The sequence below is a fragment of the Lycium ferocissimum genome, chromosome 9 (assembly GCF_029784015.1).
Source record: "Lycium ferocissimum isolate CSIRO_LF1 chromosome 9, AGI_CSIRO_Lferr_CH_V1, whole genome shotgun sequence".
NCBI lineage: Eukaryota > Viridiplantae > Streptophyta > Magnoliopsida > Solanales > Solanaceae > Lycium > Lycium ferocissimum.
Genome location: NC_081350.1, coordinates 22,368,875 through 22,440,963, shown reverse-complemented (window position 1 = coordinate 22,440,963; position 72,089 = coordinate 22,368,875). Strand labels below are relative to the sequence as shown.

Genomic DNA, 72,089 nt, shown 5'->3' with positions numbered 1-72,089 from the left:
TGGGATTAGGGCTGTTCACAGTTTTGGTTAAAACCAAAACCAAACCGAAAATTTAACCAAACCAAATAAAAAAACCGACATTTGGTTTGGTTTTAAATTTGAAAAACCGATAATATTTGGTTTGGTTATGGTTATAGTAAAAAATAACCGAATAAATAACTGAACCAAACCGATAATTATATACATAAAATTTATAATTATTTATATGTATAATATTAACTTTTCATAAATAATTAAAGATATTTTATACCTTTTAATTATTAATTTAATTTTGGTCTACTTATTTTTAAGGCCCATGTCTTAAAAGAATATGTCCAAGTCCAACAATCCAAGCCCAACTCTAATCATTTTTTTGCGCGGATTGCCCTTCTTTTGGGGTGGTCTTTAAATTTTGCCCCTCAAATTTGTGGTCTTTAAATTTTGCCCTTCATATTTGTGGTCTTTAAGTTGTGCCCTTCGCTTGGAAAGGTGGGCGAATACATGAAGTTCTGAGTTCGAACCCCCACTCAAGCATAAAATAAAAAAATAATTTCGCAAGGGGGATCGGGGAGTGTATGCCGGATCCGGCATACAATCTTTAAGGAAAAGCTAAAGTTATGCCGGATCTAAGCATAACTAAAAAGTCGCCCCATTGCGAAATTTTTCCTAAGACATAGTTTAGTTATGCCTTATAAGGAATTTTAGTTAAGGCATAACAAAATTATACCCTATAAGGCAAGAACTTTTCCTTAAGGCATAGACTTTGCCTTATAAGGCAAAGTTTAAGTTATGCCTTGAGGAAAAGTTCCGCCTTATGGGCATACTTTTAGTTATGTCTTTGGGGCATACTTTTTAATTAAGGCATAACTAAAAGTTTACATTGAAAATTTAAATATATATATATATATATATATATATATATATATATATATATATATATAAGCCAAAGTACTCTCGGCAGACTTTTAGTTAAACATAACTAAAAGTACGGGGCATAGCAAAATTTAAACTTTGCCTTATAAGGCAAACTTTTAGTTATGCCTTAAGGAAAACTTACGCCTTATGGGGCATACTTTTAGTTATGTTTTATGGGACACACTTTTAGCTAAGGCATTATTAAAAGTTTACCTTGAAAAGTTAAAAAAAAAAAAAATATATATATATATATATATATATATATATATATATATGCTTCAAGGGAAAGTCGCCCCCTCCGCGGACTTTTAGTTATGTTTAACTAAAAGTGCGGTTGGGGCATACTTTTAATGGGCAAACTTTTATGCGTATCCGGCATAAACTTGTGAAGGAATTATCAAAGTTATGCGGACCGGCATACTTATGCTAAGTCCGCCCATAAGGCATAAGTATGCCGGTCCGGCATAACTTTGATAATTCCTTCACAAGTGTATGCGGTGGGGCATAGCGAATTTTAAACTTCGCCTTGCGAATTTTTTTTTAAAATTTTGACCGTGCGTGGGTTCGAACTCCGGAACCTATGGGTTTTAGCCGAAGGGCAAAATTTAAAGATTTCAAATATGAGGGGCAAAATTTAAAGACCACCCCAAAAGAAGGGCAATTCTGCGAATTGCCCAACTCTAATAAGTCGTAAGCATAAGGGTAAAAAGTAAAAATCCTACTATCTCTTTTCATTTTACATTGCCATTAGTATGTCTTTCCCTCAATATGCAGCAAAGTTCGCCCTTGTGGGCCGTGAGGAAAAAAGAGCTTCATAAGAAATTTGAAGAATGTAGAGAGAGAATATTTGAATTGTCACGGCTAGTCATAAATTGAAAAACCAAACCAAACCGAACCAAACCGACAATAACCAAACCGGCGGTTATTATTTTACTTGGTTTGGTTATGGTTTTAGACATTTAAAAACCGACTAAATTGGTTTGGTTATGGTTTTAACCAATAACCGACCCAAACCGAACCATGAACACCCCTAGATGGGATGCCCACATAGGGTTAATAGGCGTTATATACGCATATATATATATATGTGTGTGTGTGTGTGTGTGTGTGTGTGTGTGTGTGTGTGTGACCTCATGCATTCATGCACAGTGTTTATGTACATCATTGGGCCACAGAGGTAGTTAGGACATGCAGGTTGCATTTATTTCATTCTATATTTTCTTATGTCTCTTTCATGTTACTTTCATGCCTTACATACTCAGTATTTTGTCCGTCCCTTTCTGGGGGCGCTGCGCTTCATGCCCGCAGGTGCAGATAGACAGCTTAGTGATCTGCCCCCGTAGGTTGCCATTCAGCTGACTTTGGAGCACTCCTCTTGTTCCGGAGTTGCCGTTGTACTTTTGGTATGTCATTATTTTATGTATATACGGGTATGTCAGGGCTCAGTTCCGACCTCTTTATGTTAGATACTCTAGTAGAGACTTGTAGATAGTCATGGTATTAGTTAGGCTTAGCATAGCCTCTTCAGTCTATATTTTGATGTATAGTTTTTCATGATGGCCTAGTTGGCTTATATAGTTTATCCAGCACAACTGTATAGTATATCTTCTTGGGTTCATTCCTTTTCAGCATATTTCCTATATGATTTAGCAGATTTACACCTAGTGACCCTCGAGGTCCATTCTTGTTTATGGTCATGGTAGGAAAGCATGTTTAGTGGTGCTCGACAGGTAGGGCTCGGGTGCCTGTCATGGCCCCTCTATTTTGGATCGTGACATAGTTGTTCTCGTATGTTCATCGGAGTACGGTCAAATGAAGAGGATGTCAAGGTAGATGATAAAGACATTGAACTGAGGAAAGGTAGTCTAGAAAATGGCAAAAATAAGCTTGCACAGAAGTAAGGAAAGAAAGCATGGATGGAAAAATATGAGCGAGGTCACTCACTCATAAATACATAGCCGGTAGGTGTGATAATTCGCCTTGGGCAATGAAGCGGCGCATAATGTTAGGGAAACGTCAATCGGCGTCTCGGGAAGAGAGCTGTTGAATAAAAAAGTGGATGCATTAAATGCCGACCTGACACAGCGGCTGGTCACAGGAAAAGAGGTGACATTTTGTCTCTCATTAGAGTTTCGGGAAAAGAACAGATCCTTCCACTCCCGGGCTCATGGAAAATGAAGGGCCCAAAAAGTGGGGGACTATCTGTATTAGGTAAATCCGTACTCAAGTTGGATTTTGTAATCGGGAGCTCGGAAAGACCGGGGGATCCCCATAGCTGGCATCCATTGCCACCTGCTCTGGTCACATCAGCACAACTCGATCAAAGCATTGCAGCAGGAGGACATGTGTGAGCACATTTACGCCCCATCAATAGAACACTAGGGTTGAAAAGTCTTATTTTTTATTTCTATATAGATAGCTTATCATGAGAGCTAAGGCATCTTCACTTACTCTCTTGTAACCTATCTTCTATTTCTCTCTAAAGGGCAATATACATCCGGACACATCATTTATCTTGGAATATCTATTTGTCTTACATTATCTTGTTATTAAGCTCGGTTCTTTCGAAATAGCTATTATAATGACAAACACTGACCCCGAAAGGAGAGTTTCCGGGATTGGATACGACCTACTTATCTTTAAACCCTTAAAATACAAATCTCTAACTGATTATCCGTTTTTACCGAAAAACATTCTCCATTTTCTTGCACAAACCCAATCGTTTCTTCAATTCAAAATAAAAAGACCTCTTGTACCCGCTAGAATTTTAAATCTCTAAATGTAATTTTTCTAGGGAAACACGATGGAGGAGGTCATGGACAGTGGAGTTGATGGAGGGAATTTTTTGCCGTAGAATAATGAAGAAGAGAAGAAGAGGGTTAGTTGCACAGAAAAAAGAAGTTAACTTCAATGAGGAAAAATAGTTAGGAAGGCAATAAGTTGGGAATTGGGTATTATTGTATCAAGTAATCGCAGACTAGCCATGTTCGTGTCATTTTCCCAACATATTACTTCTAATTACATTTTTTGGATTATAAAAAAAGATAGGCAACAAGAGAAAAATGATTGAAATTGTCAATTTCATTAAGTATAAAACAACATACAACAACATAACCAGTATAATATTACATGTGGGGTCTAGAGAGGGTAGAGTGTACGCAGACCTTACCCCTACCTTTTGACGGGTAGAGAGACTGTTTCTGATAGACCCTCGACTAATTTTATTAAGTATAAAGGACTTTAAATAACCAACTTGAAAACGGAAAATCTGCAGAATAATACACAAAAAACATAAAATATCTCATAACCTATGCTATATAAGAGAAATTTAAACATAAACAAAGTAGACTCCAAAGTAGACTCCTACATCAAAACAACTAATTATTCTAGATAATCAATAGTAACATAAGCAATATTAAGTAATCCTCCTTTCGTTCGGTTGTTGCAGCTAATCTAATTTGCTCCTCCTCCATTTTTATTTATGTTGTTTGTGCTTGAGGGTATTTTGAGCATCTTTGAACTTGGAAACTTTTGTAACATGGTGTTTTTGTTTGCAATTTTCACATATTTCATCAGGTTTCCACTAGCAAAAATTTCTAGGCGTGCTTTCCTTTTGCCGTATTTGCAAAGAGGACAATTAATCTTTCCCTTTTACGTTGTGCATAAAAGCACCCTCAATAATATTGTGTTGTGTGTGAAGGCTCTTCTTTATTCTTGTGCTTGAAGAACACTTGCTAATTTGCTCTAATTATAGAGCACTGTATCATCAACCTGTAAGCTAGACGTTCGAGTCATTTAGGGGTTGTTCGGTTGCTGGTTAGAAATAGAATTATTCGTGTATTAAAACTAGTATAGCTAATATCATATTTTGTAGCTTTTTAGTTACTTTGTATAAAATTCAGGACATATAATACGGTGTTTTATATAAAAAAATAAATAAAAAAATCTCCTTATAAAAAAAATATATAAAAATTATAAGTCAATTTATGTACTATTTTATGTAGGATCGAAAATTGAATAATCAAACCCTACACAACTAATCATTGCATTTTTAATACCTGCATAACTCTCACTAGTCATTAGCAACCAAACGACCCCTTAGGGGTTAATCGAGATTTTATTGATCCTTTTTTTTTTTGGTTTCCCACCCGGTGTTCGGTACTCGCATTGGAGACCGACTATATTAGGATTTGCGCCGCGTAGCGCCCCATTTGGGGAGAAGCGCCCCTACCAAGGATTTTCCATACCCAGGGCTCGAACCCGATACCCCTGGTTAAGGGAGGAGCAGCCCCATCCACTGCACCACATCCTTTGATGGTTCTTTATTAATCCGATGTGGAAGGCGAAATTAAAATAATTCTCCAAACGTGATAGCATACATTACTTTTTGAATATTAACACTTCATTTGACTTTCTATTTTATCTCTCAAAGAATCAAAGTCTTAGTCACGCCTTAATCGAAGATTCAATTTGGTAACGAAAAGATTGAAAAATATTGCCCAAAAGGGAACTCCTTCTCTATTTGTCAAAGTCCAAAAAGAAAAATTACTACTCCTAAGTAGAGATAAGTCTTAATCGCGCCATAATCGAAGGCTCAATTTGGTAACGAAAAGATTGAAAAATATTGCCCAAAAGGGAACTCCTTCTCTATTTGAAAAAAGTCCAAAAGAAAAATTACTACTCCTAAGTAGAGATAAAATTGAAAAATGTTCAATTTTAATAACCAATTTTTGTTTTTCTTATGCGGAAGGGGTAAAAATCATTTTAGTCCTCCAACTTTACTTTAAAAATCAAAGACCTCCCCCAACATTGAACAATCGACATTTTCATCCTCTTTATCTCAACTTCTCCGGCCATTGATCGGTAACTTTATATTATTTGACCGATCATCAAAGGGGTAAAATGGAATTTCACTTATAATTTTTTACTATTAATTAGTGAGTACCCTAATTAATAATATATAAATTTTTCACAGCTTCCTTCGTCAATTAATTCTAAAGCTTTCTGCCATTTTCAATTTTGCTCCATAGCAAGAGCAGTTCTTCATATTTCTAGAGAACCTTTCAAACCCTTGTAACCTTCATATTTCTGGAGAACAATTGTTTATCAAGGTTTGAAAGGTTCTCTGAAAAATATGAAGAACTGCTTAGGTTATGGAGAAAATTTAAGACGGCAGAAAATATTAGAATTAATTAACGGAGGAAACTATGAAAAATTTATATAATATTAATTAGGGTACTAACTAATTAATTAAAAATATAAGTGAAATTCCCTTTTACCCCTTTGATAACAATCAAATAATATAAAGTTACCGGTCAATGTACGGAAGTTGAGATAAGGGGATGAAAATGTTGATTGTTCAATGTTGGGGGAGGTCTTTGATTTTTAAAGTAAAGTTAGAGGACTAAAATGATTTTTATCCTATACGCAAGTAATAGAAATGACTATAATGGTGGAGAAGTGGAGTAGTCAACACAAAAATAGAAGGAACCAAACACCACGTGCTTTCGAATAGAAATGACTATAAGCTCAAGTGACACTAGACTTCAAGTTTTAGTTTACCTCCTTATAAATGCGTTTCTTTCGAATTCTTGTGTCTTTCATCCATTTTTGCCATCTTAGGTCTCCCGCTAGGCTTATGAACGATTATTATACCACAAAAATCAGTGTAATTGGTGGTTAATTATCAATAAAATACTAAATGTTAGGATGCTAACAACTTAAAAATCACACATATTATATCATTATCAGTAACAAATAATTTTCTTCTTCTTTACTGGTTCACAAATGCAACTCGGATGTATTATTCATAATTTTCTTCTATAATTTACTAACTACCCTCAAGCCATAAAATAATAGTAGCGACCATAGTAACAAACAAAAAGATTAGCTTAAAAGGAAATGGTTGGGGAATTAGATCAAATCTCTTGGGTAAGGAACGATTTGTCCATTAGTTGACAAGAATGAAAATTAAGCATCTAATGATTCTTGTTGACGGCAAAAACGAGAGATATACTTCTTGACAACATCCGCAAAAGATTTTTTTTTTTTTTCCAAAGTTTGAATTGAAGTGTCTAATAAAAACACTTTATCATGTGTTCAGGTATTCATTTGGAACAAACCGTAGTTCGACTGACTAAATGAAATTTATGACAAATTTAAAGGGTCGTCAATGTATTAAGCCTTATAAAATCAATGGATATCAATAGATTGTAATTATATGGCACGATAATCGTAACTAACTTGTATTTTGTTACGATATGTATTAATTAATAATAATATTGTTATCTTTTATAACCAGAAAAAAATGAAAATTGACTTGACCACTAAACCGAGTAACCCGGCATTTTCCCTGAATAGAATTATTTGTTGAGTCGTTTACATCGTTGTTTAGTTTCCACGAAGAGAGACTCCTAAGTAGTCGTTTACGACTATCCAAACGCGGATTAACTAACCAATTTTGACAAGACCTTAAACATGACTTTTCATAGCCGTCCTCCATGTGATTTCCTCAAGGCTCCACCAAGGTATAATTATTTTGTGTTAACTTATAATTTGTTACTAAAGTTATTTTAATTTTATATTTAATAATATAAAAGTATATCTTCATGACATCTTTTTTTTTTTTTCTCCCTACGGCGCTTCACCTCCCTGGCTCCCCCTCTCCCCACCAAAAAGGTTGAAGCAAAATTCATGTTATTTTCTAGATAAGCATAGTTATTTCTTGACAAAATAAAAACATGACCCGTATGAGTTCCTTAACTTATTTTCCTTTTTTCTTTGGTGTTATCATCAACGTGACTATAGATGTCAATCAGGTGAATTCCATTAGCAATAGTTGTTTGTAAAAATATATACGGATAAATGTCATTTTATTTCACAATCATAAACTATTGAGCTTATATATTAGCGAAGAAATGTGCATCAACTTTGAAAAGGGGATTATCTCGAAAAGAATCATCATAACTTAAATTTCTGTGATGACTTGTAGTATTTTTAAAATTACTGCAAAAGTCCAGAGTTTTATTTTCCCTACGTTCCTATAATTTTACTAACATTATACAAAAGTTAAAACTTTTAAATAAGAATAGACGTGTACTAAATTATTAAATACCACCTAAATTTGTAATAGGATGTATATGATCATTATATTTCTCACCCTTAATCATATATTTTGAGCTTGAGATGAAAACAAAAAGATTATGTAAGAAAGCGCTATCCTTTTTAACGAGCCTTACTTAGCTAATTGAGATGTTGGTTCAAACCTCATCCTAAGCACATTTTGACAAAAGGGGTTGATTTAGATGGTAAACACCCTCCATCTCCGATTCGAAGGTTGTGAGTTCGAGTTACTTGAACAAAAAGGGAGTGCTCCTGGAAGGGAGGGTTAAAAGATTAAAAAAGTGCCAAACCTGATAGAAACAAAAATAATTGGATAAAAATCTACCAATGAATAAGTTCCAAAATTAAAATTTTCATGTACCCTACTTTCTTTTTCTCTGTCTGGTAGCATTATATAATTCCAAGAAAATAAAAGAGATTCCATCATTTGGCATTGGTTTCTCATTTATTATATTTTGGCATTGACAAATCTGTGAAACTACCAACTAACCAGTAACAAAAATCGTTAATTTCAATATACAAGGAAAAAGAAGAGGACCCCCCCCCCCCCACGCCCGCGACCACCTCAAAATCTTCTTGGTGATGCAATAAATAAAGACAGCAGAAAACCCCGCGCTTATCCCTCAGAAGAGAATGATGAAGAATCGAAACAGAGGCAAAGTCTCACCTAAATGGATTGCTATCTTTTGCATTTTTAGCTTTGCTCTTGGCATGTTTTTCTCTAACAGGTAACTTATTTTCATTCATATTTTCAGGGTTTAATTTGTGTCATGCAAAATGAATCAATGGGATTCAAGAAATAGCTCTGTTTGATTGATTTAGTGTGCTAGTCTTGTCTTTTTTCTTCAATTCTTCTGCAAAAATTTTGGGTGATCATTTTTAATGCATAATAAACCTTATTGGATTTTCAAGAATAGTTGTTTGGTTGAGTTTCATGTTTGGTTGGTCTATTGGATTTTCAAGAATAGCTGTTTGGTTTTGGTTGAGAATATTTGCTTGTGTTTAGGTATCTCTATACATATTTCTTTTTCTTGCTTGTGACTATTTTGTTTGTGGTGATCATTGCATAATTAGAGTTTGGAGTCCTCCAGAATCAGATGGAAGGATCATGTTTGGAAGGCGCCATACTCAAGAAAGAGGCTTGCCTTCTGTTTCTGATGACTGTGAAACCAAAAATAGCCAGGTCCAACCCCACCAAACCCCCAAAGAAAGAAAGAAAAAAAAAATTGTCATTATTATACTAGCTATTATTGCAGTTTTCTAAGTCTGTGTGATGTTTTATTATCAGCAGAAGGAGGACATGATGGGAGAGTTTAACAAAGCCCAAGTAGCTATCCAGTGAGTATTACAGTTTTCGTGTGATAACCTTAAACTTTGTTTCGTTCAACTTAACATCGTACTAAATAATCCATGCGTTCACTTTTACTCGTCACATTTCGCTTCTCGAGAGTCAATTTGACTATTCTTCGATTAACTCAATATTTTAAAATTAAAATTTAGATGTTTAAAAACTATACAAAAAATACTATAAGTTGCAATTAATATGATGAAAAGATACATCTTAAAAAATTGGTCAAAGTCCACATAGTTTGACTCTCGAGAAACGAAACAAGTAAAAGTGAACGGAGGGAGTATGTTACACCACGGACTGAAGAAACATGTTTATATAAAAAAAATTGTGATCTTGACCTTGTTAAAAAGTTATGATGCCGTGAGTAGTTTTGATCTTGATGACAATTTTCTTTATTGGAGCATTGTCAGGTCGTTGGATAATTCAATTGCTAAGATTCAAAGTGAGCTGCCTTCTCCTCTAATTCCTCGGAAAACTGAAGCGGTTCCTTCCACGAGCACAGATTCTGAAACAAGTGTGACGAGAAAGAAGGCATTCATGGTTATTGGGATCAACACTGCCTTCAGTAGTAGAAAGAGGCGTGATTCTATTAGAGAGACCTGGATGCCTCAAGGTGGTTATTATAAGATTATTGATGTACTTCGAATTTCTGTTTCCATTTTCCGCCTCCTTTGACAATGTTCCGTGCGTTTGAATAGGTGAAAAGCTACTTAGATTAGAGCAAGAAAAGGGGATCGTTGTGCGCTTCATGATAGGCCATAGGTATGATCTACATTGCTTCATGTCTTCTGCATAACAACCATATAGATGTTTATTCGTCGATGAGTTTCTGGTAGAGTCTCATATTCTTTCTTGCCAAAAGAGTGATAATATGTTCCTGTTGTTTGTTTTAGATATCCCCTGTTTCACTTAAAAGTTGAATGATATGATTAGCTTTTCAAAAGCTCTACTAAGGAACTTATCATTTAGAAGCTTGTTAAGAGTTAATTCTCTACTAAAGTTGGATTGGAATGATTTAAGAGAAGGTATAGAGAACTGCAAGTGATTGAATGCTAACACATCTTTTTCATTATGAACAACCCATCGGAATCTCTATTTTCAGCAGCTCGTACAAAATCATCTATAATCTAGCATTTTGGCACCTTTTTTCTTTTCTATCTGGTAATGCGCAGCATGCAACTTTTGAACTAAGCTGTAAGAAGTTCTTTTTTCTGCTTACAGGAACTTGCGGGAACTTCTAATTTTCTATGAACATATGTACCCTCCTAGACTAATGTGTGTTGTTATCCCACTCTTTCTGGATTTCCAAGAATAAAATGCTAAAGCTATTTAGAGTTGGTATTTCTAACTAAGCCGGAAGGAGGGCTTTGGGCAGAGAGCAACTCAAAAGTACTTTACTTCGGTCCCAGTACTGAAAGACGGGGATTGGGGATGCCATTTGTGAATGATCCATGTTAATTTGCCTATTGTATCTTCAAAATATCCAAACAAATGGACATTAGCCTTTTCAGAGGTTGTAGATTTGAATTCAATTGGTCTGACATATAATGCTTCAATTTACTTCTTTCTTTATAATGCCAAGACGAGTGAATACCTTTCCATGAGCAGTGTGATTTGCCTCTCAGTTGTTTAGTTTGACTTGTGAGCACCACTCTAGCAATCAGTTTAGTTGGACATGAGTTACTCTGATTGCATTTGAGCTGATATTGGAATTGTTAAAATAAGAAAGTAATAAAATCCCTTATGAATTTCAACTTGATGGCTGCTATTACTTTTTAATATTGGGTAGATGTATCGTGGCCCAGGAGTATGGCTTTAACTTGGTGTCCAAATTGATAAAACTAGGTGCAGGACACATTAGTTGATAAATGGTTTGTTTTGTCTTCTTTTTTGTTTCTTTTAATTAAAATCTTAAATAGCAGAGTGAAGTTTACTTTGCATCAGAACAGGAAAGGCTTTTTTTTTTTTTTTGAAATAGTGCATTTGGATATTAAAATTGAGAGATTGGTTCTCTTGTGGTGGTTCTCTTGTGGAAACTGTATCTTCCACGGCACAAAGTCATAGATAAGCCATGAGTGATTCAGACACAGCGTGTTGCCCTTTTGCTCACCTGTAATAATCTGTCAAATGTTTTTGCTATCCTTCTATAGACAGTTTACACCTTTCTAATTTTCTAGGTGTCAGTAAAGTGAGTGATAATTACATTTCTCCTTGAGGGATAAGCCAATCACTTCTACCTGTGCTTTCTGCGCAGTTCCTGAAAAAGCTGGTACTAAGTTCGAAAATAAAAGTTCAAGTTATAAAACCACTTTAGGTCCAGAACAAAAAGACAAGCAGAGCCATCTAAAGTGATGGAAAGGAATTGAAATACCCAACAAGCTGGGTATTTTCTATTTACTAGTTCTCTATAAGTATGCAGCCGGGAAATTCGTAGTTTGAGGTTTACAACAGACTTAAACGAGGAAAATGTTTCCTATTCTTTTACTTTCTCACTTTACTTTTTTTTTTTTTTGTTGTGTTGAGCTTACACCAATATAATTATCTGAAATGTCATAGACTCTGGTCTAAAAGTTCTTATACTCCTGAATACAGTGCAACATCGAATAGCATTTTAGATCGAGCCATTGATAGTGAAGATGCTCAGCATAAGGACATTCTTCGACTTGTAAGTACAAATTGTGTTTTGACTTACATCCATATGATTGTTGTTTTTGCAGTTTCATCTCATAATTATATTTTACAGGATCACATAGAAGGCTATCATGAGTTATCTGCAAAGACGAAAGCTTTTTTCTCTGCTGGAGTTGCGAAATGGGATGCTGAGTTCTATGTGAAGATTGATGATGATGTTCATGTCAATTTAGGTACATCTCTCTTTTAACCTGCCATATGTACCTTCTCTCTTTATGTACCTTATAGTTCCGGACGACTAAAAGCTGATGATTTTCATTGATTTGGAAATTAATAGTTGAGCGCCATGGTATTGTAGGTACACTAGCTGCAACTCTTGCCAGGCACAGGTTAAAACCCAGGGTGTACATAGGATGCATGAAATCTGGACCAGTTCTTTATCAAAAGTAACTTCTGTGAAACTATTCTGGCCAGCTGATGTAACTAAAATTTTTGAAGATCAAAATTTCAGAATTTTTTATTTACTAGAATTACTCTTTGCATTCTTTTCCTTGATAGGAGTGTGAAGTACCATGAACCTGAGTTTTGGAAATTTGGAGAGACGGGGAATAAGTACTTCCGACATGCAAGTGGACAGATATATGCCATCTCGAAAGAATTGGCAACATACATTGCCAACAACAAGTGAGATTGTTGTTCATATATGCTTCCTTAAAGTCTGGCCTAAATGTTTTCGTCATGCTATAGCATTTCTATTTTGAACATGTAATGCTAGGATCTTGTTGAATATGCTGTATGCTGATTATAGTTTTGAGATTCTTTTGCGGTTGGTAAACTTTATGCAAATGATAGCAAGGGCACATACACTTGAAATAGGGGAAAGTGGACATTCCTTCTCACTCACTACAGCTATAGCAGATTTATCTAGATTGGGGATTGCTCCTGTTTCACACTTTCAGTTCTCTAGTCTAAGTATGATATATATGCTTGTCCATCTAATAGTGAACCGTGGTGATTTTCAGACCTATTCTGCATAAGTATGCAAATGAAGATGTGTCACTCGGGGCATGGTTGATTGGTCTAGAAGTTGAGCACATTGATGATCGTAACCTATGCTGTGGAACTCCGCCTGGTTAGCACTTTCTAAATATACCATGTCACTTATCCTACGTATCTAGGAATCAGTACCTAAGGTCTTCTAATTCCTGTGCTGTGACAGAATGCGAATGGAAAGCACAAGCAGGTAATGTTTGTGTGGCATCATTTGATTGGAGCTGCAGTGGAATTTGCAAATCAGTACAAAGAATCAAACATGTACACGCTAAATGCAGCGAAAGTCCTGCTACTCTATGGGGTGCTCTCATTTAGTCATCTTTCTCATTATCAGAAGCTACTCTTCAAACATGGTATCTATCCTGTCAAGAGGGGTAACTTGCGGATCATTTGCAAGGAGGAGACCCGATGCTACGAGAGAAAATTGCAGAGCTTGCCGGAGAACTTAGAACTGCTGTTTATACATATTGCTTGCTAGAGGCTGTGACAAAAGGAAGTATTAATAGTAGGAAGGAGTGTAGTCTTCATTAACCATAATTCTATCCAAGATTAGAGCCGACTGGATGTTAGAGCTATTAGATTTGTAATTCCACTGTATGTTGTGGTAAATCTTTTTTGTTGAGCTCTTGGTACATTTTTGTTGAGCTCTTGGTACATTCCAAAGAAAATTTTCCTCATTTCCACAAGCTTTCATATCTTATGCACATATAGAAATTTTGTCATCCAAATTTTGTTCTCTGATTTGTTTTGACACAATTTTAAAAATTTGAATCTATTTTGATATAAAAGTGGGTCTCATGTGGTACTATCTTTTTGACGATAGAATATTTGAAAAGAAAGTGTTGGATCATAAAGGGTATTCATAACATAATTTTCAGATTACTCAAAGATAACACATGATAAATTCCACAGGTTTTAGATCTAAATTCCAATGAAAACAAAATCACAAAGTGCTCTCTTTCCATCTATCCAATTGTACTGATAAACAAAATCACAAGGTGGTCTCTTTCCAATCCAATTGTACTGATGGAAGATAGCAAGTATGCTGTAAATTAATCGGAAGATAGCAAGTATGCTGTAAATTAATCGAAGTACGCAAATTACATACAATTTTGATTCAAAGTGTGTTCTTACTTCTAAATGTGTAAGGTACAACTGATACTCCCTCAGTGTCAAACTACTTGTCATGCTTTAATGGAGAGAGATTCACAAACAACCACTTTTACGCATTTAAAAATAATTTGCAATTTCAAAACAACTTGAAACTAAACCATTTTTTACGCAAAAATAATATTTGAACAAAAATATATTCAATTTTTATAAGCAGCATAGACTTCTACAAGTGAATCTCCAACATAGTGTGTTGAATTGTAGTTTCGTGAAAATCTTGAAATTCGAACAAGCCTTGCTGTAAAAAGAATTTGATCTTATAAAAGTGTACCACTTGGATTGTATCAGAGTTCAAACCTATATAGATGAAACTCCAGGCATGAATAAGTATTCCACATTTTTCGTCCATAGTAACTAATTTCACTCTTGGCATCTAACAAAATAATTTTCTAATGTTATTTCACTCATTGTACATGAAAAAAAATATTATTTCACTTGTGATACCTGACAAACACTATTTACTCTAAGATTACAAACTTAACAAATAAACACAATTATAACTTGAAACGTAATAAGATTTCTTTGTGAACATCATGACACTGTCATCAATTTTGAGTTGCAATAACTGAACTCGATGACAATATCTTAGAGTTTCGTTTGTAGAATTTGAAACTCTACGGCACGTGCAAATCATGTCCATCTTTTTTAAATAAAATTGTAAGATTCAAATTCCAATACATCCCATAACTATGTATAACACTGATAATTAAGCATCAGAGAACCTGAAGCAAGAATTCAACTACATGAAAAAGAGAGTACTCTTTCTACCATATTAAAAGAAAAATACTATTCTCATATTCCAAAAAGCACATTTTTACAATATGCAAAGAAAGTACTCTTTTTAGAATTTACAAAGAAAACACTCCATTAGGATATGTAAAGAAAGTACTTAAAAATGACTATTATTTGTATCAATAAGTACAAATTCATGGGAACAAGTTCATCTAAACTAAAGCAGTTAGAGGGTATTTCATGATGTTTGGTTCCATCAGATCTTAAATATCGTCTGGTTATTAAGTTTTAAGCCTTTTTTTAATAGAAAGCTGGAGTCTCTTCACCAGTTTACACTCACAATGCCTCTACTATCACCAGAATCATCTAATGGACTTCATCAAAATTCAGAACGAAACACTTGAACAACATGACAGTTAGTACTTGTTGTCATGGTTTCTGAAACGTCATTTAATTATAAGCGTACATTCAGTATAGATCATTAACTGCTTCTTATGGTCATTAATTATTTCATATACCCGACTGTATAACTCTTCATTTGCAGCAAAAGAGAGCTAGAACCTTAAACAAAACACTCTAATTAGTTATGAGAGCGCTATTAATCATTAGGTAGTCTTCAAACATTTCAACTTTCAAGGTAAGGCAAAGCATGGTTTGAACATATTCATGTCTCAAGTAATACATGGTGCAATTATGGTTCTCCTGACATCTCAATTTGAATTTTGAAGTCTATAGCCACGGCATTAAACATGAGAGAACAGAGAAAGCCAACTGATATTCATGTAAGCAAACGGACCATTTTTGAACCAAGTTTACTTCAGATAGTCTTAAGACTTTAGCCAGTACAAAGAATTCAACCAAAATCTTAAACTAAGCGTTGCTAAAAACGTTAAGGGCATGTATTTTGTGGTTTAGTTGCTTAAGGATGCAAGGTTGGGTAAGTTATGTTTTTGTGAGAATTCTTGGCAGTTTAAACTAATCCAGAAACAAATTCAAACCACAACTAAGATTATCACTCCAGACAGGTGTAGTACTTGACTGCTTCAAGTGTTTTCCAAAAACAATCTCAGCCAAATAGAAATGTTAACAAAAACAGTTTAGACTCAAACAACCAGTAAACAATAAAAACTGAACCAAATGAGTCAATAGAAGACACCATATTCACTGGTTTTAAAAAAGGATTTAAGTAAGAAATGCAGCTTCATGGCATATTCAACAATGACTAATCAGTCTACTTAATTAATAATACTAATACCAATACAACAAACTCTGACCAATTCCGGTGTTTTCTATGCTAAACCAAAAAAAGAAGATTTACAAACATGATTTGTTACAACTATTCTCACCAAGACTTTACCTAGCAACTAAGTAAAGACAAAGGGAATCCCCTTTTCTACTACCCCGACTTTCACAACAGTTTTAGCATATAACTGATGAGCTTAAAGAAAACCATTCATGCTGTCACTAACTGAAGGCTTCCAAATATTAATTTAGATGCTAGAAATCAATTTTTCAGAATGAACTAACAGGATACCTTCAACCAATGGCTTTCAAAGCAAGAACATGACAGGTTAACATCATTTATTTCAACATGGTTCATCTTAATGGGAAAGGAACAGCTTTCCAGTTATCAAATTTGAGCACGTAAGACAACGAAAACCAAACAACTATAGAATACATTATGTTCAAATGATCTTAGCAAACTCTATCCCTTAAGACTTGCAAATTCATATTCAAGTTAATTGCATCTTGACTCTCAATAAGATTATTAGCAAAAACAGTCCTTTAAGAAAGATAAAAAGAGCATTTAAGGCGAGCGATGCAGTCAAACTAATATCAACTAAGTCGAATCCACATTTACTCTAAATGTCCTTATTGTATTTTAACCTCTACATACTGATTTTGTCGAACAAGAATAAACACGGAATCAAATATCCCCTTTAAGGCTTTAACAGAAAACTAAACGAGGAAACAGGATTTTTAGGTTCTAATATACGCTTACACAGAAAACCAGATGAATTTTGGAGCTGACTGTGGAGTTTTAGATTGGGGAATTGACGTTTTGCTACAAGTACTACAAAGTATTGGATACCAATGCAAAATTAGATTAAAGTGATTCATCTTAATCTGAAATTGATTCATCTTAATCTGAAATTTCATTCTTTTTTCTACTAAATTAATGGAATTTTGGAAAGGCATCCAGCTATTTTGTCAACCTGATCAAATGTAAGCATAAACACTGCCGAATGTACAATTCAAAGTAACCTTAAATTACCAAAGTTCCCTTGGTCGTACCATTCAACCGGAACTCCTCATTTCTAACTACTCAGATCCTCAATAGTTATCTATCTTCGTTACTCATAGAAGATCGTCTGTCCTTCTGTATACTCTTAACTTGTCGATTTCTTGTTAAGTGTAAGAACTACTTCACATGATTCAGGTTCTATGAGAAGTAGGAACACCTTTCATATGGTTCCAGGGGTACGTGAATTTGTTTATAATGACCGAGAAATACATCGAAAGGCGACCCTTTGGCCAACCAAAGCCTTTGGAACTCGGGGTGATGGGCCCGCCCTCTACCCTTCTCCGCTTAAATACCAGAGTTCGTTTGCTTGGCGGAGGGCTCAAACCTATGACCTAAGACACAAGTCACTCAACATTTGCCAATTGAGCTAACTCTTGGGAGCAAGGGCGCCATGACGTGGCAAGAGCCTGAGAATCCAAACCAAATGGACATAGAAATTGATTCCTATACCTAGTTCAGACTTCAAAGCCCTATAAGAGTGCAAGCACTAAAAAAAGTATAGGAGTCCAAGCCTCCCTCTTTTTTACCTCAAAAGTGGAGGCAGTTAGCATTTAGCAATACAACTGAGATTATTAGAGGCAGTTACCAAAATACTTGGGTATTTAAGTTAAGAGAAAGGAGAACTTCCTTAAAGCTACACATTGGATAATTTACTCTCCTGGTTCTGATTTGGGTTAGTAGAACAATTGCTCCACACTTGTGACTTCAGCTTTTTTATTCTTTACTCTGGAAGAAACCTGAATCCAAATTAAGCAGAACATCTTCTTTGTCCCATTAACCTTTTTACTTTATTTAATTTATTACTACAACCACAAGTAAAATGTCAAATTCTACATCCAATATATTCTTAGCATGTCATTAGTTTAAGTCAATTTCTTTGGACTATAACAGGCCTTTGACTATGCTTGCCTTAATAACCTAAATTGAGTAACAGAAGAAGAAGTTGATTTCGCCTTAGGTGCTGCAAGAAACACATGCAACCCAATGAATGACATTCAGCATACTTTTGACCAGTTTACACAAAAAGATAACCAGAAATGATAGAAATCTGACGCAACAGACACAAAATCTCCCTAAACGATGCCATATTTGGAAAAGAATTTTCAAGAATCAGATGAACAAGGCCAAACACCAGACAATCCGTTTCCCCCACTTTCTGCATCCCCAGTAAATAAAGCAACAAGAAGGCCAACAGCTCACACTATCGGCTCTCCGTCACCCACTATTAGACTTTTGGAACTCAAAAATTTAGAGTCATTTTATGTATAATGTATTTCGCCTGAACTTAATGGGAAGAGGAACAAGTTCAAGGCTACAGGTCATAATTTGGCCTTTCATGCAGATATGCCAAAGCAATGATACGAAGCACATTTTCAAATCCTGATTCAATAGTATATTACCCAATTCGACTTTCAGGAACACAAATTCAACTTTAAAATCCAGAAAACAAGTTAAAACTGTCTAAATTTAAAGAAAATATCTAAAAGAAATTGAACAGAACCCCACCAAATTTTATTCTCAAGCACAGGAAGCTAATAACAGCACGCATATTGGAAGGGTGATGCAAAAGGGAAATTCACAGTCAGAGCACGTTATAAACATCAAAGTGACTTACCTGCCAGCATCTCCTTTTGGCCATGAAGTGTATCCGGAGGAACATAGCACCTTTAAAGGTGGAATGCTTCAGTCGGTTGGTTGCTCAGGCAGCATGTTTAATGCATGAAAACCTCCAAAAGAGGGAGGTCAATATCTGCAGAAGATAGCGGCGGACCCAATTTTTTTCAAATTATGGGTGCCAAACTACTTTCAATCTGGAATCGCTACTGAGATAGGGTGCTAAGACAAAATATTTGTAAGCATTACCAGTTTCTCAGTATAAATAATAGGTTTTGGCTCCAAAATGAAAGGATTGATCCCACCTTTGAAAGAGTGGCTTTGTTCTGTCAATACAGCTTATCGAGTTATGAAGCTAAACTGTCTTTTGTAAGGAGCTCGAATCGTTCGTTTACTCTAAGTCTTATTGGTGCAGTCAGCTATGATATACTCTACTTCTTCTTTAGCAGGTTTATCTACAACATCTCGTTGGTGACCTCGTGGGCATGTTTCTCTCTGGGGAGGTCTGGCCTAATCAAAGTCAATTGACTCACATGGAATACGGGTGCTTGAGCATTGAGTGCCAGCCTCGCCAGGCTATTGCAAATATATATATCTTCTACTGTTTCCTTTTTTTTTTTCTTTTTTTGTATGTGTGTAACATGGCTATTGCACATGATACAGAATCTTGGGCTCTTTACACTTGTAGCAATGATAATCTGCTCCCTATGTATATACCTTTATAGAACTTTCTTGTTGCTGGATTTTCAATGAAATACCTTTAACAATACAACAACAACATACCCAGTGAAATCCCACAATGTGGGGTCTGGGAAGGGTAAAGTATACGCAGACCTTACCCCTACCTTAGAAGGTAGAGGTTGTTTCCGAAAGACCCTCGGCTCAAGAGAAAGCAAATACCTTTAGCAATAAAAAAACAAAAGAATAGGAAGCTCATATTCATGTCTTGATTAGATAATAGATTACCCTATTAAAATTTCAAGAACCCAAATTCTCAAAAACAAAAAATTAAGAATAACTAAAGTTGACCAGCATTAATCAAAAGTGAAATTGTATTAAAAAAAAAAAAGGACCAAGGGGTTACCATCCTAGTACAAATTGAAGCACAAATATATCCAGTCTATAACAAAATATACAAACCAATTGCCCCATTCAAAGAACACTAAATGTTCCCAAACATAAAATTGAAATCCTAGTGTTTTTTAAGCCTCTGGGGTTGCTTCTGACTTGCTAGTCGATAAATCCAGTACACCTACACAAATTTCATTAAATGAATCAAATATTTTACCTTACTGTCAGTGCAATGATGTGAAAAATATATTAATTGAAAAAAGAAAAAGAAAGTACCAGAGCAAGGACATGGGCACCGATAAGTATGACCACTAGAAGAGGTACTGCTTCAAGACTACTCTGTGTTTGATGATGCTGATTTGCCATTTTGGAAGTGAAGTGAATCTGTGATTCTTGATTTTGTTTTTTTTACTAAATAGGTTTGCCTGTATTCTTGTTTCTCATGGCTCAGAGTTCCATTTCCTTCGCTTATTTTAGTACTCCTATGTCGGAAAATGCAAACTACTAAAACCCTCATTCTCTTTTATTTTATTTTTATTTTCCACCTGACGTCTGGCACCCTATTGGCACTGCCAACTCAAGGCCAAGGAGGCAGCCAAAGCAATAGTTTTAGGCCCCCCCAAATTTTAGAGGCCCCATTTTCACTAAAAAAAATTTACTCGTCTGTCTGAGGGTGTGTTCGGTATGGTGAAAAATATTTTCCTGAAAAATGTGTTCACAGAAAATAAGTAAAGTGCTACTTATTTTCTCATGTTCGGTTGAATATTTGAACAAAAGTAAATTTCGTACTTATTGTAAATTTCGTACTTATTGATTGGTAGAAAATATTTTTCGAAAAATAACACCCATGTCCCACCACCCCATACCACACCAACCCCCACAACCCACCCCCAATCAAATCCCACGCCCACCCAACCACTACCCTCCAACCACTTCATCTTCACCCACCCCTACCCCACGCTATCGCTCTATCCAACCCTCCTACTGACCCACCCCCTTCCAAATTTTCTATTTGATATATTTTATTTAACTTTTATACGAAATGGAATTTTTTTTCTTATCCACCCCACCACCACGCACCCCCACCCCCCAACTACAACCCATCCACACCAAATTTAACCAAACAAACTTTTTATTTTTATAAATTTTTTTATAAAGGTAATTTTTAAAAAGAAATTTTTTTCAAAACTTTAAAAAAAAAAAAAATTCTGTGGAAGGGGTGGTGGGGTGTTGGGGTGGATGGTGTAAAAAATCAGACGAAAAAACTTCTTTTAAGAAAAAATAATATTTTTTGGAGGGGTGGGGGGCCCATGAGATCGAGGTTGTCACGACCCGACTAGGGCCATGACGGGTACCCAGGGCTGGCCACCGAGCACCACTCATTCTATCACTCACTCTGCGTTCAATCATATTTCTTATGCTCGTAATCATAGAAGAACTATTTTCATTTAAAACATATTCACTTTATATACATAAGCCCTTCGGCTATCAAAATAATATATATATACATACAATGAAGAACTGTGAGACCATACTACCCACAACTACGCATCTACGAGCCTCTACTAGAGTACTAGACATATAGGCAGAACAGGATCCCGCCATGCCCAAAACATGAATATATGCATCAAAAGAATAATTCAATGGCACCTCCGGGACAATGGAGTGCTCTCAAATCAGCTAATAGCTCCTACGAGTCTGGATCACCTCCCTGTCTACCTGTGGGCATGAACACAGCGTCCAAAGAAAACGGACGTCAGTACGAACATTGTACTGAGTATGTAAGGCATCAACAATAATAATACACCAATGAAATAAGAAAGCATCAAATGAGGAGCAATCAGAATCGATCGTCAATTATAAAAGAATTAATGCATGCTGGCTTACTTCATAATCATCATCATATCATGTATGCATATATGTATAAGCTACCCGTCCATATAGGTACGGTGTGATAATCAATATCATTAGCCTGCGTCCAGGCCTCCCGCGTCCAGGATACCATCTCATGCCGCCCATTAGTGGTGTCTGGCCATGCCATCTAGACATAGTGTATACGCTGCCCGCCTTAGCAGTGTCTGCCCGGCCATATAGGTGCGGTGTAATGTCATCATCATATACTCGTCACAATGTACTTCATCATAATATACTCATCATAATACATGCATGGAAACTCAAGGACAACTATACTCTATCGGGGTGACATAAGGTCGTGAACCCCTGATTCCATTATGGAGCATTCATAAACAATCTGCCTCACCTTGAAGGAATTAGAATATAAGGTGAGTGTATATAATAAACAACATCAATGGATTATAGATAGCATCATTAGCTTTATAGGAACATCATATTATGGACTCTAGAATCTTTAGACTTAAGCTCAACATCATTATTATCATGCTCATAATGTATCTCTTATTTCATATGGCTATTCATGAATATAGACTCTTAGTTTTCCGGAATATAGGAAGTTCTTGAAGAAGGAGGGAAAATCATGCCATGAGATTCATGCCTTAGAAAGAAAGGACTAGCCTCACATACCTCTTTCGTTTAACTATTCTATCGCTTGCTCGTTCTCCTTCAATGCCCACGTTTCTACCTTCAAGAGAATTTGTATTAACATTAGCCAATCGATTACATAAACGTGCTTACTAATGTTAGGGAAAATTGGGCAGCATTTCCTTTGTTTATACAACTTTCCTCACATCACATATCAACTCCCAATCATCCATAACAACAATCACAATATCATAAACAACAATCACCATTCATTTATACTATCCACATTTCATAATTTCACTTTAATCCCTTTATAATCATGATCATAGTTCACTATTACGCTTTCTCATATATAACACTCATCCCATGTTCTAAATGTCATTCATAACATACTTACATTTACAACATATCCATATTCATGATTCATTCCAAGCAATGGCTCAACAATGACACTATTCCCACATTTATGACCCATTTTCTATATTCTTCTACAATCCAAGTGTTTCAACTTTTCAATACCTCAAACATCATGAAAATACCATAAAACTTACCTTAGACAATGGAGGAATAAGCCTTGAGTGGAAATACACTTCTTGCACCAAAACCCTAGTTCACTTCCCTTAAAATTTCTTGGCTTGAATAAACTTTGATGTGTTTCATACACTTGGTTCACTTGAATTCTTGATATTGATCTTTGATTTCCTTTATTTTCTTGTAGATGAAGTATGTGTAACCTTCTAGAGGTCTTGAGAGGGATGAAGAAGTGTGGGAAAATGAAATTAATGAAGTGGGAACACACTTATATAATTGAACTTACTCAGCTCGTCGGGACTTCCACGGACACTTATACGGTCCGTGGAACATTGCACGGCCCGTATAAGTGGTCGTGGTTCACCACTGGGCAAACATCATCTCTGCTGGGTGTTATACGGACCGTATAAGTCTATCGTATAACCCCTTTCCCCCTGAAATGATCTCCGTCGTTTGTTTGATCTCCAATCCTTATGGAACCTTCTTAACACTTGTTTAGCACTTCATTAACAATCTCGGGGACGTTATGACTCTTCTCCAAAACATCATTAAGTTGTTATTAATTCGATACTCGCAAATCTTGCCCGACACACAACATATACCTTACTTTCCTTAACAACTTTCGTCTCCTAATTCAAATGTCTTTGAAATCTCGATTAGGGTCATCAAATACTATTTCTTACTTATCAAAACATCGTATACGTCATGACCTTCGTTAGTCTATTCACTAAACGTTAACAGGAAATTTTTCCAAGGTGTAACAAGGGTGGGGTGGGGTGGGGGTGAGTAGGACGGATGCGTGGTAGGGGTGGGTGGTGGTGGGGTGAGGGTGGTGCGTGGGGTTGTGGGAGTTGTTGGGGGTTGGGTTGGGGTGGGTAGGGTGGTTTGTGAAATGTCAATTGTGGACTTGTTTTTCCTAATTTAATTAGGGAAGTCATTTTTCTCATTTTTAAGGAACTTGTTTCCTAAAGAAAATGTTTTCCAAATTTTTTAACCAAATGAACATGAGAAAATTGGGAAAATGTTTTCCTTCATACTAGACACACCCTTAATGTATGTGATTGAAGATTTTTAGCAAGAAGAAAGGGTTTCTTGTATTTCTGAATGAACATACAATCCATAAGAATGGGTACTTATACATGAGTTCTAAGACTAAATAAAGAAAGACAGTATTACACAATCAATTTCTAATCATTTACATCAATACAATATATTCTTAAAATTAAGCTATCAATCTTAATCACCAATATCAAATCAACATCTCAATCTTAATCATTAATACCAAATCAACACTCCCCCTCAAATTGGTGCAAAGATGTCGCACATGCCCAACTTGCAAACTTATTGTATGAAAAGTCCGTTTGTTGAGGCCTTTAGTAAACACATCGATCTAGTTGTTTTTCGATGACACGTGGAATAAACTCAAGACACCACCCGTGACTTTTTCTTTGATGAAGTGTCGATCAATTTCATCGTGCTTTGTTCGGTCATGTTGGTGGATTTCGAGCTATGCGATTGCTGCCTTGTTGTCACAATACAAGGAAAGTTTCCTTTTTTCGGACAATCTCAATTCTTCTAGTAACTTTTGTAACCACAAAAGTTCGCAAACACCCTGGGCCATAGCTCTATATTCTGCCTCTGCACTTGATCTAGCAACTACACTTTGCTTTTTGCTTCTCCGAGTGACCAAGTTTCCTCCTACGAGTGTACAGTAACCGGATGTAGACCTTCTGTTATCTAAAGATCCAGCCCAATTTGCATCGGTAAAGGCTTATATTTGGAGGTGACCATGTCTGGAGTAAAGTAGACCTTTTCCTGGAGCAGACTTCAGATACAGCAAAATGTGAAAGACAGCTTGCATATGAGGATCTCGAGGATCATGCATAAACTGACTCACTAGGCTGACTGAATAGGCTATGTCTGGTCTAGTGTGAGAGAGATAAATGAGTCTTCCAACCTCTCGATATCTCTCTTTATCAACCGACTTTCCAACTCCGCTTTGTAGTTTGTGATTGCTTTCAATGGGTGATTCCGATGGTTTGCAACCTGTCATACCTGTTTTTTTCAAGAGATCCAGAATATACTTTCTTTGAGAAATAAAGATTCCTCTTTTTGACCTAGCAACTTCAATTCCCAAGAAGTACTGCAATTTTCCTAGATCCTTGTTCTCAAATTGTGTGCCAGTGAAAGCTTCTTCAATCGGGTCATCTCCTCTTTGTCATCTCCTGTCATTACTATGTCATCAACATAACCTATGAGAAGAGTGAGTTTACCCTTTAAATGTCTTATAAAGAGGGTGTGATCCGCATTGCTTTGTTGGTAACCAAAGGAGATCATTGCTTTATAAAATCTGTCAAACCAAGCTCTAGGAGATTGCTTCAATCCGTACAAGGCTTTCTTCAGTCTGCATACCTTTTCTTGACTTTGTTCAGTACCAAAACCAGGAGGAATCTCCATGTACACCTCTTCTTCTAAGTCTCCATGAAGAAATTCATTCTTCACATCAAACTGTTGCAAGTCCCAGTCAAGATTAGCTGCACAAGATAGAAGAATTCTAATAGTATTCATTTTTGCAACAGGAGCAAATGTCTCTTAATAATCCACTCCATAAGTCTGAGTGAATCCTTTAGCCGCCAATCTTGCTTTAAACCTTTCAATGGAACCATCAGCTTTATGTTTTACAGTGAAGACCCATTTGCAACCAACCAACTTCTTGTCTGGCGGTGATGCGACAAGTTCCCAAGTCTCATTGTTTGATAAGGCCTTCATTTCTTCCATCATAGCTTGCTTCCACTTAGAATCTGCAAAAGCTTCCCTCCAATTCTGAGGAATAGACACAGAAGAAATAGACAAGGCAAAGACTCTATAGGAGGGCGATAAATAATTATAGGAAACAAAGTTAGATAAAGGGTGTTTAGTGCAAGATCTGACTCCTTAGGCAAATCTAACTCATTAGGAAGTATAGATAACTCACCAGAAGAAGAAGTTTCGGCTTCGGCAGGTTGCATGATGGCTTCTTCTGCTCTATTTCTCCTTGAGTAAGTTATCAAATCAGGCCTATCCAAACGCCCAACAGTCTCCCCCTGAATTCTTTCTCCAATTTCACTTTCTCTTATGGCAGTAGTTTCAATAGTCTCCCCCTGAATTCTTTCTCCAATTTCACTTTCCCTTGCGGCAGTAGTTTCAACAATAGAACTAGGAAAAACCATCTCTTCTTTCTTATAATTCTCCCCCTGAAGAGGTGATGGTGTAATACTGAAATAGGGCTCAGATTCCCGAAAGGTAACATCCATACTGACAAAGAATCTCCTAGAAGGAGGGTGATAACATTTGTACCCTTTCTGTGTTGGAGAATACCCAATAAAGACACATTTAAGAGCTCTAGGTTCAAGTTTCCCAGAGTTCCTAGCGTGAACAAAGCAAATACACCCAAATATCTTTGGAGGAACAAGATAGTCATTTTTACCCTTTAAAGCTTCTAAAGGACTCGGAAATTAAGAGTTTTAAGTGGCATTCTATTGATGAGGTAGGCGAGCTACTAGAATGGCATCCCCCGCAAGGCTTCGACGAGTTTCATGGTAAACAAAAGGGATCTTGCTACTTCTAACAAATGCCTATTTTTTTCTTTCAAAGAACCTATTTTGTGCACTAGTATAAGGACAACTAGTTTGATGGATTATTCCAAAAGACTCCAAGTAAGCTCCAAAAGTTTTATCCATGTATTCTGTGCCATTGTCAGTTCAAAATATCTTTATCTTAGCCTCAAACTGAGTACAAATCATCTTATGAAATGACTTAAAACAGGAGAAAACTTCACTTTTGGCTTTTAACATATATACCCATGTCATTCTAGTGCAACAATCGATAAAAGTAACAAACCATCGACTACCAGACAAAGAAAGTGTTTGAGTAGGACCCCAGACATCAGAATGAATAGTCGAAAAGGGAATTGTGCTTTTATTGTCACTCAGAGGATAAGAGTTTTTAGTGTGCTTGGCATATTCACATGCATCACAAGACAAAGATTCAAACTCAGTTCTAGAAAATAAACCAGGGTATAACTTTTTTAAAGCAAAAAAAAGATGGGTGTCCCAACCGTCTATGCCACTGTATTATTTCTCGGTTGACATCCTTATTTCCTACAAAAAAGGCCTGACCAGAGTCTCGAGTTCCATCGATCAAATATAAGCCATCATGCAATCTACCACTGCCAATCTTCTTCCCTGTATGAAGGTCTTCAATAACACAATAATTAGGAAAGAATCTGACACTACAGTTTAGTTCTTTAGTGATAGCGCTAATAGATAATAGGTTAATAGGAAAATCAAGCACATGAAGAATGGATGATAAGGTAATATCAGGATTACAAAAGATTGAACCTGTTCCAGAGACAGGGGTTAGGGAGCCATTGGCTATTCTGACATAATCCCCTTTGGGACTAGGAGAGTAATTTTGAAGGCCTTTAGAAGAGCCTGTCATGTGTCTATTCGCACCAGAATCAATAATCCAACAATTAAGCTGAGCATTAAAAGCAATACCTGACTGCACATAATTGGGGCTAGCAACACTAGAAGAGCCAAGTTTGTTAAGAAGACGGCGAAGATGTTGAACTTCATCTTGAGACAAAGTCTCTCCAGAAGTAGTGTCACCCATATTATCTGGATGGGAAGGGTTAGAATAGGCCTACGACCCGAGAACTGAAAAAAAAATTCAGAAAAAATTCGCCGGAAAGTTGGCTGCCACGCCGGAATCCTAATTCCGGTGATCGAAAAAAATCAAAACTGATAGGGGTAGGCTCAGAATGTTCCAGCGACTCCAATAGAGAAAAATAATCCGAAACGGGCGAATGGGAGGAGTTTTTGTGCGGACAGCAACACAAAGTGAGAGAAAAACTCGACCTCTTTGATAAAACACGAAGCCCTAGTCTTTACGAGGGAGAAAACTCACCTCAAAAAGGCAGCAATGGCTCTGATACTATGAAGATTTTTAGCAAGAAGAAAGGGCTTCTTGTATTTTCGAATAAATATACAATCCATAAGAATGGGTACTTATACATGAGTTCTAAGACTAAATAAGGAAAGACAATATTACACAATCAATTCCTAATCATTTACATCAATACAATATATTCCTAAAATTAAGCTATCAATCTTAATCATCAATATCAAATCAACATCTCAATCTTAATCATTAATACTAAATCAACGGTGATACTTTTTGCTTTCCAAGATTCAAACTGTATTAACTTTGACCAATATTTTAAGATGTATTTTTTCACCAAATTGATATAAGAAAAGTTGTAACTTATACTAATTTTCATGTAGTTTTCAAATATATAAATATTAATTTTGCAAAAAGTATCACATAAATTGAGACGGATGGAGTAGTATTTAAAAGTAAAAAAGCTACTTATAATTTTAACTAAAAAAGGGAAGAAAAACCTATATTTGTTACTAATGTTGATTGCACCGCTTAGAAAGGTACTTATATATATATATATATATATATATATATATATATTGACGAGGCCAGAGTGCATAGGAAATTTCACTCGTACTCTATCAAATTCTAATATAGTTTAAGATATCATCCCACAGAGATTGGAAAAATCTATGCTACAGACTTGTAGTATTTTTGCTGCTATTTGAGAGAATCAGATTGATGAAAGGAGAGTAGTGACTTAAATTTGTAAATTACAAAAGAAACAACTTTCAAAAGATTTAAAAGAAAGAGTTGGGAGTCATTGAATCCACTTAGTATATATATGACAATAAAACCTTTTTTAAGTAAATTCCACAAAACAGTAGAAATAGTTCCTAGACTTGATTTGTGTTATGAGGAATAAAGACCTCTTGGAATAATAGATGACTAAAAATTATTATTACATATATATTTTATGCGATTATTATAGTATATTAATTTCCCTCCTTGTTAGAAGTACAAATTAATATAACTATAATCATAACACAAAATATACTGAGTAACGATAATGATTAATAGAACATATCATTCCAACACAAAGTATGACACTTAAATAATATCAAGACGAGGAATAACTAAAATAAGATAATATAACATTACACCAAGTTTCTTCAACTATCCCAACGAAAAGAGATTACTCCATTATGGAGTTAGAAAAGAGAAAATATGAATTTAAGAAACTAGAAATATTGAAAGACTTGGAGAAATATTTTTACCACAAGGGAAAGAAAAGAGAATAGAACAAGATTAACACTTTGTCTTCTAAATTATTAGATGATTTGTAAGTAAAGTGATGCTTCTATTTATAGGAAAATGTAGTGTCTCCCCCTACGGATGCATTCCTTGAAGTAGTACTCACATCCGTGACCTTACTTGACGGGTGAGAGTTAACAATAGTAGTCGCACCCGTGAATTTTGCAACTTCTTTCTTGATGCCCATAGTTGGCGGGTGTGAGTATGAAAGTGGCGGTGACACTCGTGGATTTCAACACTTGACGGGTGTGAGATTATGCAACTTCTTTCTTGATGCCCATAGTTGATGGGTGTGAGTATAAAAGTGGCGGTGACACCCGTGGATTTCAACACTTGATGGGTGTGAGATTATGCAACTTCTCCTAATGTTGTCTTTTGTAATTCCCACATGTAAAACTCCACGGTTATGACTTATGAATTCGTGGTTGCACCTATTGAATTCTTTGCTTACTTCTTTGACAATTTGTTTCTTCTCTATTCTTCTGCAGTACTCTTCTTCCTGTAGAATTTGTCAGAAAATATGCGAGAATAGGATATATTTATTCATGTTTTATTTAAAAACTTATTTTTATATACAAAATATCATGAATAATTTATATCCATCATATATATATATATATATATATATATATATATATATATATATATATATATATATTGTAAGGAACCGATGAAGTTGGGGGTTAAAATCGATTTAGGGATTTAATTTTGTGATTGGGAATTTTGAGGTTAAAAGGCGTCGGTGGAAGGGGACACATGGCAGCATCAGGGACTAAGTGTGACTTTTAATCCTACGGTGTAGATTTAATCGCGTGAATAAAGATCCAGCGGCTGAGATTACTTTTTCTGTTATTAAATAAGCCAATACACGGCAGTGGAGGGATTATGTTGAATCTGGTAAATCCCAACTGAATTTCCTCACATTTCTCTCATTCTCTTTCTTCTCTCTAAGATTCTCTCTCTCTCTCTCTCTCTCTCTCTCTCTCTAATTCAATTCCGCCATTACAGGTATTTCATTGGAGCTCAAGCTTGTGGATCACGGTGTTACATTTCCATTTCAACCGAGTAGTTGTAATAGTTTGTTTGGCTGAGTTGCCCTAATAAAATCCCTCTTTACAGTTTACTATTAATTCTCCGTTGAAGTACATTTCAATTGGTATAAGAGCCTAATCCTAGTATAATGACAATTATTGAGACTAGAGCTAAAGCTACTGAAGAAAATATAAAGAAATTGGATGGACAATTGCAAAATCACATCACAGATTCGAATTCTAGGTTCGACGAATTGAACAAAAAGCTCGATCTGATCATGGAGAGAATGATTCCACCTCCGAACGGGATCCTTGAAAGTGGCGCAGGTGATACGACTCAATTAGAAGGATCTGGTAATCGAGGTCGAGCAATGGAGATGCAGTCAGCAGAGGTGACTTCGAGCCGAAGCAACCACCTCCCTAGGATTGAGATTACATACTTTGACGGTGTGGATCCATGTGCGTGGTTGAGAAGGTGTGATAGGTATTTTCTATACAACAAAATCACCGATCATCAGCAAAAGTTAGAGATAGCCATCCTTGCTTACGGAAAAGGTGACACTGGTACTTCGCTTACGGTGTTAGTAAGAGCACTATTAACTGGAAGGAGTTACGTGAGGAGTTATGTAAAAGGTTTGAGGAAGCAGATAATAGCAAACTTAACCTAGTAGGGGAGTTTAAAAGGATAGAACAAAAGAGCACGGTTAATGAATACTTAGAGAGGTTTGAAGACCTGAAAACCTGGGTTCTAATTAGGAATCCTCACATGCCAGAGAGTTTTTTCCTAGAATTTTTCATTGAAGGACTGCAGAAGGACATAAGGAATACTGTGAGATTGCTCAGTCCCTATAACTTCAGTCAAGCAATAGACAAGGCTAGGAGGCAGGAGAAGGTGCTTGATAGCAGAAACAAGAGGAATAAAGGGCAATAGAGTGGAGTTGTAACTCAACCTTCTAATAACAATGCTGTGAAAGCAAGTGGGAACTGGACTAGGGAAGGGCCTGCTAACTCAAGCAGCCTAGGTCCAAGGAGGAATCACAACTTGTGCTATAGGTGTAGGGATAGGTGGTTCCAAGGTCACCAATGCAAGAATAAGCAGCTGAATGCTATGTCAGCTGCAGAGGAAACCAATGAGGAAGGGACTCCAGATGAGATACAAGGGGAAGAAGTGTGTACTGAACTAGTGAATGGGGAAATAGTAGAGGAGGCTATCAGCCTCAATGCCTTATCAGGAACATTGGTGCCTAACACTATCAGGCTCAATGGAGCAGCCAAGAAGAAGATTTTAACAATATTGCTGGATTCAGGAAGCACTCATAGTTTTCTTGACAAGAGACATCTAAAATGATTGGTCGTGTAATCAGAGAGGATAGACCTATGAGAGTTACTGTAGCCAATGGGGGAGTGTTGATGTGTCTATATTCTTGCCCCAGCCTGAAATGGACTATACAAGGAGTGGAATTTCTAGATTCAGTTCGGCTGATTAAACTAGGAGGGTCAGATATAGTGTTAGGGGGTGATTGGACGAGGGCTCACAATCCTATTCTACTGGATTTTGTGGCTTACAAGGCTGAAGTGACACATCAAGGGAAGAGAGTGGAGTTAAAGGGAATTTACCACCAAGCTGTACTGCAGAGCATGTCTAGTAATCATATTAGGAGTCTATTTAGGAAAGGCAAGGATTTCTGGGGACACTTATTCACAATCTCAGCTGAGGAAACAGAGAAGAAAACAGAGGAGAAACAAGGATCCTTACCTTCTGAGATAACTCAAGTCCTGCAACATTATGATGATGTGTTTGCAAAGCCAAGCTCCTTACCACCCAAGAGGATGCATGATCACTTTATTCCACTAAAACCTGGAGCAAACCCAGTAAGCATCAGGCCATATAGATACAAATATTGTCAAAAAAATAAAATTGAGAAGCAAATTAAGGATATGTTAAGTAGTGGAACTATTCAAACTAGCCATTCACCTTTTTCTTCCCGAGTATTACTGGTAAAAAAAAAGGATGGGAGTTGGAGATTCTGTATTGATTATAGAGAATTCAATAAGCTGACTATTAAGGATAAGTTTCTTATACCATTAGTGGATGACTTGTTGGATGAATTGCATGGAGCCTATGTGTTCTCTAATATAGACCTGAGAGCAGGTTATCATCAAATAAGAATGAATGATGAAGACATCCACAAGACTGCCTTTCGGACTCACTTGGGACACTATGAGTTTAAGGTCATGCCATTTGGCTTGACCAATGCCCCAGCTACATTTCAAAGTCTCATGAACCATGTATTTCGAGATTTCTTGCGGCAGTTCGTATTGGTTTTCTTTGATGACATCCTAGTCTACAGTCCAACTATGGAGATCCACTCTTATCATTTAGAAAAGGTGCTGCAAGTATTGAGGAAGGAGAAGCTGTTTGCTAAAAGATCTAAGTGTGCTTTTTGTCAACCTCAAGTGGAGTACCTAGGGCACATTATCACCGGAGAAGGGGTGTCTACTGATCCAGCTAAGATAGAAGCTATGAGCACCTGGCCTACACCAAAATCCATTAAGTCACTCAGGGGTTCTTGGGACTCACCGAGTACTATAGAAGGTTTATCAAGTCTTATGGGGTGATTAGCAAGCCACTCACTAGTCTACTTAAGAAGAATGCTTATAAATGGAGTACTGAGGCTGATTCAGCTTTCCAACAACTCAAACAGGCCATGACTGCTGCCCCCCTCCTAGCTCTAGCTGATTTTTCTAAACACTTTGTGGTGGAAACAGATGCTTGTTCTAAGGGAATTGGAGCAGTTCTTATGCAGGAGGGGAGACCATTGTCATTTTTCAGTAAATCATTAGCTCCCAGACATTGGGGACTATCCACCTATGAGAAGGAATATATAGCAGTTCTGGCTACTGTGATGATTGAGGCATTACCTCCAAGGGGAACATTTTGTGATCAAGATTGACCACCACAGCCTTAAGTACTTATTGGAGCAAAAGCTCACCACTGCCTTACAGCAAAAGGGGCTGACAAAGCTGCTGGGATTGGACTATGAGGTCCAGTACAAGAAAGGAACTGAAAATAAAGTGGCAGATGCCTTATCTAGAAGGGTTTTGGAAGATGCATCCTTGCATGCTATTACCTCCCATGATACTATTTGGATGCAGGAAGTGGTGCTTAGTATGAGCATGATCTGTGGCCTGATACTTCGAGTTGATTCTTGCTCCACGGCACTAAACCTCATTACACTTTTCACCAAGGGGTGGTCAGATACAAGCAAAGGATATATGTGGGCAAGGGGGCTAAGCTACGAGGTAAAATATTTTAGGCCTTGCACCAATCACCCTTGGGTGGTCACTCAGGGCAGATGGGAACCTACAGGCGAATTAAAGGAGTGTTTTTTTGGCCCAGAATGAAGGATGAAGTGATGAAATGGGTGGCTGAATGTGATGTTTGTCAACGAGTGAAGACTGAAAATATACTATCACCGGGGTTGCTCACACCCTTACCTATTCCTAATCAACCATGGAATGACATTGCTATGGACTTTATTGAGGGTTTGCCTAACTCAGGGCACAAGAATGTTATTTTGGTTGTGGTGGATAGGCTGACCAAGTATGGTTATTTCTTGGCCCTCAAGCACCCATACACAGCTCCAGATATAGCTGAACTGTTTCTCAAGGAAATTTACAAATTACATAGCCTGCCTGCCACCATTGTCACTGATCGAGATGCCATTTTCACTAGCTTGTTCTGGTAGCATCTTTTCAAGTCATTAGGCACCAAGCTGCACCTTTCTACGTCTTACCATCCACAAACAGATGGCTAGACTGAAAGGTTGAATAAATGCCTCTAAACCTTCCTACGAGCTATGACTTTTGGTAATCCTAAGCAGTGGGCCAAGTGGTTACCCTTAGCGGAGTGGTGGTACAACACCAACCACTACAGTTCACTCAAGTGTACACTTTTTCAAGCTTTATATGGGTTCCCTGCTCCTCAAGTTCCAGTGGGGTCATTACCCATTTCTACTACTACTGAAGTGGGTTCTTTTATTGCTCAGAGGCAACTACTTCTACAGCAACTGAAGGACAATTTGGGTCAAGCCCAGGCTCGTATGAAATTCTATGCGGACCAAAACAGATCTGATAGGGTCCTAGAGGTGGAAGACTTGGTTTATCTCAAGCTCCAACATTATCGTCAGTCCTCCGTTACAGTTTGTCGCAATCTAAAGCTAAGTGAAAAATATTATGGTCCCTACAAGATACTACAGTGCGTGGGTGCGGTTGCTTATCGGGTAGAACTTCCGACGGGATCCCGAATTCACCCCGTCTTCCTCGTGTCGCAGCTCAAACATCGTGTGGGCCAATCTATCGTACCCCAGCAGCTACCACTGAGTTGTGGGTCAGATGGCACCATCTTAGTGCAACCTGCTGCGATCTTGCAACGGCGCATGGTGAAGGTGAACAACGCCGTCAGTGTCAAGGTATTGGTTCAATGGGAGAATTTAGGGGTCGATGAAGCCACTTGGGAGGATTGGGGTATGTGCGGAGTCAATTTTCGGAGTTTGTGGCACGATTAGCTCCGATTCGACCTTGAGGACAAGGTCAGTCTTCATCGGCGGGGTATTGTAAGGAACCGATGAAGTTGGGGGTTAAAATCGATTTAGGGATTTAATTTTGCGATTGGGAATTTTGGGGTTAAAAGGCATCGGTGGAAGGGGACACGTGGCAGCATCAGGGACTAAGTGTGACTTTTAATCCTACGGTGTAGATTTAATCACGTGAATAACGATCCAACGGCTGAGATTACTTTTTCTGCGATTAAATAAGCCAACACACGGCAGTGGAGGGATTATGTTGAATCTGGTAAATCCCAACTGAATTTCCTCACATTTCTCTCATTCTCCTTCTTCTTCTTCTCTCTCTCTCTCTCTCTCTCTCTCTCTCTCTCTCTCTCTAATTCAATTCGCCATTACAGGTATTTCATTGGAGCTCAAGCTTTTGGATCACTGTGTTACATTTCCATTTCAACCGAGTAGTTGTAATAGTTTGTTTGGATGAGTTGCCCTAATAAAATCCCTCTTTACAGTTTACTCTTAATTCTCCATTGAAGTACATTATTTATATATATATATATATATATATATATATATATATATATATATATATATATATATTAAATTAAAGTTAGGGCCTCTCATCAAGATTTGGCTTTAGGCCACCGAGAATGTTGAGCTGGTCCTGCCTATTGGAGCTAACTATACTCGAATCCCATCCTCGCTGCGCACATCCTTTTGGTTGGTCTCTTTCCCAATTATCAATAGCTCCACTTTATATGTTTATTAAAATCGAATTTTATTTTCATAGATTATTTACTTTTTAAAAATAAAAAATATAGTTGTTATAAACTACGCCTCAATAATGATAGTTTTTCTTCTTCTATTGATTAATGACATTTATGGGTTTAAATGTCGGTCAAAGATTCATTTTTAGTCTATTTATAATTAAAACTAGATGGCGCATGGCCGTGCGCACTTTGGATTATAGTGTATCTATGTGTATGTAGTTGTGTTTGGGTAGTGATAATATATATAGTTTATATTGCTAATAAACATACATGAGTTTGCACTGTTTATACACACACACACACACGCACTATGTTCAAAACACGATTAATATAACATTGTAGTTTGTGCTCCGTAACCAAAACTTTATTATATCAGTGTTTGCTACGAATACAAAGTTTGCAAAAATTTATTAATACTTTTTAAAAGAGAAGACTTGTTTAAAAGGAAACTATTTTCCTCTCTTTGAGACAAAACAATAGCAATATTTAAGCATCAGTTGATACTTTGAATTTTAACTCAATTAATTTAAAGGTGTAAAATATTCTATTGTTAATGTATGTAGATTGGACCTAAACAATACTTATTATTTTTTATCAAATTTTGATTTGGATAATTCTAATTCAAATTATTAAATTAATTTTACATGTTTAAAACGAAACAAAGTACAAATTTGATTTTCTATTTAAACGAAGAACTACTATTTTTTAATTTTTGGTGAATATTCTTGGTTTAGCTGATTTTACTTGTCATGTTGTCTTTTACACGTTTTTTTAAGGAAACGTCAATTAGAATTATAATTTGACTAATTTACGTTATTTATTATTTGATCTCCATTTAATATTATTTTTCTTTTACGACATTAATCTCTTTTTTTTTTTGGTAACTAAATGATTATATTAATCACCATTGAGAAATTACATAACCACAGTAGATATTACTCACTTCTGCTGTCTCAAATGTTGAGCCTCTCTATCAGGCTAAGTACAATTTAAGCTCGATTTACCCAAGTTCTACTAAGGGAGATCTCTTTTGTCCAGGAGTCCCTTTGCGGCACTCAAACCATAGGACCCTATGCTACTCATTTTCTCCTTAATCAAAAATTTCTCTCTGCATCACATTGCCGATTCTTGTTGTTGCTCTAATGTAAGGGTTTAAGCAATAAATCGGGCTATAGCTTCTACACTTCTACTCTTCTTCTCAAATATACGCAAGTTTCTCTCAATCCATATCTCATGAACTACCTCTGCATGCACCATCTTGAACACCGGCAGCTTTTTTGTGATTTTCCCTTCGCATTGTGCGCAGTCCATCGAAAGTGTTGGTCCCATGTAGTTGCTTTGTGTGATTGCCTCCGCATCCATAGGAGTAGTCTATCCCACACTCTTTTAGTGAAGCTACATTGACAAACGGTGGTTTTGGTCTCGAAAAGAACTTGCATAGTATACATGTTGTATCCACGGCTATACCCCATTTATCCAATCTATCACTTGTATGCATCCCGTCATGGAAGAGCAGCCACATAGTGAAAATTGCCTTTGCTCTAGCCTCATTTTTGAACATTAAACACTTCCAAGTCATTCTAGTTTGCTGTCCCATGAGTTTGTAATATATTTGTCTGATTAAACTCTTTGTAGCTGTCTTCTCTAGTTGACTCTGATCAATCACTACTCTCGCTTCAATAATTTTCCTCACCACGTCAAGAGGCACGCTTGGGGATCACCATGGTATCAAGCGTTGCCCTTTTATGTAAAATGTATGTATCCACTTGATCTAAAGTTTATCGTTGTATGACAAATCCCAGTGGTTCTTTGCAAGTCTTTATTCCACATCTTATTTATCAAATTCAATCCTCCACTACTTTTTGGTGAGCACATCCTTTCCCAAGCTACCAGTGATCTCCTCGTGATGGCATTTTCTCCAGACCATCTATAGCTCCTGCAGTATGCTTCCACTGTCTTCAGTATTTTAGATGGGATTAGGAAGAGCTGAACCCAGTAGGCTTGGATACCAAACAAGACCGCTTGAACCAGTTGTACCCTCCCTACATATGACAGCTTCTTGGCTGTCTATGTTGTTATCTTAGCTACCATTTTTTCTATCAGTGGTTGCCATTGTATCAGTGACATTTTCTTGGTAGTTAATGGGACACCAAGATACTTGAAAGGCAACTCTCCTTGTGTGAAACCCAACAGATTCAAGATTAAATCCTTTGTGTCTTGTGGTACCCCTCAAAGTATCTTGAGCTTTTGTCAATTTTGCTTGCGAATCCCCGAGGATTTTGTGAATTGCTCAAAACATTGTTGCGTGTGCACTTGGATGAGATCGATCACCCTTACAAATAGTAACAAATCATCGTGAAAAGTGAGATGTGTATTATAATATTCGAGCATCTTGGGTGAAATTTGAATTCTTTTCTCCTTTAGATCATTAAGGCACACGCTTAAGTACTCCATTACTATTGCAAATAAAAAGGGGGACACTGGGTCCCCTTACCTTAGTCCCTTAGCAGCTGTAAATGGGGGTGAAGGTTCCCCATTTACTATAATGAAGTAACTCACAGTTTTAACACAAGTGATGATCCATTCTTGGGAATTTAAAGAAATCTGACTTTGTCATGATGCGATTTCTAGAATACCCGCTCCACCGAGTCATAGGCTTTAGTAAAGTCTATTTTAATCATGCATCTAGGGAGGTTTTCTTTCTTGTGTATGCCTTGACAAGCTCGCGAGCTAGCACAATGTTGTCCGCAATTTTCCTACCAGGGGATAAAACTACTTAGGCTTCACTAATGATACTGAGATCACCTTCTCTTCGTAACTTGCTAATACGTAGAGATGATCTTATATAGAACTCAGCAACAAGCAATGGAGCTGAATTCTTTCGCATTGGTTGGATTTGTTACTTTAGGGACTAAGGTGATAGGCTGGCCAGCTTTATGGGTTTTATATAAATGACCCTGTGGTGAATAAATCTTGCACTCGCATCTATAACATCTTTTTGATCGCATCCAAGCTTTTTTGAAGAAGCAAGAATTGTACCCATCAATACCTGGTGCCTTGTCTTCACTAATACAACACAACCCATCATATATCTCTTAGGTAACCTCAGCACATAAAGTGCCGCGTTGTTCATGGGTTAACTTGGTCCATACGCATAACCACCTTGCTGATAGCGAGGTAGAGAGACGGTCTTCGATCCCATTAAACTCTTGTAAAAATCTACCAGTTCCTTTTTAATCCCAGTGGGTATATTGATCTTTATGCCATCAGTAGCAATAAGTTCTAAGATCTGTTTTTTATTGGCTCTCTCTTTCATAACAGTTGTGAAATACTTTGTATTTGAGTCCCCTAACTTGACCCATTTGACTCTTGACTTTTGTTTCAAAATGATTTCTTCAGTTAAGGACCATTTTTCCAATGTTTGAGCAGCTATCCTTTCCTCCTCTAGTAGACTATCTGTATACCGCATGTTCATCCTTTCCTGTATGGATGTCACACCCTAATTTTCGTTAGGGCGTGATGGGCACCCGACCCTTACCTAGGGCCGAGCGAACCCTCTGACTCTCGTGGCACTCATAATCATATCAGTCTCTCACAAACAATACGAGTACATAATGAAAGCTTTTCGTAAAAGGCTCGCTTTTCATCCCTTTCAAATCAAGTGTGACCGGGATCGTATAAGACCGTAGAATAATGCGTATCACAATACATGCTTATGGAGCGAAACAAAAACGACATATCTTACATACGCGATCTTTTGTCTCCGCAAAGTCTCTAACATAGAACATGAAACCGTATCATAACGCTTCTCCGACTCGGCGAAAGCATCCGGGAGAAAATGGAGCTCGCCAATCCCGTGCCGGAACATCTTACGCTAATATCTTCAACTCATCCGGGTGTACCGCGGTACGTAACGCAGCGTCCTACGAAGGGGCGTCACGAGCACGATATCCGAGTATGTAAAGGCATGAGTAACAACGTGAAGGATGCAAAAGCATGAGTAGTAACGGCGAAAACATGCAGCATTTCACAGGTAAAGAGTAACCTGCACATCTGAATGCCCTTTTAGGCGGAACCGTGCCTGCTTAGTGCTGCGGAGCGTGCAGCCCGATCCATATAATATATTGCTGCGGAACGTGCAGCCCGATCCATATATATGTAATAAAAGAGTAACCTGTACATCTGAGTGCCTCTTAGGCGGAACCATGCATGTTTAGCGAAGCTGCGGAACGTGCCGATTCTCGATCCATATAATATATTGCTGCGGAACGTGCAGCCCGATCCATATAATATATTGCTACGGAACGTGCAGCACGATCCATAACCACATATCCCGCGTCCGGGCATCCCGCGTCCGGGACGGTATCATGTCATATTATACCAACTGATCAGGTGGTTTCGCGTATATAACGCTCTCTACCTCTTTCCCATATTCCCCATATACATATATATATATATATCATATTCATATATCATATTCATATATCATATAAGTAGCATGCCAGGCAGGCCCAAAGAAAGTCATGTATCTATCTGATGACGTATGGTCCGTAGCCTCCGATTGTATTATGGAATAATCATGGTCGCTTTGTCTCACCTTGAACGATTATTATAAGGTGAGACTATCAATGAAGAATAGCTTCACGAGGAAACATAAAATAGGATCATAAGGCATCAATTCATATACTTTAGAATCTTTAAAAATAGTCATCATTCATGAATAAAATTGAGAAATCAAGAAATCGCTCAACATTCCTGCGTTATCGTCTTTGAAATCATAGACTTGGGACCCTTAAACATGGAATCATCATCATCATATTCATCGTAGGAAAATATTCATTTTTGACATCATCGTTGTCATTGTAAAACATATCCATCGTTGTTGTCATGGAAGCTTTACGGAGTCATAAACCTCCGTTTTGGAAAGATACGGACATTTTAATTCTTTCAAGAATAGGTCGTTAGAACCAACAAAGGAAAGTCGCGGCCCACGGTCGAGCGTCGGCCCCGTCCGGCCCGCCTATGAAAGTTAAAGATTATTACTCGTTATGAAACCTTCTACGATGGTTTTGAAGCGATCCGAGCCCATCTGTGAAAGTTACGGGCGTTCGTAGTTTCGGACTCGTTCAGGAACAAAATTCTTTTGAAAACAAAACTTTTGAAAACACAAAGTTATGGAAGCATTTATGAAATCGTAATCTAAGAATCATGCCTTTGGAAAAAAGGGACGAGCCTTAACATACCTTAGCCGCTTCTTAAGCTAATCCAAACTTACGTCCCGACTTCTCACGATCTCTGAATAACGTCATTAGGTATCAACCATTAGCCATAAGCACTTAAGAATCCGATTTCAAACTAACACTTTGTCTACGGAAATTTGGGCGACATTTCCCTATAAATCCATCAGACCCCGAGAATTCAACTCGGCCAAAACAATCATCGACAACAACCATACCAACAATCATATAAACAACATCAATAATTTATTCCAAACGCGTTAACATTGGCGATTTTTCCTTACACAACTTATCAATACTCCATTTCGTCCAAATAAACTACGCATTCAATCCGCATTAATGATCATACGTTCAAATATTAATCCGAGACCATTCGAACCACGGTTTAGGAACATTCCAAGCAGTCCATACAATACCACAAGCAATATTTAATCATGCAATGCCACCGAAACTTACCATATTCCATAAGAGCAATGGTAACACATTTCATTCTTCGAATTCATGAACCATATCAATCATTCCATACGTGAGCAACATTATTCCCATCAATACAAGAAACTATATTAAAATCATATTAATTTTCCAAAACAGCCCGCAACACTACAACTTCAACGTGAATCATTAAACCCTCATTTTACGTCATAGAATTCATAACGACGACGACCAAAATACTAAATAACATTAATTCCACATACCTACTCCAAATCAAACTCCCACTTTTCGCCACCACAACAACATGCAAATTCCATGGTTTTCATCCATTTCTACACATTACAACAACACCCAACATGCTAAATACAATTAGTTCTTCAATCCTACACAACAACACACACACGGCCCATGACACTGTCTGCCAAGCGTGACCTCAACATGCAACCCTTCATGAATTTCATTCATTTCTACACCTTACAACATACATAAACTCCTATGAAACATGTAAAGAAGATTGAACCTCACCTTTTTCCATTCAACTTCTCCTTGGCTAAACTTGATGAATTGCAACAATGAATGGTTTTCTCCTCACAACCACTCCATGTCGTAGAGGACCTTCCAATTGGTATGAGAGCTTGAAGAAAACACTCTTCATGACCAACCTTATGGGGTTTGGTTCGTTGACCCCTCCTAGCCGTTCCTCTTTTTTTTTTTTTTTTTTTTTCTTGAATATTCTAGGACTTAAAATAATGAGGTGTGGTCTTCTTGGTCATCACACACATATATATATATATGATAATAATGGGGCACATGGCCAAGCACATGGCCGGCCATGCCCCTCCTTTTTCTCCAATTTTTTCTAGATTTTTTTTTCTTTTTCTTTCCCTCTAAGTTTCTTGAAACTTCTTGAATTTTCCCTTAAGTTGTAAAGATGAATTCTTGCCTTGTCATCTTTGTCTATATTCATATAAGTCCCCTACAAATATAATATGACCACACGCACATCTTCGGCTTAAGATGATTGGCCAACCATGGGTGGGACCCACGGCCACTTGGCTTCTCCAAGGAGTCATGAACTAGAAATTTCCAATTTTCAAATTTGCCCTTAACACTCCATATCAATAAAAATGAATACGCAACTTATGCATTCTAGAAAAAAAATTATAACCTTGTCCTTAACCTCCCGCCATTAACTCGGAATATTCAAATGTACAAAATGCGAGGTGTAACAATGGACATAAGTTCAGCCCTCGCCCTTTCAATTTTTTGTGTGATACCTCTATAGCCATTGTTGTTCAGCTGTTTTAGTTTAGGCTTGAGTGCCTTCAGTTTTTTCCATATGTTTTCCATTTTTTGCGATGCCATCTGTTTGCTCCGTGTCTCAGCTACAATCTGCTCAAAATTTTGATGTTGGCTCCACACATTAAAGAACTTAAATGGTGACTTCACATTCCATTTGACAGTTTTGATGTTAATCAGCATTGGGGAATGATCAGAAAACAGGGGCAGCCCATATTCAGTGCACACGGATCCCCAGTTTATCATCCAGAGGTCATTGCCAAACACCCTATCCATTCTGCTACAAATTCTATCGGGTCCTTGTTATCTATTGGACCATGTATAATATTCTCCTTTCCATGGTAGTTCATTCAGCAATAGATTGTGTATGCAGTTTGAGAAATCCAAGATTTCGACTGAGGAAACTGGATTACCAAACAAACACGTCACGGAGGTAGAGCATAGCATTAAAATCCCCATTTACCAACCATGGTTTAGTCACACTTACTGAGATATCGTACAAGGCTCTCCCATAATTTCTTTCTCTGCTCTATTGTATTTTATCCATAAATGATAGTGACTAGTGTTTCAAATCCATCCAACCTCCCCTTCACAAGGCAGTGTATGAATTGAGCTTCAGTTCTTATTACATCAATTGTATAAATATTAGTATCCTATAAGAGCCATATTCTTCCATTGACAGCATCTTGATAATTGCTTTGTAGTCCTCATCCTGGTAGAATGTTTTTATAAACTCTATTCACCCTAGTCTCCTTAACTCTGGTTTCAAGCAGGCCAGCAAGCTTGATGTGATTATTCTTTAAATATAGCTGTAACTCTTTCTGCTTGTACCTTTTATTAATGCCCCTCACATTCCACACCAACCAGGTCATTGAGAAGGTATAGGTTGCCCACTTGTGCTAGTGAGCTTATAGTTATCAATCACCAATTCTCCAATTCTCAGATGTCCTGTTTTTGCCCTGTATCCACCAGATCCTAGAGCAGGGAATTCTGTTAGGCAAGATAATTCAGGACTTGGCCTCTCAACTTGTGTTTGCTTGTTGATCACAGTCAGAGTCCCTTGGGGCTCTTGTTGAGGAGTAGTCACCTGATTCAGCATGCTTGGTTCAGCTATTTGTTGTTTTGACTCATCAGCACTTAGCTTCCTAGCTTGTTCATCCCCAGTTTGCACAGTATTCATTTGTGCTTTACCCTCTGCATTTTCTTTTGATCTCCATTGTTAAACTACATTTGCAGGTTTAGGTGGTTGATTCACATGCAGTGGTCCAATTTGCTGTTTCTTCTGGTCCTTCTTCTTCTCCTAGGTTCTCCACTGCAGGGGTCAGTTTGCAACAATGTCCTATGTTCAAGCATTTGCTACAGTATTCCGGTTTCCAATCATAAGTGACTACCTGTTCAAACTTCCTACCATTAGGTTCACTCACTCCAACCACATCAGGCAACGGTCTGGTGATATTGACTTCAACAAGAACTCGTGCATAGGAGATTCTCTTTTGCCTAGAGGTGCATTCATCAGCAAATAACGGCTTGCCAATGGTACTAGCAATTCGACTCAGTGATTGACAGCTCCAACAACTCATTAGTAAGTTAGGCATCGTGATCCATAGGGGAATCTCAGTAGGGAATTCTTTGCTTAGATCAAAATCAACAGTTCAAGGCTTGAGCACCATGGGTTTGTTCTTAATCGTGTAAGGGCCAGAGTAAAGGATTTCATGCCTATCTGCTAGTGTTTGAAATTTAACTACATAATAGCCTTCTTCATGAAGAAACACTTCAGGTTCAGCCACCTTATTCCAGTTTTGTGTAACATATCTTAGCACGTAATTGTACCCAGGGGTTTCCCCAATTACATATACAATCAGAGCACTCGACCATTTTCGAATTTCATTATCCATTTCCTCCTGTTCAAGTTGAGCCACAGGTTTTCCTTCAACTATTTTCGGTGGTATGTAAGTTAACTTCATCCCATTTTCAGAACTTCGATTACCAGCAAATAGGGAGGTCCAGATTGGAGGGATTTCTCTCGACTCCTCGATAGTTTCCACCTCAAGCATATTTTTGGTTGTACTCGCCTCCTCTGTGAATTTTGTGACTATCACTGCCGACGGGGTACTTTGAGCCAAACTCATACTCGGGTCCGGTCTCTTGGGAGTTTCCGCTGTCATTGGAGGTATCTCTACTTGCTTTTGCTTGGTGTTGCTCGATGGGTCTGGTGCCTCTAGGGTTTGACCCTCTTCAATTGGGTTAGTGACCTCAGCAATAGGTCGTAATCGGGGCTTTCCAGGTCCCCTACCACGCCCCACTGGTGCCGTATCACCATTATTTCCTTTTCCGCGGCCAGCCGCCGCCTTTCCTCGACCTCTAGCCATGGTTTTCCACGGTGGCGCACGTTTGACTAACGTACGCCTAGAGCACGGTTAGAGAGAGAAAGAGAACTTCGTTATTGTATCTAAGCCTATTTAATCTCTTTTCACATTTATTAGAGTAAGAATAAAAATGAAAAAGTAATTAAATTCTATCTTATTTTAAAATATAAATATTTTAAGTATATTTATTTTAGTAAACATAACAAATAAATGACATGGCGGAATAGCAAATACAATAGTTAAATATTTAGATTAAATCTCAGACTAATATAAGAAAAAAAAAGAAATTGTATGGTTTGGCTACTTAACTTTTGAAGAAATGCAATAATATGAGATCCACATTGTTTGCTGTACAATACTTTTCATTTTTTAATATGGAGTCCACTTTTTTTTTAATTTTTATATTACTTGACTTTTTTAGTATGGGGTCCACTTTTTTTTTTTTTTACATGAGTTCGAGGTGGACGACGAAACCACCCCCAACTCATGCTTCTAATATAGTAAAAATTAAAAAAAAAAAAAAAAGTTTAAGTCATGGTGTAGGAACGGGAGGCTTAATTTTCCTAATTTTTCTATTGGAATAAGAAAATAACAATTTATAAGAAAAAACTCTCATATAATTTATTTTTTTAGTTCTACTTTTCTTGTTTCCTCACTTTACAATTTCTTATCAATTATTTTGTCCATTTAATGATATATAGTAACTTACGATGAAAAAAAGAACATAAAGGAAGAAAATAAAGCTTATATCATACCACTTCGGATCTCTAGCTTGCATTCATTTGAACACTAAATATATTTTTAAAAAATATGAGAGAAATAATTGTATCAATTCTAAAAAGACGATATATATTTATATATAAAGAGTTTGAGATTGAATTTTGACACTTCGAAAATGATTAACAAAGGACCAAAGATAAGATTATGTCATTATAAAGAAGCCTCGAGGCATTAATCGTAAATGTGATTTCCATTGAATTTTGATCACTTAACACATAAAAAGAATGAGAAGATCAAACTACTTGTTAGGGAGCTAAATGTTCTTTGGATGACAACAATATAATCAATTGGAATCTAATTATTTGGATGTTTTTACAAAGATGTAATTATACATGAGCATTGAGAGAGTCGATTTGAGCGTTAACTTAGTTTGATTATATTATTTTTGTCTATTTGAATTGTTTGGCTTGACTTAGCTAGTCGATTTAATTGCAGTCAAAGTTCAACTTGATTCGGCTCAACTCGCTCAGTTAAAGCTTGATTAAGTCTTGCAATTATTACTTTAAAATAAATAATTATAATTTAAAATTAATAATCTGTAATTATTATTACTTAAAGCTTGACTTTTCTAGGCCAGACCATTGTGTAGTTATTAGAGATCTCTAGTTATTACTTTAAATTTATAGTATTCAATAAAATTTTCTCACAATGTTTAATATGTTAATTTCATACTTAATATTTTTTTTCTCACAATATTTAATAATAATTAAATGTAATTTTCAACTTCTCCCAATGTAATTAGCTCTTTAAACAGATCGTAGCTTAAGCTACTTTGAGTGACATCGATTGTAATTCAATATTTTAACTTAAATTACTAAAAGTTCAATTTAGCATAAAATATTTGAGTTTTTTTTTTTTTTTTTGGCATTAACATATTCAATTCCATGTTCTAAACTTAATTAATCACATTCTCATATATAATTTATGATTTAAACTAGTACTCCCTCCGTTTCAATTTATATGAATCTATTTGATTGAGCACGACATTTAAGAAAGAGGGAAGGCTTTTGAAACTTGTGGTTCAAAATAAGCCTTGAAAATTTGTGTGGCTGTAAATTATTCATAAAGTGAATTTGTTTCAAATTAGGAAAGAGGTCATTCATTTTAGCGGATTAAAAATGAAGCCCAGGCTCAACACAATTGAAACAGAGGGAGTATTTCATATTATCCAATCATATTTGGAGTCAATCTCCGTCTAACCAATAATTTCTATGTTTTTATCCAATCAATCTGTTCACTATAATTAGTTTTTTCATCTAAAGATGTAGCTGTATATATCCGAAAAATAATTACCTAGATCAATTATACTGTACCAGAATTCGATCAGACTTGGGCTCAAATCCAATTCAATATGTATAATTTTGATTAGTCTTGAGTTAGAAGTTAGAACCCAATTTAGACTCCACCTTTCGACTTGACATTCACTATTACGCTAGTATTTACCATTAATGGCAAGACTGGTGAGCAGTGAGCACATTTTTTGAATCATACGACTAACCCAAATAGTCTACCCATTGCAATATTGTTTTTCAGTTTATTCACATTGTCTGCTCATTGTCACTCCTTCTAATTGGGCGCCACGTAAGCGAAACGTGGCACATTCTTAGGTCCCCAACAAGCAGCAAACAAAAGCAGCAAAAGGAAGACACCGTTGTTGTAGCTTCAATCGCTCAACTTGAATTACCGTTCTTCAATTCTCAGAGGCATATTATCAAACACCTTATATGCACCGGACATCGCTTTATATGAACACTCAAATTGTCTTCTTCATTTCGTGGTTGTATCCCATCAGCAGCCGATGAGGAGTATCATTTCATGCCTTAAACGACGGCGTCTTCCACTGCTGTCCCCATGTAATTCCCTTTTTTTATTGCCCCTCTTATGCTATGCAAATGCATTTTGAAAACATTTTAGCTGTGATTTTTTTTTTTTTAATTTTTTTTTTATGGAAGTGTGTTCATTTAGAATATTGTTTGCCTAGTTTATAATGCTCATCATCCTATTTTAATTCTCTGTGAAATATTTTCATTTATACTACTCTTGTAACATCTAGCGAAGATATCTTTCACTCTTCAAATGCTGACTAAACTAGCAGTCCATATATTTAATCTTACTTTTACATTATCCTAAAACCTTTACTTTCTAGAGTGCTGCTCCACTGTTTAAGCTTTTGGTTTGACAAGAGGAGAGGAGGAAACTAGCCCCCACCCTCCCCCACACAGAATGCGACAACACTCAACTACCTACTAATCTTCTACCCTAATCCTTGACCACCATATCTTCCTATATAAGGTCATGTCCTCAGTTAGCGGAAGTTGTGCCTTTCACGCTTTTTTTTCTTCGGCCTATCTCTACCTCTACCTCTCCTAACTCCTGCTACAACCAACCTCTCGCACCTCTGTACTGACGCATCCTCGCACCTCCTCTTCACGTACCTGAACCATCACAACCTCACTTCCCTCATCTTGTCCGCCACTGATGCCACTCCCACCTTTGTTCCGTATAATTTCGTTCTTTATCATATCTCTCCGGATATGCCCACACATCCATCTGAGCATCATTATCTCCGCTACCTTCATCTTCTGGACGTGGACGTTCTTGATTGGCCAGCATTCTGCCCCATACAACAATGTTGGTCTAACCACCACTCTGTAGAACTTACCTGTAAGCCTTGGCGACACGTTCTTATCGCACAGTACCCAGAGGCAATCCTCTATTTCATCCAGCCCAGCCCGCTCGAATACGATTTGCGACATCATCGTCAATCTCTCCGTTTCGGACCCAAGATACTTGAAGCTTCCCCTTTTGGGTATGACTTGTGCCTCTATCTTCACTTCCACCTCCGCCTCATGTGTTACGTGGATTTTCTTCTTCATGGTTCAGTTTAATACCTTTGACACATTTACATGAGACCTTTATGAAGTCACTCACTTCATTTGGATTTGTATCTCCTCCCTTAGAGCCAGCCTTGCTTGTGAAAAAATGACGGTTGTAGCTTTTAGACCACCTTCTTTGAGCTTTTCTTTTCTAGCTGTAGCTGTCATTACCCTCTGCCTATTACTGATGAAGTTATAGCTTTTAAATCAGTTTCTCATACTATGTTATTACTGAACTTACTTAACTAGTAAGAAAAATTAATTGGTCACTCTTCCATCCCTGACATTTTTACAGCTCTGCGCTTTGGCTGCTCAGTTGAGACTGCTTTGTACAAATACTCATCCAGTAGTTTTCCTGAGGTTATTCTAGCTGGAAAGCATGGCAATTTTGCGGGATCATGTTTGTCAACACCAAAATAGTGAGTGAATGAATATTTGATTGATCTCCCCTCTCTTGATATGTGACTGATTACTGAAACAATTCAGTGCTGCGTCCAAAACGTCCTTGGACTTTTCTTTTGCATTATTTATTAACTTATTGGCTTCACCACCCTCATTTTTATTTTGCAGTTTAACATTTCTGCATACATTCTGTGGTGGAATATTTTCCTCCTAAGGAGTTTCCTTTGTCACCTCCGAATTAATGAGTTAATGCACTTTTGGTGCAGCTTTTCTACCAGTTTTTCCAGTGTGCATGGAGAAAGGCCAACTGCTGAGTATGCAAGGTTGAGGAAAGAATCACTAGAAAGCGAATTTGGTCATGCACTTACTTATAAGTCCAAAAGCATCTCATCACTATATCGTTTCGGCCCATTCTTGGCTTTGTACAGAGCATCCGTCATTTCGTTCTATGTGTTGAAGCTAACCATTTGGCGCTTATTTGTCCATGACATAAGAAGACGTGCTGTTAAGGTATATTCAGTTTTCAATTGAAGTGCTATCTGAGAAGTTTGATTTTTTACTGTAGTTGTTCTGTAGGCATTTTGACTGATGACAGTGTGCTGTGTATTCGGTCAATTGCCTACAGTGGATCAGGTATTTTATACTGTAGGTGATCTATAAGCATTTTGACAGATCTATTTGGTCAATTGCATAAAATGGATCAGAAAGTGGATTTTTCACCTTTAGAGCATGAAAGCTGTGAAATTACTTACCATTATATGTTCAGTGTTTTCTAGCAATCTTCCTATGATGAAATGGAGAAGGAGGAATATCTCTAATTCTTCTTAGTGTAAGAGTACTGGCACTACCTTTACATGCTTTGACCATAACATTTTATTTATCCCACGTAACAGGTAGAGTGCCTCGAAACGCCTCTCCTTGTTGATATGACAGAAAAATAAAGAGTAAAGGTTGACAGCGTATTCTCTTTAATGCTATATGTTTTTTCAAATTAACTGGGAACACCTTCATTTAGGTATTTACTTATTATAGTGATTTTAGTGGGAATTTTCAAATGCATTTTTGTTAAGTTATCACCTGTTATTAAATTGAGTATTAAGATATGCTGTCCTGCACTTGTTTTGAGCTAGTTGACGCCTATATGTCTGTGAATCGTACAATTGCCGCTCCTTAATGAGTTTGCTTGTTAAAAGGTATGGATTCAATTGCCTTGCACTTGGTGCTAAATGAGGAAGGTGGTCTTGGTTTGATAGTTAATTTTGTGGTTTTACTCATAGCTTACTTTACCCCCCTCATTTCATTAAATATGTATTTTCAAAAACTAATTCACTAAACTGAATTTCAGCTTTTATTGGACAGAGGCTTTCTCGTTTCCAGGTTGATTTGTTCTTTACTGCTGTTTATGGTTCATATTGACCTTAGTCTTTACTAAAGTATTTGATGCTTTTTGGGAAAGTTATCTGATATCTGTTAATTATTTCTACTTCTTTCCATCTATTACTGAATTTCAAGCGGTTAATTGGTTATCCATGCTGCCCTTAATAATAAGTTATCTTTTATTTGCAGTTCCGTGAAAGTCTTATCCGTTTGGGCCCTTTCTACATAAAGGCAAGTTACACTATCTGTTACGATTATCTAGATGTGTGGTTGACTGATGGTTCTCATGTCGGTGCACGAACATTAATGTTTGTGACGTGTTCATATCAGTCTGCTGTGGTGTAGTCTATTATCATTTCTGTCGTTAGTTCTGTTTTTGCGAGGGGTGATGCTAATGCTTCAATATGCTTATAACTAATGCTGTAGGAGCATGTACATGATGACGTGCCTCATTCTCATTACAGCATAAACAGAAGAAAGTAATTAGCTTGTTAAGGTTCTTGGGTTAAGCCTGACATTCATGGGCAGAGCTACAGTGTAAGGTGGGGGTTCGGCCGAACCCAGTAGCCTTTACTTAGACCCTGTATTTCTACTAGAAACTTTAGTCAACATACATAATTATTTACGTGTGAAATCACTTACAACTACCAGTGGCTAGTCCAGTGGTGCGGAAGAGGTTAGTGAGTCCCTTCTTGCCTTGAGGTGTGTGTTTGAAACCCGCCTTCATCATTTCTTTTTCGTTTATTGCTGCGTGTTCTCTCTTTATTTTAAAATTAGTTAGACTCCTCACTCAGTTTTTTCCTGCCTAAATATTTCCTTTTTCCTGCATGTAAATTTTTTTAAAACTTTATTTTTTTAGGAAACAAAACATAAAATTGATAGGTGAAAAAAGCAAAAACCCCGCTCTACTCTAAAATAAAAGAGATCCGACTATTTGTTTCTTCACAAACGCTCAAAGCCTCAAATCCAAAATTAGATTTTCAAAGAAGTGAGTGTTATATATTAGCTTGAAGTCATTATTCTACCTTAAAATTCCGAACCCATACGCCTCAAACGAGAGGCCAGGGGCACTACTCTGTTCCATTCTCAATTTTCATTTCAAGTTGTGGCGGGCACCACTCTGTTCCATTCCCAATTTTCATTTCAAGTTGTGGCATACATCGACACACCAATATAGAAGATGTTTAAGCTCAGGCTACAGGCATGACTGGAGACTATTAAGAAACAAGTTATTCAGAATCTATGTTGTCTATTATACATTGACAATAATAGATAGGAAACACTGGTTTTTATGCAAAAGCTTTTGACCAACAGAAGCGCTCGTAATCGAACTTAGCAGGTTTCTTTGTTCTCGTTTAAGATTCTTGGCATGCATACATTTAGCATGAAACAATCTTGTTGGGTCGGTTGAAGAACGAGAATAAGAGTTGAGGGGCCAAAATTAGGTTGAAGAAGACCATAGTTGTTGCTTCAGTAGAATCATGAAACCTGTAAACTGCATGGTGAGATTGTCACTTATTTCAATTTAAACCCAAATTTGATCGGTCTCTTGTCAGGATTAGGAAGGAAAATTTGGATAATATAGCGGTTGCCTCGATAGATCTGAAACCTGAAATGTTATGTCTGTCTGGATTTCATGTCACTGAATTTTAAATGTCCATATATAAAGTCAGACCATTGCATGTTATATCTGGATGTAAAGTTTAATTACCAAACTAAAATGTAAAACATGTATTCCTCTGTTAATGTCTAGCATGAGACTAAGTTCTTGTATGTATCTAGATAATCAGTTTTTGTTTATCTTATATGTTGAAATAGTCATTAATAAAATGAATTCATATAATTGTTTTTTCTTAATTTTTTTTTTTAATTTTTTTTTTTTTAAAGAAAACACAGGTTCTTAATGAGATCATGGTTTATTTGAGATGTATTATGTGGCATTTAATGATTGACTACTATTTGATTCACGCAAAAATGTTAAGCATTTTAGCTGGCACTTAATTTATTAAGTCATCTTCCATTTCTTTCATCATGATATCACTTTCTATAGCTAATAGATTAGTACATTTAATTTCATGCGCCGAGTTTGAAGCAGCATCTACATCTTAAACTACTAGAGAAAATTTCATTCTTACATGCTCCTTGAAGTCAAGTTGATGTATCTTGAATTCCGGTTACCTGTACATAAGTCTCTGCCTGCTCTTTTGGAAATGCTGATATCAATTCAAATACAAAAGAATTCAAGTAGATTGTGAGAGGTTGATTGAATTATTCTACTCTAACCCAGGTAATATGTGTAGGCTGGAGACTCTGGCATTTTCCTGTGGAATTAGACTATGCTCCAAAATTGTCCGCCCTGCTTTATTGATCATACGTGCCGGGGGGTAGTTGGGCGGTCAGTGTCTTACAAATCCCGTCTTGTAACCCTAGTGCGAGCACATTTTGCATAAACTCTCAGCCAATCACAGAGTCCAATTGCCTTACCTTGAAAATACTATTCACAAACATTTGGGTTAGATGTTACATTAAAAAAAAAAAAAAAGACCATGTGGGTTAGAAGAGTGGACTAAGATGAAATACATATTTAGAGAACAACTAACTTGGTTCTTACTGGGCATTTCGTGCAAAGAAGGCTTTTATATCTTCCTCATTGGCAGAGGAATGATGCAAAATAGGTATGGAGAAGGAGGTGTAGGTGGCACTAATTATGTGTATATATTGTGCAAAGAGTGCATTTACTGCTTCCTTGTTGGCAAAAGAATGATTACAATATATATAGGACTCATTGTTTTGCATGCTCCTTAGTACAAGGATCACGAGTAGTGGTTTGGACTTGCATCTGTAGGAATTTCAATTGTTCTAGAGGCTAAAGATTCTTGAAATCCTTGGCATGAAAACGTGAGAATTATAATGTCTTATCATGTAAATATGTTTATTATTGAATTTTGGTTTTGTTGGTCGTAAAGAGGAGTACAAAGATTGGCTATTAGTTACTGTTGATCATGGTGCTAGTCTCCGGCAACCTGAAGTTAGCCTCAAGTTAGAATGTTTGTGCTAGACGGAAGCTCATATGAGAGTAGCTCCCTTTGACAAATACCTTTAAGAGGAAAAAGGTCAGCTTAGAAAAGTGTTCAAAGATAATAGAATGTCCTTGATAATGTAGAGATAAATGGCTTGGCGATTGAAAAGTGGAGTAACAACCTCGGGAACTAATGGTCGAATCCAATTAGAGGCGACGTGGGAGAATTCTTCCCATCTCCGGGTATCTGTACTAGTAGGAGGTAGTAGGTACTGGGATATAAGTCAAGGTGCGAAGCAGGTCTGCGTGGACATAAAAGGAAGAAAATCCAACTTATAAGTCTTCTAATTTTTTCCATTTAAGATTATGAAAACGATCATCGAAATTTGGATGACCTACTAGAGGTTTTGAAAAATAAGGTCTATCCAATAAAAGATAGGGGTCTTGCGCTGTTCTTAGAAATAACCGACTTATAGGTCAAATGTGTTTAGGAAGTCTCTATTCCCGGCTTTGAACTTTCTCTGTATGTCAAATGGTATCCCTTGTGCTTTTTGTACAGAAATTCACTATCAAAGCCCTCATAACATCTCTGACTTCTTTTTATGCTTTCTATTGAGCCGAGGGTCTTTCGGAAACAGCTGTCCTACCTTGGTAGGAGTAAGGTCAGCGTACACTCTACCCTCCCCAGACCCCACGTTGTGGGATTTCACTGGGTTGTTGTTGTTGTTTGTCTTCTCAAAAAAGAATCTTATCAATTCTACCGTCTAGATTGACCTATAAGAACATTCCATTCTTTAAATTGGCTTAGTGATGGATGGTATCCTTTTAAGGAGCCATTAAATTCGATAAACTCTAGAAAAGAGCATGTCACGTGAGATGAAGCGTAAAAAGAGGCTTGTAATGTGATGGTTTAGAGCTTGTAGTCTTAATTCCTGTACTTTAAGATGGAAAATAAGAGGATGAGTCAGCCTCCCTCTGATTTCCCTTTCGTGATGTATCTGTATAAAAAAAATGGCACAATTGGTTTTGCTTGGGACGGGACTGAAAATTAATGCTTTCTTCATCTGTTTTGTTGATGTACTCAAATGATTGGCGGGGTTTTTTTTTTTTTGGGGGGGGGGGGGGGTTGTTGAGGTTGATAGAACATTATGGAAGAAATATTTTGCTGCTGTGATATTCTGCTTGTTTATTGGCTACATATCTGATTCTATGATAAGCTTTTAAACAGTGTAGTCCTATGTGATATCAATTCTATGTGGTTAAATGGGCCACAGTGCTCTTGTAATTTGAGATTGCGTACATGGTGCATCAGCCCTTATTTCCAACAGGGGCTTGTAACTTGTCTCCAGCAGGGAAAAAAGGTCTTATGGCTAATTCTGCAATTGTTTGAATAACAGCTGGGACAAGCTTTAAGCACAAGACCAGACATATTACCAAAAGTGTATTGTCAAGAACTCGCAAAGTTACAGGTAAACTTAATGCTTCAATGGTGCTGCTAGGGTCATCTCCCAACTTACCATTACATTTTTTTTTTCTGGTTTGTCGGAAGCATGTCATCTTTTAATATTTTATTACAAAAAGATGTCCTGGACATCAAACTTTCATTCAAAAGAAAGTTCAAATTCTTAAAATGGCTGATTTGTATCTCCACCTTCTGCCCCTTTTTCTGCATGTACCTGTAAGAACCTTAAAAAATCTGGCCTTATTGCTTACTCAAAATGGGAGTAAAGCAGTGTTGTATTCTTGAAAGCTGGATTAGATCTCTCAACAGAGTGTATAATTCTTTAATTTATCATTCACATCTTGCCAGGATCAAATCCCCACATTTCCAACTCATGTTGCAAGAAAATCTATTGAGTCCCAGTTGGGTGTTCGCGTTTCACAAGTATTTGCTGACATTAGCAAGGAGCCAATTGCTGCAGCATCTCTTGGGCAAGTATATAAAGGTTAGAGGTTTTTTTTTTTTTTTTTTTTTTTTTTTTTGGTGTGATTCTCTGCCACTCTGTTCGAGTGGTTCTCTAACTACTAGTTCTATGGCATTTCATTACTTGTCACTTTCTTCATTGGTCCTAACCTTTTGGCTTATTCCTTTCATGTTTTCCTTCTCCCCTTAATTCATTTTGAAGATAAACCTACTAGGGGAATGTAACGGGTTTTGGAAGAGTGAGTGCCGTGCTTAAGGGGTATACAAGCTTTTAATGTTTCTTCTTGGCTTCAAGTTTTGCAGCTCATTTGCATTCGGGAGAGCTAGTGGCTGTTAAGGTCCAGAGGCCTCATATGTCACATTTACTGACACTTGACGCTATGTTATTTCACATGATTGGTGGCCAACTAAAAAGATTCGCAAAAGCTCGTAAGGATCTGTTAGTAGCTGTCAATGAGATGGTGAGATTCCAAATTTCCATCTTATGTTTCTGTTCTTTGGAAGATGATATCTGGCAGCCAATGCGTGGTTATACATGAAGACTGTCTTTGTTTCAACGAATATATTACTAGTCTATTGCTAATTCTTTGGATGATTGTGTGGTGAATTCTGATTCAGCTAATGCATGTCTTAGTCACATTTACAAGGCGCACTTGGCACAGTTAACAAAATCAAATCCTGATTAGAAACAGAACAACTCCACCAATTGCTATCAAGGAAGATGAAAAGATCTCAAAGTTACTCTAAAGATGACACTATCAGTTGACCACTAGTTCTTTAAGCTATTTTTTGTTTAGAGAGATTAAATCAGAGGAAACCGGCAAAGTTGTATTTAAGTAATTTCTTATTGCTCACCCTGTATGTCTCATTTCCCAATGGTTCGTTATCCTCTTATTTTCCCCATTTTCTGTAACTATGAGAAAATTGTTGCACTTTATCTGAATAGTTGTCTATTATATACATGCTAACCCCGTAGGTTTTGCTTGAATGGATAGGTGAGACACATGTTTGAAGAAATTGACTACATCCTGGAAGCACAAAATGCTGAAAGATTCGCATCTCTTTATGCATGCAGTAGTAAGTGTCTTCCAGACATTGCTTTTAGTAGTTAGATGATATCATGGAATATCTTTTTTTCTTTCCATTTTTGTAACTAGTCAGTACAAATGTAGATTGAATGTCATGCAATGCATATTCACTCGTGACAGGATAATGTTGAAAGTCCAACTGGATATTCTAATGATCTTATTTGTGTTCTGACGGTGATTTTGTCTCACCTATTTATCTATTTTTCCTAATCCAAAAAGCTTAAAGGGCTATGGTTCTAATGTTCCTAATATCTAAAGAGACAGAGAGTTAATCAATCACTCTACATTTGTGCTGACTAGTTATAAAAGATGTGTAGCCAGATACCACCTCCCACAAATTATTCTAAGTCATAAAAGTCAAATAGGACATTACCTCTGATACTGGGAGTATGTTCTATTTTAGAAATTTTTTTCGAGATTTTTGTATTTTTTTATTATATATTTAGACTAGTCTAAGCCTTTTGAAGTTAACCTTTATCCTTATCATTATCTAGATGAGATTTTATTTGTTACATCCTTTAATCTTTGAAGGGGGGCTTTGGTGTAACTGATAAAGTTGTTGCCGACCAGGAGGTCACGGGTTCGAGCCGTGGAAACAGCCTCTTGCAGAAATGTAGGGTAAGGCTGCGTACAATAGACCTTTGTGGTCCGGCCCTTCCCCGGACCCCGCGCATTGCGGGAGCTTAGTGCCCCGCGCTGCCCTTTATATTCTTTTATCTTTATCTTTAATTTTATCTTTGTCACTTCAGTACAAATAAAATTTTCAATAGTTTTAAGAGTCTAGCTTCGTCTTGGTTCCCTCACTATTGATGGGGTTCTTTGCACTTTATTTGAACATACTTAAATTGATGAGGAAGACTTTGTGAATGGTTTCTCTCTATTTTACTCTGGTATTCTCTCTCCTCTCTCCCATTTGTTTCTGTTCCTTTCCTTTTCTTTCATCTCCTTTCTCCCTTCCGACAATGTGTCACTTAGTTGTAGAGCACAGTGAACTAAAATCAATATTTGGGGAACCTTAAAGTAAGTGAACACTTAATGCGTGTGATTTTTTTTTTGAGTGCTCAGTAAATATTTCCTTAACCTTTGTTCACTTCAATTTATGCTAACTTAGACTTTACGTTCAGATAAAGAGAAAACTGTCCCAGGGAGTGCAGCAACTGATAATGTTGGGTGTCAGAAAACTGTTGGTATCAAAGTCCCTAAAATATATTGGAATTTTACCCGTAAGGAGGTGCTTACGATGGAATGGATAGATGGGATTAAGCTGACAAATGAAAGTCGTCTGAGGAAGGCAAATCTAAATAGGAGGAGACTTATTGACCAGGTGAGTAACTGTCTTTCTTAAAACAAAATAAAAATAAAAAAAATGAAATGGTAGTTGTCTTTCTTAGTAGATTTTATCTACTCCTCTCTGAGCTATTCCTAAGCTTTGTGAAAATAACTTTGTTTTATCAGGGATTATACTGCTCATTGCAGCAGTTGCTGGAGGTGGGGTTTTTCCATGCTGACCCTCATCCTGGGAACCTAGTTGCTACTGAGGATGGATCTCTTGCCTATTTTGACTTTGGCATGATGGGAAACATTCCACGACACTATCGTGTTGGACTTATTAAAATGGTTAGTTCTGGTGATAAATTCTCATAATTCATGGTTGACTTGTGTGTTAATAGGCGTTTGGGCTATAGTTTGGATGCATTTCATGTGATCAAAGACTTTATTATCTGTTTGGGTTTATGTCATCACCTGTAGCTCAACTTGCATTCATTAATTTTTTGCAGTTACTGACAGGCATGGCTCTTTAGTTTTTCTGAATGTCTTTGAGATCCTGTTTTGTTGTATAGCACCGTGTATTGTGGTCCATCAGTTTTTGTAGAATGTTTTCATAGAGTTGTACGATCATTTCATCTAAGTTTAAATTGTTAGAGAATGAATGATTTACTTTATTTAATGTGGGACAAAGGAAAGACCTATACTTGCTCGTGTAGGTCTTTGTCACCACTGTTTTGAAAGCTTGAGCAGTTAGAGAAGGAATAGTTCTATTTACTTATTTTAGTTATCTTTCTTCTACTATATCTTTTTTCAAAAAGTAGTTTCCTGCAATACATTGTAAGACAATAAAGTCCTCATGAATTCATCTTTTGGGATTCTCTTCAGGGCACCTGGGATCCTAAGACTTTTTTTTTTTTTTTTTGAGCGGGCCGGGCATGTACTCTTTGGATATTGCTTCTAACTTGTTTCCATTCCTATTCTGTCTGAGAATCCCTCTTTGATTGAGATTTTCTCTCTGAAAAGAAAGGAAGGAATCTGTTGTACTTGGAATGCTGAAACTGATGGGTTCACACTAAAGATATTCAGATGCTATAAGACTAGGTGACAATGGATAATAGTGAAGCAATCTCATTCCCATATGCTCGCATTGCTTCTATACTAGAATGCTGTGATAGAAAATGCTTTGGGCCTCTAAATATAAATCACAGGTCTAGAGGCATTACAGCATTTTAATTTTATTTATCCTCTCAACTTTTGCCTGTGCAACCAAACCGTCTCCTCTTTTCATTTCCCCTTTTATCGTTTGAGCTTCTTTGCAGCCAACTTACCTGTTTGTCACAGTTACTTTCTGATCCATGGTTACTTTCTAATCCATTGATGTCCCATTCCTCCGGTAAAGAAATGGATCCTGGGCCTAACTCAACCCCAAAAGCCAGTTCAAAGGGAAGCTCTGCCCATTGCCTGCCTTAAAACCCATTTTAAGCCCCCAAAAATGATAGAACTCAACCAGCCTCTCGGTGAAAACACTGGGTTCTACATATAATTACAACTGAGCTCCACCACAATCTTCTAACAAAAGGATGATGGAGTATGAATGTGTCATATTTGGCATCTGAATCTGTAGTACATGCCAAGTGCTAAGCTAATGTGTTATGAGGTAGAGACCTTGTAATTGTAGCATAAGCTGTGTGAAAGTATGATTTCTTGATTTCCAGAAAAAAGCACAAAAAGGAAAAAAACATATTAATCATGTAGAATGAGCTAATTGATGAAACAAGATTTGCTTGTATAAGATGTGGCTTCTCCGAAGCCCAAATTCTTTTGTCAGATGATGTAGACAGCATAAGATTTTGAGTATAATTTGGGAAAGAAGCAAGAGCGTCAGTTTCTTATTATGATTTAATTATAGTGAATAAATTGAGTTAGGATGATGAAAGGTTGACATGTATTGAGTACTAAAGAGTCTCGAATGACTAGCCTCAACCTTCGCTCAATCATTCAGGATGTGGGAACTTTATGGAACCACAAAATTTAACACAAAATGGCTATTAACTATTTGTTCCTACCGTCTCTTTGCGGAGATATGAGGTTTGTTACCAAAAGCTTTTATTTTCTAGCTTTTCACTTATTCGTGATCCAAATCTGATCGGGTTTGATATTTATTTTTTTGGCAGTTGCATTGCATTCCTAAATCAGAAACTTTTCTGTGTATCCTCATGTGTTATGTTATCTTCTTGAACTTCATTGTTGAGTTTTTGGAATACTGCTATGGGAAAAGGTGACAGCTTCAAATCCAGTATTCGAATGCGCTGATAGACAATTTCTGAAATTTGAAGCTTTGCTTTTTAAGGCATTGCATATTTTCATAGCTACATGGATGGGGTCTAAGTATTCATTAACCTATTGCACGTCCCAGTGTTATATATATGACTGCATTACAAGAGAAAATAATCATTGACATGCGTTTGTAAACAATTTTACCACTTGAAACTTTGGTTCTTTAAGGCTTTGCATATTTTGATGTCTACATGGATGGTCTAAGTATTCGTTGACCTATTGCATGTCCCAGTGTTTCTAGAGATGACTGCACTACAAGAGCCTTTGCAATTATTTATTTATTTGTTATTTATTTTTTATTTTTTACGCAAGAGGTTTGGTATTTCTAATGTAATTGGCTCTGTAAGCAAAAGCTGGCAAATAATTGTAGTAAATTCATTCTTGGTAGTTGATAAGTCCTGTGCACTGCAGCTTGTTCACTTTGTTAATCGGGACTCTCTGGGTTTAGCAAATGACTTTCTTTCACTGGGATTTCTACCTGATGGAGTAGACATTCAATCTGTTTCAGAAGCTTTGCGAGCGTCTTTTGGTGATGGAACCAGACAATCCCAAGATTTCCAGGTTCTTAACGACTTAACCTGCCCTCTGTTTCTTTTTCTTTTTCCTAGTTTGAGTATGCTTCCTACTAAGCTCTTCTCCCATTTATACATGTAGGTATCACAGTAGAACTCTAGAAAAGACCAAAACAGTGCAATCAAGTCTATGACCAAACCTTTGCAATCTAGTTTAGCTAGGGGAAAAAAGGTCGCGATCGAGTTTAAGATAGAGCCCCCCTCCCAAAAGGAAAAACCACAAAGAGAAAGTCTTTAAAGCACTAGGAAATTGTTTGGTTCAGAGACAAGTTATCCAGGAATTAGTAATCTAGGGATTGTGATACATGGAATAATCCTTGATGGATGTTTTGCGTTGATGTATTTAAAAAATAGTATATAATGTATTAAATATGTTTACTTAAACAATATGAAAGTTTGTTTGGGTTACTTTTGTCATTTTAGCTATTTTAATCTAGTATTACTAATACCTACATACCTATTCCACATTCTATCCCTATAAAATAATAAATAAATAGATTCCCTCTTAAGGATTAATTATGGAGTTTAACTAATATAGAGTTGTTGCAAGACTAGAAATATTATATAGCCACAAAATTAACTTCACAGAAGTGTTGTTTTAAAATGAATGTGCGCTTATGCAAACATTAGAATGATAGCATCTGGCAGAAGGTTCAAGTAGCGCACAGACAGAGGATAAATTCCGTGAAGGATGCTAAGATGGTCTAGTCTAGTCTAGTCTGTTCTTCATAGACCTCCATCTGGATCTGTTTGTATGTATGACTTCATAATAATTGGACGTCATGAAAGTGGACAAGCTAGACCTAAAACCACTACTTGTATAAAAAGACCTACCATCTCTTAGAATCAATGCCAACTTAATGTAAACTTAGAACACAATGGAAGCAAAAAATTGATATAGATGACATCAATAAGTAGGGTTTAGGCTGAGGTGTATTAGTACACTCACACTAGACTCAGTATTTGCCAAGACACTTTGAAGTCTGTTTAGAGACATAGCCCATAGGAACTAGAAACTTTTAGTGTCATAGAATCTTAGTATCTGAATAAAATGGGTCCCGTGGAGGGGAATAGATATTGAGGATTTATGTAGTTAACTCCAACTAGGTTGGAATTGATGCTTGTCATCGACAGCATTGCTGGAAGGTGTACTAAATGCCTTTGTATTTAGTAAAACCATAGTGGCTCTAATACCATGTGAGAAATAAGTTAGAGATAAGGAGAACTGTATTAAGACACATATTAAGTGGTGTGAGACAGACAAATGAGGGTTGCTCGGTTGGTAAAACACCTCCACCCGCGACCGGTAGGTCCAGGGTTGGAGTCACACTGGAGGGGAAGTGTGGAAACACTATAAATCCTCCAAAATGGGGGGTTTTAAAAAAAAGGGGGGGGGGGGGGGATACAAAACAAATGCTAATTTTTTTATGCGGGTCGTTACAACTATACTCTCTCTCTACCAGTCTTAACAATCCCAGGTGGATTGGTTATAGTGCTTGATTGGATTTCATGAGTTGTGTGATAAACTCCTCAAAGCTAATGTTTGTCCAAGGAATATGTCTGGGATGAACCTCCTGTCATTGTACTATAGGATGGTTTTTCCTTCAAAATACTGTTGGCCAATTACAATTTTATTTTACCCACATGGATATCTTCTTCAATGAGGCACGAGTAGTCGCTGTTTCATGACCTTGAAAGTAGTAAATGGCACTTCAAATGATTTCAGGGCATAATGAATCAATTGTATGATGTGATGTACGAGTTCAACTTTTCTCTTCCTCCTGACTATGCTTTGGTGATACGAGCGCTTGGATCTCTTGAAGGAACAGCAAAAGCATTGGATCCAGATTTCAAAGTTGTTGAAAGTGCATATCCTTTTGTTATCGGAAGGCTCTTGGTAGATCCGACTCCTGATATGAGGAGAATATTGAGAGAGCTTCTGATCCGCAATGATGGTTCTATACGGTGGAGTCGGCTAGAGAGACTGGTGGGTCAGTTATTCTTTCTACGTGTTGTTATACTTGTTTCTCTATGCAGTATTGAAAGTTGTGTTTTCTGCATGTTTGATGAGCTCTTCTTCCTCATAACATGTATACAGCTTTCCTTTTGCTTAAGTAATCTAATCTTAAAGACTTTACTAGCTGTTGAGTTCTCATTTCTTTATCTCTGTCTCGAAACTGCCTATGAGAACTATATATTTGGCTCCTAACATTCTGCACCTAACCATTGTTATTACGGATATACTCTTCATGTGTCAGTACTTTGTTTGGAAGGTTCAAATATGTTGCTCTTGATTTGTAGGAAGAATAGAGTAATTTTCACTACAGGAAAATGCTGAATAAGCAAAGCCAGGATCAAGCTTAGACAGGATATAGCTTCTCAAACTGTCAAAGTATATAGACAACTTGTTATACAAAATGTAAAATAAAAATTCCAGGCTCCCAAAAGAGAAAAGTTAGTAGGGTGAAAATTTGAAGATATTCCTAATTTATCCTTCTCATAAGAGGCAACCACAATGTGATCCAAACTTGAAATAACAGGCAACCGGGCAGCATCCGATGTTCTAGGAGGGAAAGTAGCAAGATTAGTTTTGACGACAGCTTCCTTTTGTAGAATTTGTTTAGTTGACTAGGTCTCACAACAACAACAACAACATACACAGTGTAATCCCACAAGTAGGTTCTGGGGAGGGTAGAGTGTACGTAGACCTTACCTCTACCTTGCGAGGTAGAGAGGTTGTTTCTGAAAGACCCTCAGCTCAAGAGAAAGCATGACAAAAAGGTCAGACAAGGATCAATGAAAGTAGAGAAGGCATGGCAAAATACTATAGATAAGCATTATGGAGGCATGAAAAGATTTGTAACAAGTAGTAATAAAAGAGAGCTTTTAAAGGAATAGAGTCAAGTTTTTCTCAATTGAGGAGTAGTCTTCGCTCCCTCATTTTCTTTTGGTGTAATCAGAAAGTTCCTAGTTGTATAGTGGATTGGGTGGAGTTTGTAGAGAATCATATTTTGTAGATTCTTTATCTTTTGGTATATCCCTTGTATACGGTCGTTCTTTGGCCACGTTTATGAATGAAAATACTTTTACTTGATCAAAAAAAAAAAACAAGTAGTAATAAAAGAAAAAGGAATACTAGAATAAAAAATAATAAAAATGATGAAACTGATACTAATCCTACTGGTAAGGAAAAGCAAAAAGCGAATCTACTCACTACTCGCCTTCTACCCTAATCCTCGACCTCCACACCCTCCTATCTAGCCCTACTATCTAGGGTCATGTCCTCGGAAAGCTGAAGACTTGCCATGTCCGGTCTGATCACCTCTCCCCAATACTTCTTCGGCCTACCTCTCCTCAGCCCTGCATCGCCAGCCTCTCACACCTCCTCACCGGCGCCTCTGTGTCTCTTCGCCAGCGAACCATCTCAGCCTCGCCTCCCGCATGTTATCCTCCACGGCGGCCACTCTCACTTTATCCCGGATATCTTCATTCCTACCATATCTCTCCTAGTAAGCCCATACTAGGTCTACTTTTCCTGAAATATAAGTTTTGACAACAGCTTCCTTTTGTAGAATTTATTTAATAGGTCTCCTTTTCCTGGAACTTTGTGCTTCTGTATTAGCTTCATCCTTAAAAGTACGTATTTTGTTTTCCTCCGAAGAAATTCATCTGCTTTGACCAGGGGTACATGAGGGAAGTTGGCGGAGCTTGACATTAGTAAGTGTGTAATGGTGGCTAGGTATGTTGGTTGTTGTTTGCGTGTCTGTGTAGCAGGAGGGAGGCTAAATGGGAAGAAGGAAGCATCCTTTGAGATTCTTCAAGATAGAATAACTGACAGTAGCTAGCGTGCACTTTGAGGGTTAAGAACCCTTTGTTGGAAATTGCAGGTATACAAGTGAGGCTTATTCTTTGCTGCAAAGGAACCTTGACTAAATCACTAAATCGTGAAAAGAAGGCTGTTTTAGTTCTTTTTTGCTGGATTCGACAATTTTTAGATGTGAAAATTTTGTGTGATCTTTCTTGGTCTTCCCTTTAATATGATCTTGTTTAATAGTATGATGTCACCAGTATTTGGTGGTAGTTGTCGGCTTTTCTTTTTCTTTGTTAGATAAACAGTAAAAAGCACTTCCCTCTCATGTGTCCAAATAGAAATTTCGTTGGGTACAATGCTTTTGCTATTAAAAAATAACCCTCTGAAGCTTGATATCTTTTCTAACACTTCAACATCTGTTAGGCTGAGACTGATAAAGGTGGTGATGGGTTGTTTAGGACTCCTATAATTAGAACACTCTTCGATGTGAATTCTTAAAAATGTTGTATCTTCCTGCAGATTGCAGCAATATCTCAGCAGGCTTCTGAAACAGAAGGAGAAAATCAGGAGAGTTATTCGGATCCATTGGGATCTTTTGATATACGGGCCGTAGTCTCTGCTACGGAAGATCTTTTCCAATTTATTTTGTCAGACAAGGGTTCCAGAGTCCGTGTATTCCTTATCAGGGACATAGTTAACGCAGCTGATGTTTTCTATCAAGATGAAGTTCTAGATAATCTTCTTGATGAGAAGCTTCGAGCGAGACGTTTATTTGGATATGAGGTATATTTCATCTTGTTATTTACGCTCGTCTTTAGCAGCAGTGCTTATTATCAAAACAATGGAATTGCATTTTATTATTGTTAACGTTGTACTCTCATCTCAGATGAATCATGATACTATTCACTCGACAAAGCCATTTAACCAGCCTTCATCACTGAACTTCAATTATTCAATCCAGAAAGCAATTTAACCAACCTTCATCACTGAACTCCAAATAGTCGATCTAGTATAAACAAATTACAGTAGCTCCTACTCGTTGATTAATTACAATAACAACAACAGACCCAGTGTAATCCCACAAGTGGGGTCTGGGGAGGGTAGAGTGTAAGTAGTCTTGAAATGATAGAGAGGTTGTTTCCGATAGACCCTCGGCTGAAAGAACGATAAACAGAGCCTACTGGTTAATTGATCATAAGCAAATATATTACCTTGCTAGACAAATTACTATTTTTCTTCTTCTGTCATATGCATAGTTGCTGATTGTGTTTGTGTGATTTATTGATTATAAATGGTTGCATGTGATGTCACGTTTGCTATCTTTCAGAATTCAGTTTCTTGCTTGGTCAGCAGACGGATTGTGGTTTCCTTGTTTATTTGTTTACCACTTCGTACTCTGCATTTTAAGTTCTCGGTTTGGTACTTTAGTTTCCTGGTGACCCTTTTTGGTTCTTCATGCATAGCTAAGTTGAGAATCATTATTCCTTTTCTTTTTCAGGACCGTGGTATTCTAGATAGGGTGGTGAGTGGGTTTCGTTCTCTAGGACGTGCAATGAAATTGGCTCCGGATTTGTGGTCAGCAATGGTGATTCGCATGGTGGTGAAACCAGAGTTCCAGAAATTTGCTTGTGACATAAATTCAGCATTGATCAGTCACTTCAAGTATCACCTGCCAGTCGGCTTTTGGATGGGTGTTTCTAGGCTACTGCATAGAGTATTTGATAAAGACGGAGGTGAAGTGTTGTGATGTAGCAAGTTTGGTGCTCTCGTTTTTATATCCGTGGTCATGCCCTTGTCATTATTTTCTTCCCAGCGGATGCATGGAATAAGAGTGTTTGAGTAGGGAATGAAATCAATGTCAAGATTGTAGAGAAATTTGCACATATTATGCCTCAGAAGTGGGTTCAAGCACTCTGCTTGTAGGTTAGTTTTTGGATCTTATAAAGTAACTGCCTTCATTTTTGGATGGTGGGACAGAATGTTGAGCGTCCCATTATACAAATGTCAATTTGTTTTACAGACGTTAACAGGATCAAGAGGGGAAATTACAGTATACACTCCAAAAAGAGAGAACAGTCTTCCAACGTGCCATTGCCATTCTACAACGGTTAATTCCATTTTACTAACGTTAATAGTATCAGGACGATTCGACATGGTATAGTTCCGCTAAGGTATCCATGAGATGCCACAACTTCTGCAGTGTTTCCACACTTTGGAGTTGGTTATAGCCTACATGATAAGCTCAGGAATAAGTCTGAACATTTTCGTCCGTCTTGTTTGTATGAAGTGTTTATTGACAAACATTATTAAAATGAGGAAGAAGTTGGAGCATAATACAGTTTACATATATTTCAATATCCGATTTCTTGTCTTTCTGTTTCGAGTGAGAATGGATGACAAATACCTGTGCTAGCCAGCTTACTTTTGTTTTTTGTTTTAGGGCATGTATTATTGAGATGACCCTTAAAGCAGAAACTAATTTCAAGTGTTTCCACCTGCTTAATTTCATTTGAAACTGAACAGTTCTTAAACAACAAATGCAATGAGGGTTTGAGCTTTGAAGTGTTTTCAACAATCAGGCATTGGCCAGAAGGCCTGAACCGGATGAGCAAATCCTCCTTATCTTCAGGGAAATTCATCTAGGCGCAAGAAAGGTACGGTTTTCCTTAATTTACAACAACAACTACCCAGTGTAATCCCACAAGTGGGTCTGGGGAGGGTAAAATATACGTAGACCTTACCTCTGCCTTTATGGGTAGAGAGTTTCCGATTTTGTTACAATAAAATGTAAACAGAAAAAAAGTGGAAAAAAAAAAACAATCAAGTAAATTGAAGGTTGGGAATGGGTTGAGTAGATGTCTTCAAATATCATAGTACATCTTCAATTGAAGGTTGGGAATAGGTTAAGTATTTATCTAGCCTTTTTATTTTGATTCAAATTTGTTGCATAATCTAGAAGAAATTAATTTTATTTTTCTGATTTTCCCTTATTTACATATACATATCTCTAAGAAGTCTTTTAAATTACTCTGAAATATTATTTAATTAAGGATAGTTTAGTCGAAATACGTATTGTTTTTAGGAATTAGTGTTTTTTAGTGTGAAAAAGATTAAGTGGACACTTCTTATCAACTAGACGGAGTACTTAGTAACAAATGGAGTACAGCAACAGTTGCTAGTTCTAAAGACAGTGAAAAAGGAAACCCGTGAACCACACTTGGCTGCATATATTTTTGAGCCAGTGCATGCTGAGTCAATGAAGACAGGCTTAGTAACATTTGTTGCAATAAATTCAATTGACTACTCAAAAGTTTCATCTGCTATTTGTTTCACTTTTACTTGTACACCCTTAAGAAATAATAAATGAAATAATAATTGAAGTGCTTCATTTATCATGATGTTCATATTAATTGGTGCATATTTTTAATGAATTGGAAGATGATTTGAAATGAGTAATTAATACTATGGGTAAAATAGGAAATTTTTTTTTGTCTTTTCTTGATATGAAAGTGACAAGTAAAAGTAAAAATCTATTTTTGGTATGAAATTTACTCTACACAAGGATATATTTGGTACCCTAGAAAAGTGTGGCCTAAACTATCAAAAAGTGTGGCATTTGATCAAAGGTCACACTTTTCGACTTTTGGCCAAGCTCTCTCAGGGCTGGCCTAAACTAGTGTATCCTTTGTCCTAAGGCCATGTTGCTTTATAAGCCACACTTGAAAAGTGTGGCCTATAAGGTACAAAGGCACGCTTGTAGTACGTCATACGGCAACGTTTTTCATATGCTAAACTACACTTTCAAGCGTGCCCTTTGCAACCTTATAGGCCACATATTTGAAGTGTAGCATCTAAAGCAACATATGTGAAGTGTAGCCTATGCTAGTATACATGCCACAATATTCTAGTTACAAAATTATAATATTTTTGTAAATATCCTAGAATTACATTATACATCATCATCCTATTTTGATGATCTCAAGCACTGAATTAGCTAATAAATACCATTAAAATAATAATTAAAATGTGTATATTTGCAATGAACTTTGAAAGAGCAACATATCTTGTATTACACATACTAATAAAGAAATATCTCAAGATGTGCACAAGCAATGAATTCTACCAAACCACATGTATTCAAACATCAAATTATTCAAAAAGTCTTCATCATTAAGTGAGGTGATAATCTGAGCTTGATGTCTTTTGTTAATGTCCTGTACATCTGTAGCCATCAACATCCGATTCATGTTCTCCTGCATTTCCGCAATAATAACATAGGAGAATCAGACAATTTTTAGGACGGCCAGTTAACTGGATTTATTTGCAAGTTAGTTTGGCTCACGGACAGCAATGAATTTCTCAGGCAATGCAACACATTGAGACATCATTTCCTTTTGGACATAAGATGCATGACCTGCAATAAAGCCAATTGAATTAATCTCTCAAGTCTTCCAAGAAAGCATAGGAGGAAAGAAAAAAAGAATTTGCAACATCAGATCAAGTTTTGAAAATTTGAATAATGTAAAATAGCATGTCTTAGCATGTAACATACCCAAAGGGTTAAGAGTTTCGTATTTTCTTGATGAACGAGCAGCGAGTTTCTGATAAACGGAGTAGCTACCAGAGTGGCGAGAAGATTAAAAAGAATGCCACATAAATGCACTGAAACCTTTTCAGGTCACTGAGCTGCCGAGTATTGATTTAGCAATTTGTCTGAAATCAGAATGCTAATTTCTCCAAGAAAACATGACTCTTGAATCTGCTTCACAAATAAAGTATACTAATCCACTAACCCCAAGAGCTATAAACATTGGCCAAACTTAAGCTCCATTGCTCTAATTTCTATCTTTTTCCCACTTCTGCTACACGCGAAATAAGTGCTCACACATTTGCTGGGAAATAGGGAGAAACATGGACATGGTGGCCATAAATTTGACTCCGGAAGTAGAAGAGAAGCACAAGATATCAGTTTTGACTTACAAATCCAGGCAATCCATTTGAAGGTAACCATTCTCCATAAAGAACTAGTTTATTACAATGTACCTAAAGAGCACGCAAGGATAGAGAATGAAAAGATAATAAATGAGCAAAACAATTCTCAATTAAAACTAACTGAATAGTGAAAAATTCGATGATAGACAATTGAAGCAAACATTTTTTAGACAGAAAGTTATTTACTTACGCCATATCAAGTTAGTCTTTGTAATTGTACCTTACACCTTTTGCTTAATGGGTCCAAATTGACACCTATGTTAAGAAGAACACCAGCTAAATCGCCTCTGCGAGTCTGAAACCCCGTAAAAGCAATACACTATGAGTCGACCATCAGAGCGAGAAAAGGTAAGGACAGAAGAGAGGCAGGAAAAATCACGACCTTTAAAGTGTTTGTCCGTAAAGAAATCGGTCTGCTTCTCAGGATACTTCGGAGCAAATATCAGAGAAATAGCTTCCATGTGACCAAAATCTACATCATAACCAAGCATATAAATGTAGATCATTTTCCAGACATATCTTCTTCTACTCATTAAGTGGAAACCCCTGTTGAAAAAAAAAAAAAAAGTATAAAACTCCATTACTAAGATTGAAGCCAATTAAATTTTACAGCCCAGGCAGCTCTAACCATGCTAAATAAACAAATTGCGTAACATAGAAATTAAATAAGCAAAGAGAGTAAAGAATAACGAATCCGCAACTTAAATGATCCTAAAAGTGGGATTTTGATCCAAAAAAACCCATAAAAAAAAAAAAAATTAAAAAAAAGTTACAAAAGTGCCTTTCGCACAAAATTAGTGCGCAATAGGAGTTAACTGTGACGGTCACCGTTAAGTCCTATTGCGCACTAATTTTGTGCACAATAGGGGTTTAATAAAGTGGTTGATCGTCTCTTCCCCAACATCAGCACACCCCCCCCCCCGCCCCTCCCCTACCCCACCCCACCACAAACCTGTTTTTTAAACTACTTACGCCCTTAACACCCAAAACCCGAGGTCCCACATTCCAAAAGTGTCGATTTTGTGTTATCTTTAACCCGAAAGTCAATATTCTCGATATATTCAAGTCAAGGAACAAGTTTGGAAGCTTGAATTTTGGAATAAAGCATCGCAGAACTCGATTTCAAAAACTCAAAAACAACCTTTAATCTAGGTATTTTACTATGAATTTTCTAATTACATTGTTAAATTTATTATTGTCCTAAGCATGGTTAATGTTTAAATGTCGCTGATTTTGAGAAAAAAAATTACGCAATTTTTTTATGCGCGATAGGGGCTGTCCGCGCACTGCCCAGCCCCTTTTTTAATTTTTAAATTTGTTAATTATCTGATCAGTTAATTGTTAATTTTTAATTAGTTGATTATAAGAAAATATACTAATCTCCTAATAATATCTTAATTTGTTAATTATCTAATTGTTAATTTATTTATTTGTAAAATTGTTTAATCCATGTTAATTATTAATGTGCTAATTAGTTATCTAATTTTATTTGCTAATTATTTATCTAATTTTATGTGCTAATTATTTATCTAATTTTATGTGTTAATGTGCTAATTAGTCATTTAATTAATTATCAAATTTTAATTAGAAATAGTTAATCCTTAATATTATAGTTGTTAGTTAATTGCAGTTAGTATAATAATTAATTAATAAATTAATTAGAAATTACATACATCGTTAGTTTAGGATTAAACATCATTAGTTTAGGATTAAAAATATTATTAATGTAATAGTAGTTAGTTAATTTTAGTTAGTATAATAATTAATTAACAATTATTAATTAGAAATAGTTAATCCTTAGTTTAAGATTGAACATCCTTAGTTTAGAATTAAAAATATCATTAATATAATATTAGTTAGTTAATTGTAGTTAGCATAATAATTAATTATTAATTAGAAATATTTAATCCTTAGTTTAGGATTAAAAATATCATTAATATAATATTAGTTAGGTAATTGTAGTTAGTATAATAATTGATTAACAATTATTAATTCGCAAATTTAGATAGTTAATATAATTTCCCGTTAAAGGATTAGTTAGTTAGTATAATTTTTCGATAAAGGATTACATAATTAATATTACATGTGAATGATTAATTAAAAATTATTAATACGGATATGACATCTCCATGGATCCACCCTTCGTCTGGGGCCTTCGATCTTTCGATCCACTTTGACTTTATCTACATGCAGGTCCATTTTATTATGGGATGAGGTGATAGATTCCAGTACGTTGTTCCGTCTCTGTAGGGTGGAACATGCATGGAATCTTTTAGGGCCTCGGCCCCCACATCCTCGTGTCTTAGATATACTTTAGCGGGGCGGCATACATCTGTTGCGTCGGCTCGCGGTGGTACAACACGACAGTTTCGTGACGGTCATGGTTGAGCGATGGCGATCGGAGACCCACATATTTCATCTCCACACTGGTGAGGCCGCTATCACACTTTAGGATGTGGAGGTCATGTATGGACTACAGGTAGATGGACGCCCGTTATACATTGAGGAGCCTCAGCCACTTCCGTCGTATCGGCGGGAGTTGACTAGGCTCATTGATTACGTGCCTCAGGAGGGTTAGATCCATGGACAGACTCGGATGTCAATGCTTGCCCTCTGTACTCACTTGCCCCTCTTAGACATCGAGCATCCTATTACAGACGGCACACCTCAGGTGGATGTCGATCGTCGTGCCCGTCTGTACTTACTCATATTCGAGGGCATCTTGTTCCCGAACA

General features: G+C 36.8%; 3 protein-coding genes and 1 long non-coding RNA gene across 5 annotated transcripts; 3 read left to right on the top strand and 1 right to left on the bottom strand.

Annotated features, from left to right (window-relative positions):
• The first annotated feature begins 8,451 nt into the window (after positions 1-8,451).
• LOC132029907 (beta-1,3-galactosyltransferase 7-like) lies at positions 8,452-13,737 on the top strand. 2 transcript variants are annotated; one of them, XM_059419312.1, is made up of 11 exons: positions 8,452-8,744; positions 9,091-9,199; positions 9,305-9,354; positions 9,778-9,980; positions 10,066-10,129; positions 11,960-12,032; positions 12,111-12,231; positions 12,357-12,444; positions 12,557-12,682; positions 13,021-13,130; positions 13,218-13,737. In XM_059419312.1, the coding sequence occupies exons 1-11, from the start codon at positions 8,650-8,652 to the stop codon at positions 13,364-13,366; spliced, it is 1,188 nt and encodes a 395-aa protein (XP_059275295.1). In that variant the 5' UTR covers positions 8,452-8,649; the 3' UTR covers positions 13,367-13,737. The 2 variants fall into 2 exon arrangements, with proteins under 2 accessions (XP_059275295.1, XP_059275296.1); XM_059419313.1 differs by having other exon boundaries at positions 8,465-8,744; positions 9,308-9,354.
• A 6,169-nt stretch (positions 13,738-19,906) lies between these two features.
• LOC132069310 (uncharacterized) lies at positions 19,907-20,469 on the bottom strand. Its single transcript, XR_009417737.1, has 2 exons — positions 20,220-20,469; positions 19,907-20,124 (listed from the first exon to the last, which is right to left on the bottom strand). It is a non-coding gene; the product is annotated as an uncharacterized LOC132069310 (long non-coding RNA).
• A 13,629-nt stretch (positions 20,470-34,098) lies between these two features.
• On the top strand, positions 34,099-34,806 carry LOC132031665 (uncharacterized). The gene has a single exon (XM_059421613.1). It carries the CDS (start codon positions 34,099-34,101, stop codon positions 34,804-34,806), a length of 708 nt encoding a protein of 235 aa, XP_059277596.1.
• Positions 34,807-47,013: 12,207 nt separating this feature from the next.
• On the top strand, positions 47,014-67,333 carry LOC132029906 (uncharacterized). The gene is made up of 14 exons (XM_059419311.1): positions 47,014-47,540; positions 48,859-48,982; positions 49,232-49,475; positions 50,532-50,573; positions 54,759-54,830; positions 55,172-55,307; positions 55,589-55,746; positions 56,281-56,362; positions 57,498-57,697; positions 57,829-57,990; positions 60,391-60,540; positions 62,278-62,538; positions 64,882-65,145; positions 65,861-67,333. Exons 1-14 carry the CDS (start codon positions 47,486-47,488, stop codon positions 66,107-66,109), a joined length of 2,199 nt encoding a protein of 732 aa, XP_059275294.1. The 5' UTR covers positions 47,014-47,485; the 3' UTR covers positions 66,110-67,333.
• Positions 67,334-72,089: the final 4,756 nt, after the last annotated feature.

Bases quoted from the DNA above. Each gene is read 5' to 3' on its own strand.
- LOC132029906 (XM_059419311.1), top strand. From the start codon at position 47,486: ATGAGGAGTATCATTTCATGCCTTAAACGACGGCGTCTTCCACTGCTG. The intron at 55,747-56,280 runs GTGAGATTCCAA...TTGAATGGATAG, and splicing joins TAGTAGCTGTCAATGAGATG to GTGAGACACATGTTTGAAGA. The intron at 62,539-64,881 runs GTGGGTCAGTTA...ATCTTCCTGCAG, and splicing joins GGAGTCGGCTAGAGAGACTG to ATTGCAGCAATATCTCAGCA.
- LOC132029907 (XM_059419312.1), top strand. From the start codon at position 8,650: ATGATGAAGAATCGAAACAGAGGCAAAGTCTCACCTAAATGGATTGCT. The intron at 8,745-9,090 runs GTAACTTATTTT...TTGCATAATTAG, and splicing joins GGCATGTTTTTCTCTAACAG to AGTTTGGAGTCCTCCAGAAT. The intron at 13,131-13,217 runs GTTAGCACTTTC...GTGCTGTGACAG, and splicing joins ATGCTGTGGAACTCCGCCTG to AATGCGAATGGAAAGCACAA.
- LOC132031665 (XM_059421613.1), top strand. From the start codon at position 34,099: ATGACTTTTGGTAATCCTAAGCAGTGGGCCAAGTGGTTACCCTTAGCG.